This window comes from Diabrotica undecimpunctata, chromosome 3, assembly GCF_040954645.1.
Source record: "Diabrotica undecimpunctata isolate CICGRU chromosome 3, icDiaUnde3, whole genome shotgun sequence".
Taxonomy (NCBI): domain Eukaryota; kingdom Metazoa; phylum Arthropoda; class Insecta; order Coleoptera; family Chrysomelidae; genus Diabrotica; species Diabrotica undecimpunctata.
The window spans coordinates 106,374,864-106,435,811 of record NC_092805.1 but is presented as its reverse complement, the minus strand read 5'-3'; the positions used below and the strand labels follow the sequence as shown (position 1 = coordinate 106,435,811).

At 35.7% G+C, this 60,948-nt stretch overlaps 2 protein-coding genes across 2 annotated transcripts; one reads left to right on the top strand and one right to left on the bottom strand.

Annotated features, from left to right (window-relative positions):
- Window positions 1-1,503: 1,503 nt before the first annotated feature.
- On the top strand, window positions 1,504-38,486 carry Spt5 (Transcription elongation factor subunit Spt5). The gene is made up of 16 exons (XM_072526502.1): window positions 1,504-1,996; window positions 3,305-3,463; window positions 6,852-7,010; window positions 7,113-7,250; window positions 7,329-7,618; window positions 10,524-10,684; window positions 12,810-13,154; window positions 15,429-15,564; window positions 15,792-16,037; window positions 21,888-22,050; window positions 24,303-24,499; window positions 24,602-24,820; window positions 24,884-25,129; window positions 29,234-29,511; window positions 34,362-34,532; window positions 38,206-38,486. The coding sequence occupies exons 1-16, from the start codon at window positions 1,710-1,712 to the stop codon at window positions 38,350-38,352; spliced, it is 3,342 nt and encodes a 1,113-aa protein (XP_072382603.1). The 5' UTR covers window positions 1,504-1,709; the 3' UTR covers window positions 38,353-38,486.
- Window positions 38,487-39,958: 1,472 nt separating this feature from the next.
- On the bottom strand, window positions 39,959-41,017 carry LOC140436004 (general transcription factor II-I repeat domain-containing protein 2B-like). The gene has a single exon (XM_072524715.1). It carries the CDS (start codon window positions 41,015-41,017, stop codon window positions 39,959-39,961), a length of 1,059 nt encoding a protein of 352 aa, XP_072380816.1.
- Window positions 41,018-60,948: the final 19,931 nt, after the last annotated feature.

Here is a 60,948-nt window from a genome sequence, read left to right as displayed (position 1 = left end):
TGGTTTTCTGTGAGTTTATTTTTAATCCCATTCTAAGTGCAGACGCCCTTAGTGATCGAAATGCTTCGATCAGAGATTCTGTGGACCTAGCAATAATGTCTATGTCATCTGCATATCCGACCACTTGTACAGATTTATTAAAGATGGTGCCATTCGTATTAATATGGTACTCTCGAATTACTTTTTCTAGTGCAAGGTTAAATAAGAGACACGACAGTCCATCTCCCTGTCTCAGTCTATTTTTACAATGGAAGGGTCTGGAAAAGTTGTTTTGAATTCTGACTACACTCTCTACGCCTGTGAGTGTAAGTTCCGTTAGTTGAACAAGATGAAGCGGCATTTGAAATTCCACCATAGCCTGTAGAAGTTTTTGTCTGTTGACTGAGTCATATGCGGCTTTGAAATCCACGAATATGTTGTGGGTGTCGACTCCGAACTCAAGCGTTTTCTCAAGAATCTGCTTGACTGTGCAGATTTGATCCGTTGTTGATTTATTGGGTTGGAAACCGCACTGGTAGTTCCCAACTATTTGTTCAGCATAGGGGATCAATCTTCTGTACAATACGTTGGACAATACTTTATATGCCACGTTAAGTAGGGTGATGCCCCTATAATTATCACACACCATCATATCTCCCTTTTTATGAAGAGGGTGCATTACACATAATTTCCAGTCCGCGGGCGTTTCCTTCCGTTGCCAGATTTTGGTTACTAATTTATACATGTGTTTAAAAAGGGTGTCACCACCATTCTTAAAGAGTTCGACAGGAAGATTGTCCAAACCGGGAGCTTTGTTAATTTTCAGTTTTAAAATGGCTTCTCTAATTTCTTCTTCGCTGGGGGGCGACTCTTGAGCATTTTCGTCCATTTCGTCATTTCCTAAACAAAATATATTTCAAAATATTCACATTTTTTTATAACTTGGGGTTAGAGCACAGAATAAATAACTAGAATGCCCACTACCAGATGCCGCCTTCGAAGTATGTCAGCACGCGATTGAGAAATTAGTGACAAGCTACGACAGAACAGTACATTTTTTTATACATCCTTGTCAAAATTTTCCACTTTTATTAAAGTTGTATACTCGAGTACGACTATTTTCTACTTTAAAATATATAAATCGTAATTTTAAAAATTAATTTAACATTAACATAAAAATGTTTGTATTACATTTTACATATATAATAACACTAATCCCAAACAGCGAACACCCTAACACACGCTATCACTGAACTTGTTAAGGCACACCATAACACTGAACATGTGAACTATTGTGAACACTGGTTCCGTTTAAAAAATGAGTGATTCCGTCTGCGCGAATAAGATGCGTGTACTTATTTTAACAAGCAGAGTGGGCATTCTGATTGTTTTTTTATTCTGTGGTTAGATGTTAAACCTTTCCTGCCCTGGATGTAGTACATACTGAACAAGATCAAGACCATTGTCAAATCCTCAAACTGTCAATTGTTATTTGTCATTCATTATTTGTAAAAAAAACTGGGGTTGTCAATTTGTCATTGTCAATTTGTTGGCAGTTTGATATGAAGGTTTTCTGTGGTTTTTGGAAGTTTAAAATAGAAACAAGAATTTAGTATTCTTGTATTATTATTTATTACAGCTTTACTTAATTTAAAATTAATAAAAAGGCGATGAATATTCAAACTCCAACATAACCTTTTTACTAGTATTTAGTTTACAAAATAGCAAATATGTCTGATTCAGAGGCTAGCAACTTTTCGGATAACGAAAATGCGTCTGGAGCAGGATCAGTAAGGTCTCGCAGCTCAAGAGGTAGCGTTAGAAGTAGATCTAGATCTCCGTCTAGATCTAGGTCGAGATCCATGTCAAAAAGTAGATCGAGATCACCATCAAGAGGCTCGAGAATGTCCAGATCACGCTCTCCTTCTCGTTCAAGATCACCTTCTAGATCTCGGTCTCGTTCCCGATCGAGATCCAGATCTAGATCACGCTCGCGAAGCAGATCAGCAAGATCTGGGTAGGTATCAATTAATTTAAAGCTTCTATAGTTTCTGTATTATTTTTTTCAAGTGGATTGAATCTTGGAATACTACACTAACTCTCCAGACTTATTAAGACAGTTTGTTATGCCGATGATCAATAAATCTAAGGTAATATCAACCTACCCACATTTCAAAAGTAGATCAGCTTTATTTCGCTATATACTCTCTTGATAGGTTATGAAAGTTGAGCTTGATTCTAAATATTTATCATTAAGTGACACTTTATACCTAACCAGAAAAAATAATATTTTGTTCTACAAATTATTTTAACATATGTTTTGGTTCCTCAAACTTATAAACCAATTTTTTTTTATCAAGTTATTATTTTTTCCATATCCTGTTTTAGTTTAAAAATTGTACACGAAAAAAGTTTTGATAATTTTAGGTAAATTTGACTCAATACTTTTACTAAAGTTGTTTATTGGTTTAGAACAAGCTATACTGTGTTATAATTGATTCACTCAGCTTGGGAATATTGTGACAGATTCATTGTAGAAAACATACAACACATAATATGTGTAGTATCTTAAGTTCCTACCTCTCACTATTAATACCTCAAATAGACTTACTGTTACAGACTTTCCCATTGTAAAAGGAAGAATAATAAAATTATTTAAAAATCTACATTTAAACCTTGGTTTCAATTAATACACTTTTATGTTGTTAATAAACTGCATGTGAATAATTTTTTATTTCTAATTTACAATGTGTAGCTACTTCCAGTAAGTCAAAATTTAACCAATGTAGAAAAAAATAATTACCAAATTTACAAGATAGTTGAAACTGAAATCAGTGGAATGAGTATAGTAAAACTTGTTAACAAGTTATAATGATACGCCATATTAGTGACAATGTATTACAATGTTTTGTAAGGGAATTTATTCAAAACAAGTTTTCACTATGTTTTTTTAAACCTTTTCACTATCATAGTCATACATTTTCATTGGAGTCTTGACACCTTGCTCATCCAGTCATTGTTGTATAAGTTCATGAAGCTAATTCTACTCTTTTTGATATGATCTTATCTGAAGAATAACACTAAATTAGATATTATACATAAAAGTTTAGTATATTTTAGCTCCTACTCTAATAACCTAATTGGCAAGTGGAGAATCATTGAGTAAATTTCGATTTATCAATCTAGTTGTTCTCGAGTTGTTATCAAAAAATTTAGTAAATGAATAAATTAATTAAATGTAAATTATATGTGTATGTATATTACATACACATTACTCTGTACCAAAAAAATCAGTCTGATTTTTCATAGAGTGCTTTAATTTTAGATCAGAAGCAAGAGAAGCTTCAGGCCCTGAAGATGTTGTGGAAGAAGAAGAGCCAGATGGAGATAGTCTAAGGTCAGACGAATATGACAGTGAAGAAGATGAAAGTGATGATGGGGGTAGAGCGAAGAAAAGAAAAAAGAATAAAGACAGATATGGAGGGTATGTATACTTTATTCTTTTTTTCAGTAAGATTAATATATAGTGTAGGTAAAAGTTTATGGTGGGTATGGGACCTTACGTGAGATGGAGTGAGAAACACCTGTTTAAAAAGAGAGGTATATTAGGTCTGCCCTTTAAATATTGCCGAAAATACATGAGTGGAAATAATACAAAAGGGGAAATACAATGTTGCCAAACTTATTGGTTTTATTTGACCTGTTGTCTTTTCAGCATTTGAACAATGTTCTAAGATAATAAAATTTGGGCGAAATGGATTTAAATGGCAGCTTACTGTTTTTTATTGGAAATATGCCACAATTTTATTTTACAATAAGTGTTTTTTAACATTTTGATTTCTACTTCGGAAATTGTTTTATATAAATAAAATTTATTTATGTTTCGTATTTTAAGTACAATTTCCGAATTAAAAATTTAAACATCAAAATAAGCTTATTTTAAAGTTACATTGTGCCTTATTTCCAATAAAAATAAACTGTATTATAACGCCAACAATTAACAAGCTTCATACAAAATTATTTGGCAACGTCACGTTGCAACAATAATACCATTTCAGCAACTTCAGACCAGGTATTCCACAGGCCATAATTAAGAAACTAGAGGTGGGACGTTGACATTTTTATCGATAACGAAACTGAATCATCTTTCGTAAACAAGTAACTAGTTGATTGTTATCAGTAGTTTCAAATAAGCGAGTGTATAAACAAACATAATGGATATTATCGTTTATGTGTATATTTATTGAAGTGAAAGAAGCTAATGAAGGTTATATTTATTATAACTTGAAAAATAAACTAAACAATACAAATAGTAAATCGTACATTTACATTACACGTTATTATTAAATCGCGAATTGTCTAAATTGACATTTAAAAACATAAGTTTTTCTACTTTACTTCTTGTTAACCGTGTTCTTCTTTTATTTAAAATTAAATCAAATTTTGAACATGTGTTCACATTTATTTTATGAATATAGTGGTTAAGTTAGGATATACATGGCGATGGTTTTTCCACCATTGTAATGGACTCCGATACAGGTGTACGTTTAGATGACTCATGTACAATTAATTGATCAAAAATACTTACGTCATCTTTATCGGTTTATTTTTCTTGTACTGGTTGATTTTCAATAGTACAATCTTCTTGTTCTTTAATTATAGAAGTAACCAGCTTCTTAACTCTTTCTTTTGTTTTTTTAGCTTCATTTTTATCAGAAAATCCCTGCACTTTAAATCGTGAATCCATAAATGTACATAATGACAATGTGCCACTCTGTTCTATCTCTCTAAATCTTTTTGCTAAACCCGATATTAGTAATTGTATTACGTCAGATACTATGGATGTAAGGTTATCGTTTGCTAAAATTTTATTGCAAGATTCTTGCAGGCAGCGTACCATAACAATCACTGAACTACCCTTTAAGTATGTTTGGCCACTCATTGTACTTGTTATTTCTTTAAAAGGCCGTAAAATTTGGGAAAGACGGATTGCCTCTTCTAACTCGGTCATTCTTTTTAACATGTAATAGATGAAGTTCTACCTACTTCTGAAGATAAGGTACATTTTTTGAAATGTGTTTTTTTCCGAATTGTCGAAAAAAGACTTTTTATTTTATCTATTTGTACACGACAGTATGTAAGTGCGTCCTCCACCAATAAATTTAACGTATGAGCAAAACAATTTAAATGTTTTCATTCCAAAACATATTTAATAGCTTTGACCATATTTGAGGCATTATCAGTTACTGCAAAATGTACTTTTGGTTTTAAACCCCACTGATTAATAATTTCACTAATTTCAAAAGCGATGTTTTGTGAATTCTGAATAATGGCAGCAGCCTAATAAAACTGTTTTAAATTCTAAATTTTCGGTTAAATATTGTCCTGTTAATGCGATGTATCTCTCAGTTACTCTAGATGTCTAGAGGTCAGTAGTAATACAGATATTTTCTACTTCTTTAACAACTTGTGATCTAATAATTTGCTCAGTTTTGATATAACATTCCTAAAGTAATGAACCTGACAAAGTTTTTCTTGTTGGTGGTTTATATCCAGGAATCCACCTTGCAAACTTTTTAAAAGCTCATTCTTCGACTATGGAAAACGGATGAAACGAGTCTTTGCATAGGTTTAGTAAAGCCATATCTATTTGTTTCTTTTGTTCTAAACTAATATTTTTATTAATGGAAGTATCCATCACCTTTGAAAATGCAGATCAATCGTAAATCGAAACTCATTCATTAATCAGAATACCTAGTTATTTTATTTTCAACGTTAACCGATAGCCCGACTGTCCACTGTATCGAAAGAGTTATTTTTAGTTTTGTAGTAGTCTCTCAGATCATCTAATCGTCCTCGTCGACGTAAAGTGTTCGTTGCTCCTCTGTTTACGTCTACACAAAACGTAGTTTTTTTGAATCAACAATCAACTAGTTGGCTTACTAGTGAGAAACCTTAGATTCGTAAATGACAAATAATGATTTAAAATGCAGAGATTTTCTGATAAAAATGAAGGTAAAAAACAAAAGAAAGAGTTAAGAAGCTGGTTACTTCTATAAAAAAAGAAAAAGAATATTGTACTATTCAAAATCAACCAGTACAAGAAAAAGAAACTGATAAAGATGACTTAAGTCTATGGTGTATTTTTAATAAATTGGACATGACTCATCTAAACATACACCTGTATCGAGAGATATAAAAGAAGTCGACATGTATTTGTCCGATGATATATACCCACAAAAAAATTCGAACAGAGATTGGAACTGTCCATTACAGTGGTGGAAAAACCATCGCCATGTGTATCCTAACTTAACCACTATATTAATAAAATATTGTAGTATTGTAACAAAATCTGTTCCTTGTGAACACATGTTCAAAATCTGGTTTAATTTTAAATAAAAGAAGAACACCAGAAAAGTGGAAAAACTTATGTTTTTAAATGTCAGTTTAGACGATTCGCGATTTAATAATGTGTAATGTAAATGTAAGTACTATTTGTATATTTTAAATGTCAACGACCCACCTCTAGTTTCTTATATTAGGATCGGAACCAGAGATATGTAAAATATCTCTGATCGGAACTAATCGTCTCACCAATGGGCAATGGGCGTCAAATATGGAGGGGAGACCAAGGGGAAATATGATTGTTATCTTTGTCTATTCGCTGAAAATATGATTTTATATCTGTGTTAGATATCCTGTTAAATTTTACCATACCGACCATAAACTTTTACCTACACTGTATACATTGTATACAGGGTAGCAATTTACTCTATATATTTCTTGTTATTACTACATTCTTAATTTCTCCTTTTTTATAACTTTTTTTTATTTCGTGATATAATAATTATTCTTTTTCTTTCTTTTAAAAGATTTATTATTGATGAAGCTGAGGTAGATGACGAAGTTGAAGATGAAGATGAATGGGAAGATGGAGCACAAGAAATTGGAATTGTTCCTAATGAAGTTGATGAGTTTGGACCTACAGCAAGAGAAATTGAAGGAAGAAGAAGGGGAACAAATTTATGGGAGTAAGTATATTTTTAATTTTTGAATGAAAAAAAAATGTTTTTTTCTATTCAAACATTAAAATTTATTATTAATTACTTTTAATCTATCTATAATTTTTTTAGTGCCCAAAAGGAATCAGAAATAGAGGAATATCTGAAAAGAAAATATGCTGATGATGGAGCAGCAATCAAACATTTTGGAGATGGTGGTGAAGAAATGTCAGATGAAATCACACAACAAACATTATTGCCAGGTGTTAAGTAAGTATAACCATTTATATATTTGTGTTACTCATGGCTTAAAAGCAGCAGCTAATTTAACTAATTATAATTTTAAAGAGATCCCAACCTTTGGATGGTCAAATGTAGAATTGGAGAAGAAAAATCTACTTGCCTCTTACTTATGCGAAAGTTTATGGCATACCAAAATACTAATGAACCTTTGCAAATCAAATCAGTAGTAGCACCTGAAGGTGTTAAAGGATACATCTATATTGAAGCCTACAAACAGCCTCATGTCAAGGCTGCTATCGAGAATGTGGGAAATTTAAGAATGGGCATCTGGAAACAGCAGATGGTTCCCATCAAGGAAATGACAGATGTTTTAAGAGTTGTGAAAGAACAAACTGGTGAGTCTACATTAGTGTACTATTGATATATTTTACATTTATACCATGCACTGGAATAAGTGTTACCCCCCCCCCTATTTATTTTTAGCACTTAAAGAATAATGCTCGGACAGTTCGATTTTTAAAATAATCATAGTATATTATAGCATCAATGTTTCAAACTTTACACGATCCCACTTCAGGTGATAGCCATAATTTTGACTGATTTAATTGATTTGATTTTTTAAAATGGGAAAGTACATTATGTGACACCTTATTTAAAAACTTTTGAAGTATTGATTTCAAGAATGTATAATACTTTGGTTCGAAAATTTACAGAATCTAAATTATGCGAGAAAGAGTTTCAATGTACCTATGTACCTCTAGATCTGATCAAAAAACTTACCTAATGCTCTTCTTTTGTTGCATTGCAACTAAATTGTTTTTTGACAGCTGCCATAAATAAATAGTATTACTAACTGTAGTTTAATTGCTATTTTAAAAGAAATTGTTTATTGTAAATTTTAAAAATGGTACAACCTTGTAATTTACAAGAAACATTCGAAATGATTACAATTTAGGGTGAAACTTGTCGGAATTACCATTAGTTGGTAAGAATTTTTAATGAACGCTATCCTGACGGCCCAATAGACAGGTACTATTTTAAGTCAGTTGTAAGCTATCTTGTTGAGACTGGCAGTGTTTAAAATAAGAATCGGGCAGGAAGAAAATGTCTATCTGAAGATAAACAGATTTCGGTGTTCAATGAGTTTGTCGTTAATTGGTCTACTTCTTCTAAAACTGTTGCTCATGTTTGTGAAGTAGATCAAAAAACAATTTTAAAGATTCTGATAGATAGACGGATGGAATATTGCAAAATCATGAAAAATAATATTGCACAGAATCCTAAGAATCTTCAACACATTTGTTTTAGTGACGAAGCAACATTTTTTTGAATGGCCACTTCATTGTCAAAATATTGATACTGGTGTGATGAAAATCCTAGATTATTTCGATGTCACATGTAATTTCAACAAAAACTAAATTTTTGGTCAGGCATATTAGGTAACTATATTGTAGCCACAATATTTATTGGCGGTACTTTAAATGGTACTACTTACCTAAATATGTTGGAGAGCGAGATAATGCTGGCATGACTTAAGTGCGTGCGCTCCAAGTAAAAACCTGGCAGGACCCTGGGCTACCTGGCCTTTCGGCATATGCTCGTTAGTGAAACCTCTGCCCCTACGAGTCCGACACCAAAGTGAACAAAGTGTACCCCGTAGGGATACCACGACACGTCTAGCACACGCGACCCGCGGGGGCTCCACCTTCCCCGTAGTACCTGTGTTGTGAGTACCTTGCCTACCCGTTGCTCCCACACTACGGGCGGGTAGGTTCGGCAGGCGGAGGAATTTCCACCTCACACGTAGACAGGTCGCCGCCGAGGATCTCTCCTCTACCACTCTTGGATCTCCCGGTGGGTACGTGCCGGGACACCTACACCACTCCTGACCGCCGTCAGGAGCGGTGTATCCACACCCCTCCTGACCGAGGTCAGGAGAGGTATTTACGGGCCCAGCTCGTTCAACCTCACCAGTCTCTTTTGGAATGGGAGTAGAGTGGTCTCACGAGTAGTCTCGTCTCGGATACTAGGAATGTAGACCGGTGACCGTGTCACCGAAGCGACCGTGTGCGTTTCTACCAACCCGACACCTCAAACGACGGCTCTCCACCTCCCTATTCCTACCCATTAGTCGCCTCTTACGACAGGCAGGGCTTTCTGACCCCGGCCGTATTCTTATCTCCGCGAGCCGGACGGAGGATAATGCTGGCAGTCAATGATATAATTACAAATCATCCGCAAGAGTTTCCTCAAAATGTCATATTTCAGCCACACGGAGCTACACCCCACTACACCGCCACGGTTCGAAATTATCTAGATAATGTTTTTCTGGCAAGATGGATTGGCCGAAAGGGACGTATAGAGAATTTATTCATTCGATCTTTTTCTATGGGGTTACTTAAAATTCAAAGTGTATGAGACATAACCAGATACAATTGACCAACTACACCAAAGAATTACCTCAGAATTCCGTACTATTGATCAAAGGATGTTGCAAAAAGTTAGAGAACAAACAAGAAATAGATTGTATTACTGCCAAGATGTAAATGGGAAACATTTTGAACACCTTTAATTCACTTGAACACCTTTCTAATTACTCTGCAATTTGTTTATTCAGTATTAGTTGTCACTTGCAGTTTGTTACATAGCTTGAAACATTAATTTAGTTGTAATAATTTAGAGTGTTATAAATATTTTTTGCTTCTATTTAAAACAAAATCTCTTCTAACGTCTAAAACAGATTAAGTCAGATAAACAAAATTTCATTAAATTGTTGCAAGGTATATACCTATCAAAAATTAAAATTCTTTCTCCCATAATTTAAATTTTGTAAATTTTCGTATTATTTCGTATTTCGTATTAAGTATTATCGCTTCTGGAAATCAGTATTTCAAAAGCTTTTAAATGAGGTGTTACATGATGTACTTTCCCATTTAAAAAAATCAAAGTTATGACTGTCACCTGAAGAAGGATCCTGTAAAGTTCGAAAAATTGATGCTATAATATATTACGATTATTTTAAAAATCGACCTGTCCGAGCGTTTTGCTTACATGCTAAAAATAAATAAGGGGGAGGGGGGTAACACTTATTCCAGCACATGGTATGTGGATTTTGTTTTTAATACCAGGGATGGAAACTGTTGGATATATAATAATAGCTATCAAATAATTTACTTATTATACAAAATTATAAGTCCAACTTTGCATCTATTTCTTCAGTGATCATTTGATAGCTGAGAGTTTTCAACGAGTTCCGTCACTAGATGATAGATAAAAACATTTCAAATATATCTTTCATAGGTTTGAAATCAAAACAGTGGGTAAGGCTTAAGCGAGGCCTCTACAAAGATGACATTGCTCAAGTCGATTATTTTGATATGGCTCAAAATCAGGTACATCTTAAAATTTTACCAAGAATTGACTACACACGTTTGAGAGGAGCTCTAAGAACAGCACAAACGGTAAGTACAAAGCTAAGAAATTAATGAATACTACCAATAATGACATTATTATGTGTATTTCATCTTTATTCTATTTTATTTTAAATAATAATTTACTCAAAATTCAGCTTCATGAAATACATAATTACAGCAACAAAACACTCAAATTTGGTTGTAATTTTTTAATACACTTTCTTAGTCTTGCTAGATTATATTTTAAAGTTGTTCATATTTTGTATATAAATTTTTTCTGCATAGTATGTACATAACAATATTGTTTTTAATTGTTAATAACAGGTCATTTGTGCTTGTAGGTCATATAGAAGGATAGACTGAATGTAACATTTTATTGGCAGATTTTAAAGAGAGAAATTAGTCCCTTATTTATCATGATATAGGATTACATTTTTGAACAAGGTCTTGATCCAACGAGTGGTAACAACCAACACAATAGTATACAGCCAACCACTGGGAATTTCCCTTTTAAATTTTAATTATTATTTCATCAAAAACTAAATCTAAAGCAGGTTCCTTTTGCGTAAAAAAACTGTTCAAAACGATTAGAGTGTTCACATCGTTTTTGCCACTCTTCATTTGAAACATGTTTAAAAAAATTCATCGCACAAACGATCAACAAAACTAAACTTAAAATCAACGTTTTTCTTAAGAGATGTCCACACTAACTCTATGGGATTGAGATCTGGATGATAAGGAGGCAACCTTAACACAGAGTGATCACTATTACCCAGTATCCTGTCAATTTCATACACCTTAAATCTGGGTTTATGGCTTTGTATAATGCTGTAAAGATCTACTTCTCACAGTTCCTTTGAAATAGGTAGATTGCGTTGTCTTATTCAGTCTTTCATTATATTTTTTCCTGAACTCATATTAGGACATTTTCCAACTTGCACGTTGTGATAAGGAGCGTTGTCAACAACTACTACACTATGTGGAGGGAGATTTGGAATAAGCAATTCCTGAAGCCATTTTTTAGAATTTCCATAATTCATATCCTGTGATACTCTGAGTTTGCATTTGATTTTATTTCAAACACGCATTATTTACGAAAACGTTTTCCTCCCTGCTTTCACTATTGATAGTTTCTAATCTCTAATCACTTTTTTTTTATTTGTAGTACTAAATTATGATGACGTACCTTCTTCGATGGACTTCATTTTTCTCAAAATTGTTTTTGTGGTGTCTAAACCTACACCTGTTGCTGTTGTAACACTTTTCTGCACTTGATTTAAGTCGATTGAAGGTACATTGTCCCTTGATTTTTGTTCCATAAAATGCATAACATTCGCTATAGTTTCTCGGCTTTGCCCGGACAATACATTTCTATTCAATTTTGATTTAAATTCCATTTAACCTCACTGTGACTGTTCTTAAAGCAAACTCTGTCACAGACTATACCGATCATAGGTCGAGTTTACTTCTCCTACTAAAATATTTCCGGTAATTTTGCTCCTCATCAAGTGGGCGTGGTGATTGTAGGATTTTCAAAGTCATTCCAAGTTTTAACAAAGTGTACTTTGAAGTGGGGTCTGGTAAATGATAGAGAATAATATTACTCATATTAGATGTCTACATTGATGCATTTTTTTGAATGGTGGTTAACTAACATTTCAGTTAATTAATGCCTGGTGATTATCACGAACATATGTATGGTGATGTTTTTGAGGAATTCAGATTCCTTAATTGTTTTGAATACTATATTGTACTTATAATAAGATGTTAAGATCTGAAATCTATAAGATCTGAACAATTGCCCACAAGTGCTTGGAGCAAAGCACAAATAATTCAGTGGCTTTCAGATAAAGAAATATTGTTTGAAGGCAATATACTGAAAATAGCTATTGGCAATTTTGAATGTAAACAAACATCGATTTGTCAAATACGTTATTGACCAAGGCTAAAAAATTTCCTTGCTTACTAAATAAAGAAAGGTTTTAAGTTGAAATGTTAGTGTTTTTAGCGTTGTGTGTACATAATTGGATTATATAGTTTTCCCTCAATTCCAAACAAAGTGTAGTTTTACCATATTAATTAAATTCTCTAAAAATTAAAATTCATTAAATCGTATACTGGTTTTTGGCCAGTAAGATTGAGTTATGATAATTTAATGTTTCTACTTTTTAAGGAATCTGAAGCAGAAAAACGCAAGAAAAAACGTCGCCCTCCCAGTAAACCTTTCGATCCTGAAGCTATCAGAGCCATAGGTGGCGAAGTTACGTCCGATGGTGATTTTTTGATCTTTGAAGGTAACCGTTATTCACGCAAGGGTTTTCTATACAAAAATTTTACTCTTAGCGCCGTTATAATTGATGGTGTTAAGCCAACCTTGGCAGAACTGGAAAGGTTCGAAGAACAACCTGAAGGAATCGATTTGGAATTGTCCGTGGATAAAGAGGAGAAAGCTGTTACTCATTCGTTCAGTGCGGGGGATAACGTTGAAGTTTGTGAAGGTGAATTGATCTATTTGCAGGTAAGATATCTGTTCCGGTTTTTATATTATCAATTTTCGTATATTTTTGATATAAGGTTATAGTTCTTGTATTATTAGTACAGTAGATAATTAATAGATAAGAAACTCCTATATTTTGGTAAACCGTGATAGTATAGTTCTAAATAAAATAGTTCCCTTCATCATCTCTTATTGTTTTTCGTTCTATATTTCCGTCGATCTGACTAGTTTTCTTTTACACCAGTTTAACATTTAGAGAGACGTTATTAAAGCTAAGTAAGCCTTAAAAAAAATTAATATAATATGAATACAAATAATGCGATATTTGAAACAAAATCCTCAATGGTATATTTATGCCTGTTTGGTGGAACAAAGAAATTCAAAATTTGGTTGAATGTCTGAAAGTTTAAGTCTTAGATCGGGTTCTACAATTAATGCATTTCTTATTTATCTTTGAGGAAAGTGTATGTTATGACCTCTTTACTGACAGAATGGACATAAAGTTGAAATTGACAAAACTTTACATAAAGAACGGCAGTAGGATCGGGCTTCAGTTTGGTAGATGTATCTTAGTCGGGGTTCTTTGGGGCTCAAGCACAAAGAATTTGCTAGTGGAGTACTGAAGATAAAGAGAAGATAAATTCGAAGAGGAAGAGAAGTGTATAGGTACCGCAAATTTATACTATTAATAGTTTGTTCGTTAACCGTAAATCAACTGAAGGCGCTGAACTGGAGTCAATAAATCCTTTCGTAACGGTTCAGGTAGCACCGAAGAAAAGATAATCTTTGAATCATAATAGTCTCGGCTGTTCAATATTGAAGAATACGGTAATATACTTACAAAAGTCGGCAGGTGGTCACAGGTAGTAACGTTCTTTCATAGAACGGTCTATCGGAAAGGCACTTGACAGGTTGTGTCCGCAACAGGTGGATTGGACGCCTCTAACAGCGTAGGTGATGCAAGTACGAGTATCGGGAAAACGGTACAATGATGCAGTAATGTACCCCGGCAACAGGGAAGCGTATAGATGATAACAGCACCGGAAGTCGGAATGAATGGTAAACGACCATTTGAAATCAAATTAGGTGGATTCAATCGGCAAATCAGAGTAGATACGATCGGCATATCAATCGTCAAATCAATGTAGATTCAATCGATACGTCAGATCAATCATCACATCAAAATGGCAAACAGAATTGACTCAGTGTCTTTAAAGACAAGAGAAAATATATTGTCGAGAAGATAATACATAGACAATACAAAGATAGGAAAATGAAACAATAAATTATAATTACTCACCGCCGACTTGGAGGACGTCTGCATAGCACAATATGGTACAAGGAAATGAATAATCCTTTTAGATATATGCGAGAGCTGGACTATATTTGGGAGGTGGGAATAGGCTGGCGTTTGTTAAGCAGAGGTTTAACTTAACTTAACGCAATAGTCTTGTTTTGGAACTAGCCTACTTTCTCTTGGCTAGGAAAATTACTGTGGAGATCGCATAGCGTTTTTTTTAGTTCTTTGAAAATACCCTGTGCACTCAACAGAAGACGAAAAATTTTTTGTTACGATGAAAGAAATATAATGTAGCTAAACGGAAGATAATGAAATAGGAAACGTATATCTCAGGCGGTATATTGCTGCAGCGAACCGAGCAACGAAACACAATAAGTCGCCCGTTGTTTTTAGGGATGCAAACGGGATAAGAGATATTTGGTTACCTCGCCAATGGCGGCGTTAAGACAATTTTCTGGAGGGAATTACTGAGAGAATTATAAACATGCTTCAATGTTGACATTCCTTTCTCGTACAGATACATTGTGGAGAACGGTAATACAATTTTGATGGACTTTTCTTCTAAGATAGGATATTAATTTTTTACACTGAGCCATAAATCTATTAAAGAATGATCTGCAAAAACAGATTTTAGAGAATTGTCAGAGGATAAGTCAATGAGCTTTTCTTTAAAGAAGTGGTAAATTATATTACCTTGAAAAGGATTGTGTATCCAGTTGTTCGATCTATGTTTATTCAGAAAATAAACATTTAGGTAATTTAGACTTAAGAACTTCTTCGGAAAGATTACTTGTTAAAGTTAACTCTTTTGTTTTAATAACTTTCCATATTCTTTCATATATTTTAGCCTTATTGAAGTCCCTATTAATGTCACATAGTTTATAGTAACTTAACCCAAGAAATATTACCTTTTCCCTTATTATAAATATTTCTTTTATTCATAGAAATTTCCTTTTGAACTTATAACTATCATTCATCAACTTAATTTTTTCTAGGGTAAAATTATTAGCATTGATGGACACATGATAACCGTAATGCCCAAACACGAAGATTTGAAGGAGGCATTGGTGTTTCAAGCTTATGAATTAAAGAAGTATTTCAAAACCGGAGATCATGTAAAAGTTTTGGCAGGTAATTTTAAATCGTATTTTTTTATTTAGAAACCTCTCTTGATATATATATATATATATATATATATATATATATATATATATATATATATATATTTTACCTGTTAGCGATAATTATTACTATTAGTGTTTGCCTGATTTTGGATAAGCTAATACATTTTACAATTTAATTTTCCAACAATAAACCCTCTGGAAAAATATGATGAAAACGTAAATTTTCATTTTCAGGCCGCTACGAAGGAGACACTGGTTTGGTAGTCAGGGTAGAAAATAACAGGGTCGTATTAATATCTGATCTGACTATGCACGAAATGGAAATTCTACCAAAAGACTTACAATTATGTACTGATATGGCTAGTGGTGTTGATTCACTAGGAAAATTCGAATGGGGAGATCTTGTAAACTTGGATGCTGAAACTGTCGGAGTTATTATTAGATTGGAAAGGGAAAATTTCCATGTCTTGAATATGCATGGTAAGTTTTTTTATAATTTTCTTTATTATGTAATATTATGTTATGAATATGACGTACCAAAAACCGGGCACTTTGAATTTTTTGTGATTAATTCAAATTACTAAATATAAAACTGTTAGCTTTTTGTAGCAAATATCACATAAAGCAAAATATTAATGTATTCAATAGTAGAAAAAACAAAACAAAATAGAAACAAAACATTTCATGCTTTATAATTTTGACTCGAACGATCGATGGTTCGAGTTGATTGATTTAGTACTTGATTGATTTAGGAATTACCTCAACTGATTTAATTACAGCATCTATACATCGTGGTATTCTTCGAATGAGTTTGGCTATAACATTTTTGGCAACTGTTCCACTATTCTCGAAGAGCAAGTTTCTGAATTGATTCTGGAATGTTTTCACGTCTCGTAATTAATGGTTTTCTCCATTTCATCACATATATGCTCTATGGGATTTAGATTTATACTAAATACGAGCCAATTTCAAACGTTTTTACATATTTGTACAAGCGTAGTCGTACATAAAGATAAATATAACCCAACGAAGGAACGACAACATAGTCTAACCCAGGTTCCCAATTTTTGATGTGAAATATATAATGTGACAGGTTGGACCGGTTACTGCCGAGGTAACGTTGTTCTTTGGAGCACATTGCTTGTGTTTTCTTTGATTGAACTTTATAACATTGACAATAAAAAATGGGTGAAATTTCTGACGGTATTTACGGCATTTTGATATTAAATCTAGATGTATTTTTTATATAAACAATATGTCTTTTCTTTTCCTCTTGAACCGTAAATGATCAACCTTGTTTTGGCCCCAACAATCTTTTTTTTATCTTGATCAAAAACACATGAGGTTTTGGAGGGTTAAACAATAAACTGAAAAAAAGTGAATTAATTATTAATCATGAATAATAATTATTATTCATTAAGATTTACATATCTAACAATGAAAACTTTTGTTTTCAAAACTTCCACAAAATTTATTGTAATTTATTATCACTTCAGCTGTTTCGACAGCGTTCCTTTCTCAAGTGATCTATTTTTGGCATGCGTTTATACTTTATAGTCTTCAACTGTAGTTAAGGAGGGGAGAACTGTTTGTCTCAAGTCGGTCATTCAGAATTATACCAGTATTTTTTAATTTGTTAATTTCCATACATTCTAATAAAGATAGCTTAAGGCATTTATTTTGAATGTGAAGAATTTGGAATTGGTCATTAAAAGAATGATTATGGCCTAGAATGTGAAGTGCGTACATAGAATCTGTTTTTCTTTCTATTATTGAAATCCCTTTTGTGCTCTGCTATCCGTTTTTTAAAAGTTCTACCAGTTTGACCTATGTAAGTTTATGGGCAGTCGCCACATTTAAGTTTGTATACACCACTGTGTATATAATCGTTTTCATCTTTCTTGGCGTGTGCGTGTAAAAACACTTGAAATAAGTTGTTTCATCTGTGTGTCCTTGTCTAAGCTCGATTCGTTTACCTCCTCCAGTGGCGGAGTAAAATGTAGCATGTCAAACGAAATAATAGTTATAAAAGAAAATTATAAATTATTTTCATTAAATTTCTAATAACGGAATATACGTATAAATTGCGAAGAAGTATTTTTCTAGCTTGCAGTACAATAGGACAGGATATAACGAAAAGTACATTTTAAAAGGATTTTGAAATATACCCAAAAAAGTGTTAATTATTTAACCCACTTTAATTAAAAAATGATACAGATTTTTTAAGTTTTAAGCACTGTAGCGAATTCTGAACTGTTACAACGTACTGACCTTGATTAATTAGCTAATCAGTCAGCGTCTTCACTGGAACTGTCTTCATCATTGGAATCTTCCGCCAAATCGATGATAATCCTACTTTCATTTTCATCATATGTGACCATATTTGCCCAGTCGACCTGAATTAATTTTTCAGTATGGTTAACACAACTCGCCCACACTGCAGGTGTTGCCTCAGCTAATGCATCGCCCCAAACTTTTTTCACTGTTTCATCTCCACGTCCATGTTCTCCAATATGACGATCATAGTATTATTTAGAAATTCCCCAGACCAACTCAATCGGATTATATTGACAGTGATATGGAGGCAATCTCAAAACCTGATGCCAATGTTCTTGGAGTAGCTAACGTACCTGGTATTTTGTGGTTTATTCTGGCGACAAAGACTCAATAGCTCTGTCTTGCCCGAATCGTCGTCAAAAATTATTTTTTTCGCTCGTAACCATTCTTGTAAGTCCGATTTTTTCCAACTGGCATTCGGTAACTTTTCTATTAAAGAGCTACGGTATGAGGCATTATCCATAATAATTAGAGATGGTTCCTCCAACATTGGTATCAGCTTTTCGGAGACCCACTTTTTAAAAGACTCTTTATCCATAGAATCACTCTTCGATTTCGTAGAAAACAGTAATCCAGCATCTTTAACAAATCCTTGCCTACTTCCGGCATGTAAAACAACAAAGCGTTTACCTGTATTTTGGTGTCCTTTTCTGATGCTTTTCACACAGTCATCCTGCCAAGTACGTTTATATGCCCCTTTTAGGAATATCCATGTTTCATCTAAAAAAACGAACTGAAGTGGGCTTGGACTTAAAAAATTTCTCATATAATGCCTCAAAAAATACAGTCGTTTGGAGACAATACATGGTTTCTCGTCTACTATTTTCTAGTTTGTATAAAAACCTACAATTTTTCATAAGACGCCACAAACTTGTATCAGAACCATCATAGAGATGCTTGTTCCTAATTGTGTATTTAGAACTTTAATTGTAACGTGCTCTCCTTTTGCTTTCATGCCATACAGTACATTTCTAATCTCTCCTTTTATAGTATCGCTGACATCATTAGTCTTTTTTTTTGTACATTACGTGACTCTCCTGGTGTAGTAAGAGCTGCCCGTGTCTTGTATTCACTCTTTATTCTTGTCACTGTGCGAAGACTGATTCTCAAAGCGTCCGCTACTCGTTCATATACCGATGATAACGAAAGCGAAGGTCCGTTGTTTCTTTTTCTTTTTTAAAATACTCCAATAAATGAATGCATTTCTCCTGTTATCGTTTTTCCCTGCATTTTTTTTATTAAATAGAACAATTAGTTATTCACAACAAAAAATAATAAGTAAAACTGTTCGGAACAAATTCCAACAATGACTGACTAAAATCGACTAAAACAACATAAAATATCAATGGTAATTACTACAATTATAAACCTATTAGGCAGCTCATTTAAGAACAATGCCACAAGTCATTATTGCAATTGGTATCGGAAGAGAGAGAGAGTTAATTTATAATAAACTGGAATTTTTAAGGTGAGTATTATTTTATGTAATGGAATTCCACACAGTAAGAGCTCAAACTATTAATTAATTAAAAACTGTTTACTTATAAAAACTATTTCATCAGCTACTTCAAACCTGCACAGATCAGGGTAACATGTTATAATAAAAAAAAAACACGTCACTGCCAGCTATCTGTATTCGTAAAGAGGCCGAACTTATCACCGACACCGTATCGGCCAAACGCATCGGTGTCATTGCTACAATACTGGGAGACGTGAGTGGTCTCTTCATTCCCTTATCATCGCACTTTACCATGACAAACGTGACTCGCACAATTGAATTACGCATCTGTGTATCAGAGAGAGACGAATATTAAAAATTCCGTAGTAGCTTATTTCAGGCACACGCCAAGAAGGATAAAAACGAGTATATCAACACAAGTTTTCAGTGTTTTATTGTTAGAAAAAATGAAGTTTTCTTGTCTATTATCCTATCTAAGTATGTATCCAATATTTCTAGCTGTTGATGTCGGATAACAACAAGGAAAGATGTATTGAATAGATGGGTGGAATACTTTAACCAGGTACTTAATATAGAGGAAGAAGACGAAAACCTGGAAAACGAAAGAGATGAGGTAAGCGGAAAAGACGAGAGGCAATAGGAATCACCAACGATTCTTGAAGTTAAAGAAGTAGTTTGAAGAAGAAGCGAAAAGATACGGATTAATAATAAATCAAACAAAAACGCGATATATGGAAATGAGAGGAGGCATAACAAATAATATCAAATATATCAAAATGAAAGGAGCAGAGACTGTCTATAGTTTTGAAAATGTGTTAGAATTTGAATACTTAGGAGTAATAATAACGAACACGGGAAAAGAAGAAAAAGAGATAGACAAAAGATTAATGAAGGGAAGCAGAGCGATAGGGTCACTAAATTCATTACTGAAAGCAAAAAATGTGTCAAGGCGATATGCGTATACGAAGTAGATGAAAATAAGCACGCAACCAAAAATCCTACGGCCACCGTTAAGGAAACCGACGTCCTCAAAGCATTGAACGAATTTGTATACCTGGGAGCGCTAATTAATATTGAGAATAATACTACCGCAGAGATAAAACGCAGATTCTCTAAAGAACTCTACAAAACAATAATACACACAGACCTGATATATGGTTCAGAGATCTGGACTCTGACAAAAAGTAATGAAAACATGTGGAGAACTTTATATACCAGGAACCAGATATCGTAAAATATATTAAGATATGACGTCTGAGGTGGATAGGATCTTGAACAGAACTTGGTGAACAGATATTTCACGTTGTAAAATATAGGGAAGCGTTTAAAGAAGTGATCGACGACCTTCCTTAGAAGACGGCACAATAATAGACCTATTGGTCAGAGAAGGAGAAGAAGAGGAAGACTCACAACAAGGTTCCTTGATAGCATCGATGAAGACCTGAGAAATATCGTAATACGTGATTGGCGGAGGAAGGCGATGGATAGGAACGAATGGAGAGAAATTCTTGAGGAGGCTAGGACTCACGCAGGGTTGTAAAGCCAGAATGATGATGATGATGTCGGATACATATTTGCCTGTTTCATGCACGTTTGCACATTCATGTTTTTAATCATCTTTTGAAGTTGTATATCTTAGTCAGCAACAAGGAACAAAAACTATATCATCATCATAATATTGCATCTCTTTCAAGGTCGACGATAATATAATTTCGGAAAAGAAATTAAATAAGATATGAAAAAGGATGAAATCTTGTTACATTCCTTTTTGTATTGCAGCATCAGAAAAAGCAACTTTTTTTCTTATATTTACGTTTTGTTTTTAGTAGAGTTAATCTATAATTCTCGTATAATTACTATCTAAGCCTATGCTGTTCAGAGTTCAGAATGAGTTTAGAATATTCATCAATATTCAGACTGATCCAAATGTTGTGAAACTCTTAATATTGGTGAAATTCTTATTCTTCGATAAAGTTAGCATTGATGGTTTTATTTGGTTCGTGAATGAATGCTCTACCCAGTATATGTCATAGATTTCATTTCTTCAAGGTTTTTTTGAAGTTCGTCGCGTGTTTCCTAATTTTTTTGCCTAAACATCGTAATGTGGTACATTTTGTTTGACCAGATTTTTCTCTTTTATTATAAGACACTCCCCGTTCCGGGGAGAAGATCAAGAGGACGATCACCAACTAGATGGTCCGACCAAATTAAGAATTCACCTGGAAACTCATTCTGCGAAGCTCTCAGAGCAGCTGAAGATAGAGACTAATGGAGAAAAATTGTTAGGAATATTGGAAGAAATCATAATCCTTAGTAATGAAGAAACGACAAGAGAGAGAAATAAGACACTTTCTGGAAATCATCGTGGAGAATCATGCATAACTAACTATTATTAGCTTTAAAGGCGCCAACGTGAAGGTGTCCAGTTTTTTTGCCAAGCAAATATTTTAAGAATAAGTTCTCATTTATGAGATATCTTGTTTTATGAGATATGATTTATTAATTGGATTTTCATGACTTTTTATGATTTTTAGGCAAAGTTGTTGAATGCAGGCCTGGATCACTACAAAAGAGAAGGATCCATAAATACACTGCAGCCTTGGATTCATACCGAAACAATTTACATAGAAGAGATATGGTCAAAGTAATAGATGGGCCCCATTCTGGATTTTCTGGAGAGATTAAACATCTCTACAGGTAAGTTTTCGATTGAAAAGTTGTTAATCTATTTTAGGTATTTAAACACGAAAGTGCTTAAGATTAATTACATAAGAGGATGCGAAAAATTATGACAAAATATAAACAGTGCAGGAATTCGAATAACTGGCATATACATTTACATTTTATTTAATGTTAAGCTTTCAAAAGGGTGACCCGCATATTTGCGGGTGTATGTGTGTGTGTGTATGTGTGTGTGTGTGTGTGTGTGTGTGTGTGTGTGTGTGTGTGTGTGTGTGTGTGTGTGTTTCACACACACACAGTTTTTGTGAAAAACGCTCGAACAGGTCATTTATTTTTTCATCTTCCCGCATTCCAATAGAATTCATATTGTTCTGAAGCTATTTTCTTGTGGCATTTTAAATTAATTTATATTTAAATGGGAATAAGCCACAATTAAAGGTTAAAATACGTTTATTGACGTTTCAATTTCCACTTCGGAAATCGTTCTCAAAATGCAAACATTAGTAAATTAAACAAATTAAAAAAAAAAAAAATTGTTTAATTTACTAATAAAAAATTTTGAATAAAATCCCTTATAAAAGGTATATAAAAAACCCAGTTGGGCTATGTTGAATTGACAAAACGTTTTCGGAATAAGTATTCCATCATCAGTGTCTAGTTAATACATGGATGTAGCCACTAAATATGTGGGTAAAAACCCTTTAAAAATTATTAAATAAAATTTTGTTTACATTATGTCTAATTTACAGTTGAGATGTTAAAGTTACCGTTGGATTGGTAACATGGCGACATATGACTCTACATTAAGTTGCAAGTCCTGAGACGGTATGTCTACGAGGACTTTGTCAAAGCAACAAAGCAAAGGAGTTGCTTTGACAAAGTCCTCGTAGACATACCGTCTCAGGACTTGCAACTTAATGTAGAGTCATATGTCGCCATGTTACCAATCCAACGGTAACTTTAACATCTCAACTGTAAATTAGACATAATGTAAACAAAATTTTATTTAATAATTTTTAGAAGGTTTTTACCCACATATTTAGTGGCCACATCCATGTATTAACTAGACACTGATGATGGAATACTTATTCCGAAAACGTTTTGTCAATTCAACATAGCCCAACTGGTTTTTTTTATATACCTTTTATAAAGGATTTTATTCAAAATTTTTTAATATATGGTATACAGCCAAATACAGGAACTTTGTTTCCTTGTGGATTTTAATTTACTAATGTTTGTATTTTGAGAACGATTTCCGAAGTGGAAATTGAAACGTCAATAAACGTATTTTAACCTTTAATTGTGGCTTATTCTCATTTAAATATAAATTAATAGAATTCATTTCTTAAAAAAATTTTTCTTTCACTGATTTGTTCAAGCATTTTTGGTAAAGGTATTAGGGATAATCCACGATTTTATTTTTCACCGTCGCCAGGTCACCATTTTGAAACGTCGCAACACAATCGCACAAATATATAGGAACATACTGAGTGACACATAAGCTTCGAAATGGAGTATTACTTGAGATATGATCCTGTTTAAAATAATTTTAAAAATGGCGCCCATTTGCTAAGTTGAATAATTGCGTCACTAAAATATTAAAAATAACTTAAATGTGCCGTTTCCTTATGAAAGCCTAAGAAATTAACTGAAACTAGTCCAGTTAATTAATTGTTTATCTCTTCAGTGGCTTTTGTCTGGTTTGGCCTTGATTTAATCTAGTTGTATCTGTTGGTATTATCTTTCTTTTTAACGGATTATGATATGATCCCACGTCAGTTCCAGGATAGGTTTTGATACTTTTTATGCAGTATCTGCATCTATTTTTTAAAAAATAGTCTATTGGGTTTATTGTTGGTTTTCCAGTAACTTATGCAATAGGTGGTGCTTCTTATGTATAAAGTTTACGCATCAGGTAGCTTAAACCATGTGTTATCATTACTGATTCTTGACAAAATTTATATAACCTGTCATCTCCCTAATTACTTTTGCCTAATTCTCCAACAATATCTGGCCTAGGGTCGTATACTTTACATATGTTTTCTAAAAAAATGTTTGTCAGCTCTTTGTCTATAAACTATGGTATATATAGAATAATCCACATTTGCTACGTTGAAAGTTATATCTGATAACGTGTGTGGTTATTTCTTGGACTTTAAACCTGGAATATTATGGACAATAGGTACATTGGGATCAAAGAAACATTAAATATAATATTATGAACTTATTCATTTTTCATTTGAAAATAACTACAAAACCTTTTACAGAAATTTCGCGTTCCTCTATTCAGTGGAGTTTTTGCAAAATGGTGGTATCTTTGTGTGCAAAACTAAGCATCTTCAGTTGGCTGGAGGCAACAAGAACATGCCTTCTGCAGATATGGGCATTGGAATGGAGTTTATGTCCCCGAGAAGAAGTTCTCCAATGCATCCATCAAGTGGTGGAGGCGCAGCAGGAGGAGGAGGTATTTATAATTTAGATTTTTTGAATAATACTATTAAATATAAATAATTATATAATATAAATATATAAATGTATTTATTTTAAAATAATTCTGTTCTTCAAGCTTTCGGTGCCTTTGGAGCTGGTAGACCTGCTGGTGGAGCCGGCAGAGGAAGAGGGAGCAGAGATAGAGATCTTATCGGTACAACTATCAAAATTATTAGAGGGCCTTACAAGGGCAATATTGGTATAGTAAAAGATGTTACTCAAAGTTCAGTCAGGATAGAGTTGCATACATCTTGTCAAACTATATCAGTTGATAAGAACCACATAAATGATGTCGGTAAGTACATATTTTTTAAACAAATTTTGAATAATCCCATTCTTACCTATATTTACTTTTTAGGAGCTCCGGGCGGTAGAGATGGCAGCGTTTCCAGCTATGGCAAAACTCCGGCATATGCGGGTAACCAAACACCTCTGTACAGAGATTCTGGTAACAAAACTCCCATGTGCGATTCTGGATCTCGTACCCCTTTACATTATGGTTCAATGACTCCAATTCACGACGGCTCCAGAACACCAAATGCCAGTTCCGAATGGGATCCTGCTGTCTCTGGGAATACTTATCCATCACCAGGATATAATCCTAGTAAGTACATAGTTTTTTATGTAATTTTACCCATTGTTTTTAACTTTACCCTTTTTTTCTCTTATATAAGAGAAAAAAATAATAAAGGTAATAATAAGAATAAGAGCATGCTTCAGTAGGGAAAATCCTTTATCAAGAGATAGCTATGAAACTGGGACTTCTCCAAACAAACCATCTCCCATATTATCAATACTTTCCAGGGAATATGCTTGAAAATGACAATGTCAAGCTATACCTGGACTGTACTGGGCTCACAGACCAAACTAATAAACTAACGAGACAAAAAACATTAATCGATGAGGCGATACCTACAACAACAATAATCTGCGTGTAAAATACAATGAAAAGATCGCCAAGTACAGATATCTGGAAATTCAAATACGAAGACAATGGAGAATGGAAAGTACACAGACAATACCTTTTACCAATTTTTTCTACTAGTGGAGTTATTTCGAAGAACCTTCTAGAAAACATAAAAAACTGGGTCTAAATATCATCTCTATAAGACTATGCAGAAGGCTGTGCTACTTTCGACTTCCAGATGCGTACGAAAATTTTTGGGAGATAATCCGACGTATCAAGTCACCGATAACCGCTCGATAACACGGAAAGAATCCCACCAGAGCTATCAGGTATTGTAGGTATCAGGGCTAAATCTGGATAAGTATTAAATATCTTAATCTGGAAGTATCTTAATTTTAAATGTGTGTAAAAATGTGAGTTTCATCGTTATGAGCGTAGTTATCCTGCAGTGGGATCTTGCACTATTCGAACTGATTACGCGCATGACTTATTGGAATTGTATATACGAAATAAAAAGCATAAATTCAAAAGAATACCAAAAACAGAGCGGAATATAATATATTGCAAGCCATTTTTAAGAAGAAAGTAAGTGAAAAGAATAATGAAACAGAAAGAAACTACTGAAAATATAAATAATACCTCACTAGAATTAAAAGTTCGCACAGTTGAATTATTCAGAACATAAGGAATAATAGGAATAAAGGGATACTACCATCAATAAAATCGAAAGAATGGAAATCATATTTTAAATTAGTGTTTTATAAGAGAGGACCAAGAAAATGAAGACCTAACCAGACGTCGGAGTCATGGGTTCTCCACACTAACAAGGTCAGACGAAGTTATCAACGCCCGTATATCACTAAGAAATGGAAAATACGGCGACATAACCGAAGAGCTCTTGAAATTTGGCATTTCAGCTGTGTATGAACATCTAACAAAGCTGTTCCAAAGATACATAAACGGCGAGAAATTACCACACGGAAGAAGCACATCATATAAGATAATTCATAAAAAATATGAGTACGTGCCAATTCCCATATCAGTTGACCCGACGCGCGACGTCGCGACGTTGGATTGATAAGAAAATTAAATTTTAGAGAACAAAAATAAAAGCACAGCGTAAATTTTAGAAGTTTTAATGCTTCGAGCAACATTTTTGAATTTCCTAATTATAGAGAATATTTTATAACGTAATGAAAACTATAGATTAAACAGAATAATAATTAATTAAAAAAAACGCGTAGAATATGTAATATTAACAAAAAAAATGTGAAAGTTTACCACTGAGTTACATCCGCTTTATTTTTAATGACCTCCACAATTCTTCGACTCATAGTTTTTACCAAGTATTCTAAAGTAAACGAATCCCATATTTCTTGCAATTTTTCCTTCAATTCGTCGACGGACCTGGCAGGATGTTTTCTCAAAGCTTTTTTCATTTCGCGTCACAAAGTCTCTATCGGGGACAAGTCAGGAGGTCAGGACTGTGAGAAACCCATTCCAGAAGTGGTATGCCATGGTCTTCAATCCATGTTCTCTTTTTTGGGATATGACAACCTGCGCCGTCCTGTTGAAAGACAAAATCTTCCGCTGATGTTAAACGGTGTTCCATAATCGGTAAACGAGATTCTTCTGAAATATTCAAATATTTGTACGTGTTTACAATCCCATCGATAAAATGTAACTTCCCGACACCTTTAGACGACATGCTGCCCCAGATCATGACAGATGCAGGAAACTTTTCTCTTCAGACAGTCGGGATCGAAAGCTTCAGTTTTCCTGCGAATGACGCAAGTTCAATCTTTATGCTCTTTTGATCATCTTAGTCTATTTTTCTTTTGTTGTAATGCTGAAAGTGGCTTTTACTTAGCCTCAAAATAAAATGAATTATTAAAAACAATTCGTACTAATTTTTTCAACTATAAAACTTACTTTGTAAGTACCAAATCCTAATTTGTGGGCCTCGCGGTGACATGTTGATCTAGAAACGTATCTTCCAATAACGTCACTCCATAAAATGCTTAACTACATTTAATTTGCTCGTCGATTTTTCACTATAATGCGTTTTAATGTCCTTCGGTCTGCTTCGGTTATTTTGCTTTTTCGTACATTTCTAGGTTTTGTGACGACCGAACCTGTAGTTTTGTATCTTCTGACTATATTTCTTACACTATAGCGTGACAATTGCAATATATTCGCGATTTTCGAATTGGATTTTTCAGAATTAAAAAATCTAATAATGATTGAACAAATTTTCTCATCGATAACTTTACCTCGACTCATTGTACAATCCACAAACGGCAAAAAGCTTTACAATACTACAAAATACATTATTTGACATTAACTGACAATATTATTGTTTTGATGTCATTTTTCCATAACTACCTCTAGGTTTAACGTAATGGCAGCTATGTACGCCGTTGCTCCCGCTTGGCGGCGCTAGTATAGTTGGGGGGTCAACGTCATATAATATTATTTATCTATGGTTAACGTTATGACAGTTCGTGAAGTTTGTATATGGTGTTTTTGTTTACGATTTAATAAATAATAGATTATGGCAGAAAAATACGGATCTTGGACTGTTTGTGCGTTAAAAAACGAATTAAGGAGAAGGAATGCCAAAGTTACTGGAAAAAAGTAAGCCCTTATCGAAAAGTAACCTATATTAATCATCTTAATGTTTTATTTCTATAGCTCAGACCAAAATAAAAATATTTATGTTCATCTGAGTTTTATAGTGAAGTATTTGTATTTGGGTTTGAGCTAATACAGTCATGTAACGTAACAGTGGTGACTTCTTTTGTATGTTAGTATATTAAATTAATTTAATATAAAAACATAGAGAGGTCTTTACTTCATTTTAATATTTTATACCTATGGCATACAGCCAACTACAGGGTTTTCCCTGTTAAATTCTTAGTAAATATGGTTGCAACTAAATATTCCAGAAAAACATAAGTATATTAACAAATACGTGCATTTATGGTCGGCACATATTTATCCCTTCTTATTGCTAGAATCCACTTTTTTGTCATCAGAATATCTTTGGAAAACCTGTGTCCTGATGTTCTCGATGAGCACAAAGGCACAACACAACATTGAGGCATTTTATTTTCTCAAATTAAATTCACACAGCCAAATAAACGCAATATTTACTTACAAGTAAATTGATTTGAAGAGTTGACATGACCTCCAACTACACAAGCGCCACCTACGTTGAGTTTTTCAGATTAGCTGCCATTATGAAAAAATCAACGTATGTTGACATAATTGAATGCATAGCCAGGGTTTAATGATTTTTTTATTGTTAAAAATAAATGAAAAACCATAAGGGTAATATTTTTAATAAATATTAATAATAATGTCGTATTAATTAATATGGAAACTTATAAAAACATCAGAGTATAATTTGTTTATGGTAATCGACTTAAACTGGAAATTCCGTAGGTGGGCCAACCGATATGAGAAGGGGCTTGTATATCGATATAGATCATTTCTATAACACAAAATGGAAACTCCTACCGCATAATTGCTAAATGGAGAGACTGTATTACCTAAATAACTAAAATTAAAATAATGGCCGTTCTAGTTAATTGAAAAATAGCTATAGAAATTATTACAGATAAGTAGCTTACGATAAACTGCTGTGAAAGTGTATGAAAAAATTATAAAACAATAATGATGAAATATTTTTGTTCTGTAGTTGCTTAAATTTATAGAAGCTTAATATAAAGTTAGTTGTAGATAAGTGTATAGAAAATAATCCCATTATGTAGTAATTATTGTAATTCTTTGTTTTAGGTACTCCCGGTTATCAAGTCAACGGTCCATATACTCCGCAAACACCTGGTACAATGTACGACGGTAGCTACAGTCCGTATCAGGCAAGTCCTGGATACCAGAGCGCCATTTCCACTCCCAGTCCCGGAACCGGATACGGTCAGTCTCCTGCTTCGAGCAACAATCCGTATAGCACTCCCAGTTCTGGGTATAGCCCGAACATGCCGTACAATCCTCAAACTCCCGGTGCAGGTCTGGATGTGCTACCTATGACTGATTGGCATACTGTCGATATTGAGGTTAGTTTTTTAATTATTAAATTTTCCTATCGGTATGCTACTTACATGCCTTTTAACCGTTATACAGTGAGTCATAATCAGTAAATTTCAGTAGGCTATTAAAAAGATTAGATCAGTCTTTAATAGAATGCGCAAACTCTTTTGCAATCGTGATATCAATATAAAGTTACGAATACGAATGCTGCGGTGTTATGTCTTTTCTACCCTGTTGTATGGAGTAGAGGCTTGGACACTAAAACAGTTGACCACAAAAAACATCGAAGCTTTCGAGATGTGGTGCTATAGGCGCATTCTCAGAATATCATGGATGGACCGCGTCACTAACACGCAAGTACTCCAAACTTTAGACAAAAGATGCGAAATTCTAAATGAGATAAAAACTAGAAAGATGGAATACTTGGGGCACATTGTGAGAGGTGAAAAGTACGAACTTTTAAGAAATATCATGCAGGGCAAAATTAAGGGCAAAAGAAGTGTGGGAAGAAGAAAAATATCGTGGCTTCGTAATCTACGTGAATGGTTCGGGTGTAGTTCGATTGAACTTTTTAGGCGCGCTGCTAACAAAGTCGCAGTGGCCATGATGATTTCCAATCTCCGATAGGAGTGGCACGAGAAGAAGAAGAAGATTAAAAAGATAAAACATAAGCAGATAAATATTCTCTAGAGACAATAGACAAAATTTGAAGCTCCATAGGGCAAAAATCTACCCTTATATATTTTCAGCCAAGCATGGCTGTTGCTAAAACACCGCGGCCAAGTGTGTCAATTTTCAATTTTTCAATTGTGTGTAATGACATAACAACTTTGGCGGTTATACATTCTTTTTAACAACATTCTTAAATACTCTTTTTTGAGAATGATTTCCGGAATGGAAATCGAAACGTCAAATTTTTCTAGTTGAAAAATGTAATTATCATTACATTCAATTTTGGCTTAATCCCATATATATACAATATTTAACTTAAATTTTCAATTTCTGAATATCTGTCTTATGTACTTTTTTATTAAAATTGTGCAAAAAATGGTATAATGCGTATATATATTTACGAATATATTTGTTTTACCATAAGTGTACTATAATAATAATTACAAGAACTTTCGCTTTTTTTCCCCGTTCATTCTATCCTCTCAGTATTTTCAGCTTTCATACTAACTCTTAGTCCAGTCAGTATGAACGTCCAGGTATAAAACAAAAGTACATCGAAGAAATAATTATGAAAACGGCGAAGCACTAATAGACTTTTGCGCTAGAAATGAAATGAGAATCAACAACACATATTTTCCTCATAAAAACCAACATAAATACACTTTTAACAATAATTGAGGTCAGCGATCAATGATAGATTTCATAATCTCAAATCGAGTGATAACACCGTCACAAGTACTTGATGTCTGCTGACATCTGCTAACCTGGGGACCGATCACAACCTTGTTTTATGCAAGATGCTACGAGAACGTCCTCAACGAAACAGAAAACCCCAAATGCTCATCGAAAAACACAATATAGAGTCGCTAGCAACAGATTGTACAAAACTCCTTTATGAGAACAGGATTACCAGCAAATTAAAAGAGATCGAGTTACAACCAGAATGGGGAGTTGAAGATACTTGGCAAAAAATCAGGAAATGCATCAACCAAGCAGCAGAAGAAGCAATTGGAAAGCGGAAAATTAACACGAGGGCGATAAACCATAACAAACTGTGGTTTTGTCAAGAGGTAAAAGAACTCTCTGAATTAAAACGCAAATGCTACCTGAGATATAAAAGCACACAATCGGAAGAAGCTCTCGCAAAATATAAGTGCTACAATCAATGAAGAAGAGGTAGAAGCAAAGATCAAGAAGCTAAAAAACAGAAAATCACCTGGAACAGATGATATACCTAATGAACTCTTACAATATGTAGGCCCTGAACTTACGAAGCAGGTATAAGTGCTACAATCAAGAACGAAAAGATAGAAGCAAAGATCAGGAAACTAAAAAACAGAAAATCTCCTGGAACAGATGGTATAACCAATAAACTCTTAAAATATGGAGGTCCTGAACTTGCAAGTAAACTGTCACAACTATTTAACAAAATCTTAAACGACACAGAAACAACAGAGGAATGGCATAAGACCATCACAATCCCCGTATTTAAAAAAGGACAAAAAACTTCCCCACAAAACTACAGAGGAATAACCCTCTTAAATACAACGATGAAACTTTTCATGAGCATTCTTAAGGACAAATTGGAAAGGTAAATCACTAATGCTGAAGAACAACAAGGTTTTACAAGAGGGCGGTCTATAACAGATGCAGTATTCATAATAAAACAAATAAAAGAAAAAGCTATAGAGTTCGGCATGCCAGCGTATATTTGCTTCATTGATCTGACGAAGGCGTTTGACAGGGTTCGCCTGGGAGACATTCTAAATATATTAATAGAAAATAAAACACCGACCAACATAACAAAGATAGTCCATAACCTAAATAACAACAATGTAACCAAAGTTAGAGCAGGAGACCTTCTTCTTAACATGCCATACACCAAAGTGCGTAGGCGACTATCTCATTATTAGAATTCTGTTCTTGGCGGCGTGACACAGCTCGCCTGTATTCCTGTCCATTCTTTAATATTCCTTAACCAGGATAATTGTTTGCGGCCGGCTCCTCTCCTACCTTCGATCTTCCCTTGTAGGATTAACTGTGGTATTTCATATTTTGCTCCTCTCAATATGTGCCCAAGGTAACCAATCTTGCGTTTTTTAATTAATTCAAAGAGTTCTCTTTCCACGCCGGCTCTCTTAAGGACGTCATCGTTTCGAACTCTATCCACCCAAGGTATGCGCATCATTCTTCTCAATGACCACATTTCAAATGCTTCAAGTTTGTTGATAGATGTTTTTTTCAAAGTCCACGTTTCCATGCCATAAAGCAAGATGGACCATATGTAGCACTTGACCATTCTGTAGCGTATTTCGAAATTTAGGTTTTGATTACATAGGAGCGGTCTGAATTTCACAAAAGCTTGTCTTGCCATTTGTATTCGGGTTTTTATCTCTTGTTGTGGATCCGATTGGTCATTGATTGTGGTGCCAAGGTATTTAAAAGTTTTCACGCGTTTTATGCGATCGTCACCTATGCATATTATCGGGTTTTCTGGAGGGTTTCTGCTAATGACCATATATTTCGTTTTCAAAATGTTGATTTTGAGGCCATATTTTTTACCTATGCTATTCACCCTATCAAGTAATAACTGCTGATCTTCCAAATTATCAGTTATAATCACTGTGTCGTCCGCATAGCGTAGATTGCTAATTGGTATGCCGTTCACCTTAATGCCTAATTCCGTGTCTTCTAATGCTTCCGCAAATATATTTTCAACATATAAATTAAAAAGCATCGGAGAGAGTATGCAGCCTTGGCGGACACCTTTCCGGATTTCAAATTCATCCGTATATTGGTCTTGCTCAATCCTCAGCTTTGCCATTTGGTTCCAGCAGGAGACCAATTCACTGAAAATATTCCAACACCGGGAGGAATTAGACAAGGCGACAGTTTAAGCCCCTTCTTGTTTAACCTACTCATGGGCAAAATTATAAACAAAGTAACATCTCTCAATCTCGGATACAGAATGGACAACAAAAGAATTGGTATGGTGTGTTCCGCAGATGATGCTGCATTTATTGCCGAATCAGAAGATGATCTTCAGAGACAGCTCTTTCAGTTCTTTCAAATAAGCCGCCAACTAAATATGACCATTTCTACCAACAAAACTAAATCTATGACAACAGCAAACGATCCGCTCAGATGTAAGTTAGTGGTTGAGAACAACCCCATAGAACAGGTGATGCAATTCAGATATCTGAAATCAGTAAAGGACCTAAGGAGTCAGATCAACAAAGCATCCGCATTGTCGGGATGTCTGCGGGAGATAGTCTGGTCAAATCCGTATATGCGCACAGATAGTAAAATTAGAATCTACAAGACTTGCATACGATCGATCATGACATATGGCATAGAAGTGCACGAAGATACCAACAAAACGAAACAGATGCTAAGGGTTGCCGAAATGAAAACCCTAAGAACAATAGTGGGCAAAACAAGAAGAGACAGGATGAGAAATACAAACGTCGGAGAGCAGTGCAAAATTCAAGATATTGTAAGATGGGGAAGGCAGCGTAAGAGGATGTGGTACAATCATGTAAGATGAATGGATGGGAATAGACTCCCAAAAATTGCTCTAGAAAACAACCCGCCCGGTTCAAGACCTCCCGGAAGACCACCTAAAAGATGGAGGGATAGTTGGCAATCTACCTCCCAGGAAATTAACCAGAGGCAGCTTCAGAATTAAACAGATCGAAAGATCTCCAAGAAGTAGAAGAAGAAGAAGAAGATACTAACTCTTAAATTAGAAGATTAGAAATTAGAGTGGTTTTCGGAGTATCACGTTGCGATCTTTACAGATCTAGTTTGCTCCCCTTTGTCACTTAAAGCTTCTCATTCATACTAACTCTTGGTAGACCATTTGAAGTTAAGTTTATTTGATTTACTCGTTTTATAAATCTAGTTTGTCTTTTAATTAGCTAAAACTATATCGTCTATACTTATAACACGTAATTTTGTTTAAGCCAAATGTTATTTTATAATTTTAAAATAAATTACATAGTTATCATATCTTTATTAACTACAATTACATATCATTTTCTTTTTTTTTGTACTAGTTTTTTAATAGCCTGGGGCTCAATTTTCCTATATAATGTGATCAGTATATTTTTGTACGTGTTGATTACCTTCTTAATAAACATATATGGACTGCGTGTCATGTTTTCGCAATATTATTCTAAAAATGAATAATTTGTTTTTATAGGTAAGAATTCGCGATAGTCATGACGATCCTGGCTTAGTTGGACAAACTGGCGTTATTAGAAGCATATCTGCAGCTATGTGTACAGTTTTTCTTCCTGCAGAAGACAGAGTTGTTAACATAATATGCGATCATCTAGATCCAGTACGACCACAGAGAGGAGATCAGTTTAAGGTAAGTTATTCATATAAGTTAAGGACACGTATACAGTTATATCAACATCGAAGGGACCGCTAATACTTCGATATAATTAGATATTTTTCTACACACCATAATTAACACTGATAGATTTACTATTCGTTTTTCGTCGAGCTCGAAAAAGTTGAATCTACTTAGAAAACAAATGAGATCTTCGTCAAAACGTTTAGCAAAATTGTGAGCTTTTTGTTGAAGTATGATCCATTTATTGCCAAATTATTTGTCTTTTGATATTTTTTAAAAATCTACGATTTTCTCTCCCTTCGATATTAAAATATTTTTGCTACAATTGCTGTTACAAGTTTGTAAAAATATTTTGCGGAAAGTAGAAATCATAAATATTTTATCTCAAATTCACGAAATTTTAAGTTAGAGTTAAGTCAAATTATTAGTAGAATAGAATAATAGAAGAACACCAGAACATTATAAAAACTGATTTAGAACATAAAAAGAACAACAACAAAACGATCTAAAATCTAATTTAGAAAGACAAATAGCTGAGTTAGAAAGAAAAATTGGTACCCAAGCTTCCGTATTTAATATTGTTTCAGTAACTAATGTCGAATCTGAACAAACAGTCTGCCTCATCATCTTCCATAGTTGGAATAGGCACAATTAGAACTAGTAAAATTTTAAAACAACCCATAGTTACAGGTAGAGTAAATAGCTGAACTGTGACAGAAATGGCAGCTTCCTTGGTAGGGTCGCTTCGAGGACAGGCAGCCATCGTTTTGCAATTTATTCTCCAGGATTAACTCAGTTATACCTCTCTCGTTCAAGTTGTAGATATGTTCAAGATATGACTAGCAGCATCTAAAGCAGGTTTTCCTGAAAGTCAGCTGGAAGGTCGATATCAAAAACATAACGAACACACACATTAACTGTGTGTTGCAAGAACTTCAAAGCAGCCTTTTTGTAGGACATTTTGGAGCCAAAAGAACCTTGCCAGAATCCGAGGAGACAAATTTTACTGAATTAATTGTCGTCGAGATGTAGAAGATTGATGTAAGAAATGCAATTTATGGTAGAAAAGGTCCTAGAACAAGAAATCGTGGTAAAATGGCATCATTCCGGAGAGCCTTTTGAAAGACTTGTAGTGGATATTCTCGGTCCACTTCCGATGACAGAGAGAGGAAACAAGTACTTAATGGTCGCAATGGATTATTTTCAAAATGGCTTGATATTGCTTCCCTTCCTAATCAAGAAGTGACTACGGTAGCAGAATCATTCATAATACACGTCATATCAAGACATAGAGTTCCTTTACAGTTACATTCTGATCAAGGACGAAATTTTGAATCAGAATTATGGCAAGAATTACTGAAAATCTTAGCTATTAAGAAAACTCGCACGACGCCTCTCCATTCACAATCAGACGGAATGGTCGAAAGACATACATAATAGAACTGTTTGTCAATACCTACCAATGTTGTCGCTGATAATCAAAAATATTGGGATACTTTACTTCCTCTATTGCCAGCCTTTAGAAGTTTCGAAGATGAAGCAGTTATTCTTGATCGATGATGATTACCAGAAGTGAAATGAAGCTTCCACAAGATTTTATTTTTGGCATATTGCCTTCATGTGAAGAAGAAAGAAAGGTCATTTCCTGACGTACATCGAAAATCTGAAAGAAAAATTGGAAAAAGTCTACGAATTTGCTCGTAAACATTTAAAGCTTTAAAGTAATAAAGTCAAGACCAGGCTTGACATGCATGCTACCGGGACAACTTTCGAAAGAGATGTGATCTTCCAAGATCACACATTCCTTCTCCGAAACCCAGGATTATACAATCTCAAACGTAAGAAAGGATTTTGTCCGAGTGGACCCGCACATCGTCCTGCTTAAAATAAACGATATAATCTACCGCTAAGTAGTTCATATCCAGAGATTAACTCTATACCATGGAAATGGTCCACCCTGTTGGCTTCAGTCGGTCCCCGAGATACTAATTTTTCGAGGCGATAGCTATAAAGGAAGGAGCAGAGACAATTTCCTAAGATTTATTATTCGTTAATATTTACTGTGTTGAATAACATTTTTACTTAATTTTCCCAAAAATACATATTTGTTAAAATGTAGGACTATTCAAACTTTACATTAATAATTTCAATACATATGTCATCTCATTAAACTTAGTGATTTCGGCGTTGGTCCCCTATATTTATGTGATTCCAGGGCCTCTCATCATAAATTTGACTCATAAACCAACTCGGTACTACTGATAATATAATTTTAGAATATTATTCCCTATACAAATTTCAACAATGGACTGGTTGAAAATACGTGGCAAATAATTCAAAGAAAAGTCGACTCAGATATATGCGATTCTAAGAACTTTAAGACCACTAATAGCGGGATTAAATCGGAAATGCTTTAGATATGGAGATAACGGAGAGAAAGCGAAGCAGTTTGTTCCGCGTGGTGTACTGGTGAGCTCAAATTCAGTCTGCCCTGTGTGGTTTATTGATGAGCTCAGATTCTCAATCTCAGATCGGCACGATATTGATTTCTTATACTGCGTAATTTTTCATACTTTTCACTTAACAATCAATATTGTACATCACTAAGCACTTACCTCCCCACCGCCCCATGGCGCAACTATAGCTAGAGAATCATGTAGAACATTTTCGTAGACTTGCCGTCTACGGCAAATTTCAGCCGAATCGGACTCATAGTTTTGTTTTGACGGTGCGTGGAAGCGGGAGTATCTGCGGATTTTACAAAAATTGAAAAAGCCTTTCGGTAATTCGATTCTTGTTTTTGGAAGGCAAATCACGCAGTGAAATTAAAGAGCGCTTGGATGCTGTGTACAGTGGTTCTTTTTTTCGTTGTCGACCGTCAAAAGTTTGTTTAATTAGTTTCAAAGTGGTCGCATATCGGTATTTGATAAGTTACGCCCAGGTACCCCGAAAACGGCTATCACGGAGGATAACGTGAAAAAAATCCACGATCTCGTATTGGAAAACCGCCGATTGAAGGTGCGGGAGATTGCTGAGGCAGTAGGCATCTCATGAGACCGCGTGTGTCATATCCTGTATGAAATTTTGGGCACGAGAAAGCTTTCGAAAAAAGGCAAAAGCTGTCCTATCGCCCAGAAAGGTGATGGTCATCGTTTTCAAGCATTCACAAGCAGTGATCTACATCGACTACCTGGAGAAAGGCAAAACGATCACAGGGCTCGACTATGCTGAATTATTGGATTATTCGACGGTTATAAGTGTATAAATATAAGCACGAAAAAGTGCTCTTTTTCTTCGCCAAACAAAATTTTAAATTATTATTTATTTTATTTGAAGACACGTATTTTGTTTCTAGTAGTTACGATATACTCTCCACTGCATAAGTTTTTGTTTACCCTTGCGGCCTTAGTAGCTAATGCACATTATACTGCTAGATGTGGATTTTCCCTAATGATTAATGTACTAAAAAGTATTGTTTTTTTTATAATGCTTTCGTATAATTTTTGGACGTATTTTCTTCAATATAATCAATAAGTATAATAAGTTATAAAAATATCGTTGTAAAGAGTTTAGAGTAATATCAATGACAGTAAACGATATTTTAATCGACACTGTTCATGTGTGGCTTATTTTGTTTAATACTTTGTTTATTATAGAGTTTTGAATATTTTTTTAAATTTTACAGGTAATAATTGGCGAAGAACGAGAACAAACTGGTGAACTTCTCTCTATAGATGCAAACGAAGGAGTAGTTAAAATTAAGGAGGAAATTACTATGTTGCCCTTACAAAATTTATGTAAGATGAGACCCTCAAGTCACAAAAATATGTAATTTTTTAGAGTACATTATAAGTTGAAAATTGTTTGTGAACGTGAAAATAATTTGGTTTCAATTTTAGGTAATATATTAATTATAATTATGTCGAATGTATTTGACAATTATAAGAATAGATTAGTAGCTATAAATGTGTTTTATTTTTCAACTGCAATTTAGTAACTGAATGAATTAAATATATAAAAACTTATATTAGGTGATTAACACTACATTTATCAAAATGCTACGTCTGGTCGACTCTTTTTTATGCAGTTGAAATGTGGACCCTTAAAACATCAATGGTAAATCAATTGGAGGCCTTTGATTTTATTTCATTTCTCTACTGCAGAGAATAGGCAAGGAACAAGAAATTTTCAACACAGTGAAAGTTAGAAAAACGTCATACCTCGGTCACATATTGAGAAATAAAAAGCATCAATATGCTCAAATAATAGCGAAAGGAAAGATCGAAGAAATGAGACGACCAGAAAGGAAAATACTATCGTGGCTAAGAAACTCAGACAATGGACAGGGTTAAATTTTGAACAGCTAATAAGAACAGTGAAGACAGAAAAGAGTTTGAAATTGTAGTAGCCAACCTCCATTGAAGAGAGGACATTTTAAGAAGAAGAACGTGATTAGCTAGTGCTACTTTTTAATAAACTATCCGTAGTTTATTTCTTGCCATCGCTATCCCTTCTTGGCAAGGTTTAAATACTCAGAAGTTTACTTAAAATCCTTCATAAAAGGTATATCATTTAAAATCCCTTTCGGGCTACACCAGAGAACGTTTTCGGACTAAAAAGTCCATCATCAGTGTTTTCTTACCTGGAATAAGTATTTCCAATTAATTTAAAAGCAAACGTAAAGGTAAAATTTGAATTAAGGTTGAAAAAGCAATGTGGTTAAATACTTACTCGGAGCACATAAATACCTGGGTAAAAACCCTTTAGAACAGCGGTCGGCAAGTCATTTTAAGTGGGGTCCGGATACTAGAAGAAAATTTGAACAAGGTCCAGAAAAAAAAACAAATGATAAGATTTAATGACAATATGTTTATTATTTTGATACATTCTTAATGATAAAACAAAAGACATTACATTAATGCGAAAAATTGCACCGACGGTCTTGAGCTAGTTGTTTGTGGCCTGGTTCTCGAGTCTAACAACAAATTCGAAGTGTATCTTCGAGGTGGGCGTTCGTTAATCAGGAGCGATATTTGTTTTTCAAAAAATTTATTTTTGAGAAAGACGTTTCGCACATATACGTTGAGCCAAACATACTGGCGAAATTGATTGCAAGTTGTCTGCAGTTTTCATATTTTGCTGGCACATGTTTGGCCCAAAATTCTTCGGCGGATACCGATTTATAAACGTGTAAGGACAAATCTTGTAATTCAATAATCTTCATTTAAAGTAATGCTTTTGACAGATTAAACAGCTTAGCAGCCAGATCTGTCCATTGTGCCGCTGCATCAACTTCAAATGGTGATTTTAGAAATGAAGATAGTTTGCTTACCTGTGCAAAGTCTTGGAATCTTAAACCAAATTCGTTCCTAAGATCGCCCAGAAATATTACGAATACTGCAATGTCTTCTTCGGAGTACTCCTTATTTTTATTATATTCAAGAATACTTTGAAAATGAATGAATTCTTGTTGTGCAATATGTTTCAAAGATATCTAGCTTACGACGAAAAGCAGACACGCTTTGCATCAGATCACATACTAATTTTCCATTTCCTTGTAACTCTGTGTCAAGCGCATTCAAATATTTTAAAATATCTTTTAGAAAAGCCACAACCAGCATGTTGCGCCTGTTTTTTATATAGTCAAAATGTGCCCTGGCTCCCTGCGTATCTATATTTTGTAAGAAGGAGATCACATGTTCTTTTATTAGACAGAAACGTTCAATAACTTGCCCTTTACTTAACCAACGAGCAGTATTGTGTTGTAGTAAGTCAGAATATGCTGAATCACATTCAGGAAAAAACTCATTGAAATGTTGGTGCTGAAGAGCAGAATGAGATCTCATAAAATTAATTAACTTCACTAAACTGTCCATGACTTCTTTAAGTTTAGCACTAAGTTTTCCACAAAGGGCTGCCTGGTGTATTATGCACTGATATGTTATTAAATTTGAATTTTTATCCCTGATCCTCTTTACTACACCTTTTTCTTTGCCAATCATTGTTGGGGCCCCATCAGTAGAAAGCGAAATCATTTTATTATAACTGATGTTAGATTTAAAAATTAATTCATCAATAACCTTGAATAAATCTTCTCCTCGAGTGTTACCTTTCAGCGGCAATATTGCTAGCAACTCTTCCCTAAAAATCTGACACTCAATATCAAGAAATCTTACAAAAACAGACATTTGTTCATCATCAACAATGTCACATGATTCGTCAGGTGCTATGGCGTAGCAAGGTGCCTTTTGCAAAAGATTTAGAAGAGAGTTTTTAATATCCGCAGCTAAAATTTCCGTTCTTCGTGTATTACTTCGCGCTGACAATAAGATACTTTGAATTACTGAGGCAACATCTTTTTTTTCTTCAAAAAGTGAGTTAGCTACTGCCAGCATATATTCCTTCACTATCTCAGAATCAGAAAATGGTTTTTGGTGTTTATTAAGTATCCAGAACACACGTAAGGCTGCCCCTGTGGATTTTTCTTGGTCGCTCATGCAGCGAACTAGGATTTTTGTGCTTTTTTCGTAAGAATTAAGATATACCCGAAGTTTTTCGTTACGCGCCTGACTGCCAAGAGGAAAGTTTTTGTGGAACTACTGATGAGTTGTTTCGTAGTGTCGCTTCAAATTTCCACTTTTAACTAAGACGACAGTTTTATTGCATATAGGCACACCAGAACCGCTTGCGGCCTATCAGACAGTGTAAAACAATATTGTTCAGTCCATTCTGCCAGAAACTTCCTATTTTCACTGCCCAATTTTCTCTTATTCGGACCAATATTAACGTAGGTACAAAAAGATGTTTTATAAATCACAAAAGAAATTAACGGTAGTGCGCTACGTGCATGTCACTGACCAACTAGTGAGTGACTGTCAGTCAGTGGGCAGCAGCGTTTACAGGCCCATACATTTTATTTCCCCAGATGTAGCCAGATTTTGAACAGAATTCCCCAGATTTATATATTTCAGTTATTGTAAACATACAATATTATTATAAAACAAGATTTCACCACTTATACAGAATTGTTATTATGTTTATTTATCATTTCACTTCCTATTTGAAAATTAACAGCAGTTTTATTTTGAATTTGATTGACTCAGCAATCGATATTCCGCAGTTCGGTCCGCAGTTCAACCTTTTGCGGTCCGAATTCGGACCGCGGTCCGCCTGTTGCTGACCGTTGCTTTAGATGGTAAAAAAATTTAATATGTCTTACATTTTATTTAAAAATATGTTGTGATGTTTGAGTATTTCTCAAATAATTTACATGGCAACGTAAGACTCCCACTAGGGGTTGTTGCTGACCCTCAGACGATGTCTGAATATGTTCTAGATGGCAACTAATTAAAATGACAGTTTTTGAACGGATGTATGAACAAAACAATCAATGTAACTTATAGTATATGTCGTAATGGGACACTAGCCAACAACGTGTTCGATGAATATGTTAGGAAATTTAAAAATTTTATTTTGTAGTTACTTCATCAATAGTAGCAAACATCAATAAGCTGGGGTTATAGTGTAATATACCCTGAAAATTATGTTTAACCTTGTAAAGCAATTGTATGTGTGGAAGGACTTAGTCTTTAAATCTACAGTATGTAATCATCAATACATGTACCTAATTAGTCGAGGAGAGAAGAGCTAATAATAAGGCCCTTTATGTTATAAATTAACATTTGGTACCTGTAAACTAAATGGAATATACATGTATGATGTTGGGTTATTAATAAATTAATGAGGACAGATGGTTAAAATGTCTTGTGTGTATACTTTTTTTTTTCTTCTTTTAAAAGGGGTGGTGGTCCAAATGTTCGAAACATACCTCGGTCCTAGAAGGTGGGTAGAACCTCTAGCCTCGGTTATGCAGGACTTCTCCAGCGTGGCCACAATGATATCCGAGGCCGCCCGCTAGGGTTGTTCGGACACCATCGCCGTCAATGCCAGAGACCTACCTGCTAAAAAAACACCCTCCTCAGTGGTGAATTACCGGCCGGATCCCCTGATTGGGACGCAACATCGGCACGGCATTCACCCGATCTTTCATTCACGCACAATTCTCACACATTCTAGAATTTTCCCAATACGACGGAATTCCTCTCTCCCTCTATTCCTCCCTGTTCATGTTCAATCTCACCCCTTCTCATTCTGCCTTATCTTCTTTCTGGGTCCTGGGCACCCTGCCTACCTTCGGGTCGCCTTTCTTCTTCCTTTCTTTCCAATGTTCTCCTCACATATCTCTGAACTGCTCTCCACCGATCTGACGACCTAAGCATCTCCTCCACCAGTTCAGTGACTGATTGCACCCTACTTCCTAGCTCTCTCTCAAGCAGGCTTCTCTCACCTATCCATCTATCGCATACCAATAGAGTGTGTGAGAGAGTGTCCGATATTTCACAATACAGGCAATTGTTATTTTCTGCTTTTCCAACTCTGTAAAGCTATGCCCTAAAGCAACCATGTCCTGTGAGCATCTGCATCAGGAAATAATCCAAACGCCGGTGCCCGTAATCCGATTCCTAATCTTCTCAGATTAGGAATCAACGACTTCGTCCACTGCGCCACCCTTCTCATCTCATCCCATTCCTCTTACCACACCATTATGGACCTTTCCCTTTCTTCTTTTTTTAAACGTTCTGTTGCTATGTCTTCATTTCTTCTCTCGTATATTCTTCCTCTTTCCTTCACTAGCATGTGCATCGGAATCCACCCGGTGATAACTCCTAACGCCTCGGCAGAGATTCTTCTGTATTTCACCCTCAATAGACTCTTCCTATCTGCTCGGGTGAGCTTCTTTCTGTACGCTTTTGTTAAAACTGCAGAACTCCAGACAGGTGCAGCGTAGAGGACGATCGATTGCAAACGTCCTCATCGAACTTGTCACACAGTTCTCTCCAGTGCCTCTTCTTCTCGGCTCGGATCATCCTGTTCAGTTTCTTCTTTCGCGCATTCTATACCATATCCATTCTGCTAGCCTCGGTTACTTCTCCTCTACCTCTTGCCCTAGTAGCCTGTCTTCTGATGGCAATGAATTCCTTCCTTTTATTGGCGATCTCTACGCACCACCAATAAGGCATTTTTCTTTTTTCATCTACCCTGTTTATGCAATTTCTTATAGTCTCTCTTATTATTGATTCAAGTCTTTCTGCCGGTGGCGGTTGGCATCTTCTCCCCTCTATCAACCATCTAGAATACTTATCAAACGCTAGCCAGTCCGTTCTATCTCCACCTCTGCTTCCTGTTTGGTTCGCTGATGACTCCACGTTGGTAGTCCCTACTCCGACGATCGAAAAGTCAATGTAGCGGTGTTCTGTAGCAGTGTCATCCGGCAGCACGGTCCAGTCTCGAATTTTTCTCGCCGCATTCTGTGTGGCACAGGTGAAATCGATATATGAATGCAAATTTCCCCTCATGAACGTTGGTTCCCGACCATTATTTAAGACAACTAAGTCCAGAGTTCCTATCCATTTTATAAGCATTTGTCCGTGAGCGTCCATTCTGGGAGAACTCCGCCGCTTTGGCGTTGAAGTCCCCCACCACTACACACTCTCTTCCCAATAATCTTACCTCATTCATAATCTCATCCAGTCTACTTTCGTATGTATGCGTATTAATACCATATACTCTCAGTCTTCTATTAATTATTTCTATTTTCTAATACGAACCATTCCCTACTGCGCACTAACGTGGATTTTGGCTCCGCCGCTATCAGGATGTCAATTTCTTTTTCGATTGCGAAGACCACAGCGAGGTCGTGGGCTAGCCTAGCCGTCCCAACATTTGTTTGCAGCACTCTTAACACACGCTCTCTTTCACGCTTATTTCCCATTTTGTCACTCAGTCAGTAACCTCCTACCCTTCTTCCACCTTCACCTCTAGCTCTTTGATAATTCCCCTGAATTTGGGACACCAAGCGGACGTAGATATATGACCTTCCTCGTCACAATTAAAGCACTTTACAGTGTTACTTTGACGCTGGGATTGCACATGGCCCTCCATCCCACACTTCCAGCACCCCCTTTTGCTTCTCCCTCACAGTCTCTTGCTATGTGGTCATGTGCTTGGCATCTATAGCATCGTGTCACCTTCACCATCTCCTTTACCGTGACGTGTACCATCCCGATCTTTATTCTTTCTGCCACTAAAAGTCTTCTGGCTATACCTCCACATAACAAATTCTACTTTCTCCCCTGTTTGTCCTTATTTTTCCAACTACTTCACATGCTTCCTCCCTACCAGCAAATTTCTCCACTGATTCGACGATGTATTTTTCTGTGGTTAGGCCATCCATGTCTGCCAGCATCAAACCCTTCTTTACTCTTCCACCTTTTGCCACTACTCTTGTTGCGCATCCTTGTCTTGATGCTACTAATTTCCTGACTTGTTCCGCTATTTTCCTGCCTTCATCTAATTCCAGGACCACACCTTCTTGTCTGGTTTGTCTAACCTTGTTTATGACAACATCCTCTTTTTCTCCCAGCTCTTCCCTTAACTCTTTTACAAGTTCAGCATAGGGCTTGTTCTTCGGTTTTGTGATAATTACCATCCCTTTCTTTTCTGTGGCTACTATTTGCCTTTCCTTAAACGTTTTGCCGTATATCGTTGCCGTTACCTTCTTTCCTCTTGCTGCCCACTCTAGCACTTTTCTTGATTTTTCCACTCCTAGTACTGCTGGTGCTGCTTTCCCTATCTTTTCTCTATCCATTCTTTCCATACGGTCGAATAGTTTCCTGGCTGCTGCCAAGAATTTAACAGCCATTGGTTCTTCTCCTCTCCTTTGTTTCAGCTTGTGGACAAATTTTTTTGATGTCCTCTCTCTCCCATTTTCCTCCACTATACATGTTATTTGAGACATAGTCCCAATTCCTCCATTTTCATTTTCTTTCACGTATAATCCGGGGAGGTCTGGATACCTTGCACTAAATTCCTGTGTTACCAAGATTGCCACCTCGTCCGCTGCCTCCAAAATTCCTTTTTCACAGATGGTTACTTTATCATAAACCTCCTCTGGTCATTCTTGATGTAGTACTTCACTTATTTCCTCGATGCTTGCTGCCGTATCCATTTTTTATATAGTTCCTCAATCCTTTTTCTTTGTAATTCTGGGCCCTCTTCCCAATTTACTTCTACCTGTGTCCCTACGCACCTCGTAGTTGTTGCTACAGTTATTTTTGTTTGCGTCCCTATTGTTGTTACGCATCTTTTTATACCTTCTCTTTTTTCAATATCCTCTGTAGCACTATACATTAACTCTCTAATGTTTCTTTCCATTTGGCAGCAAATCTGCCGTACCTTTGCGGCTCCCTGTTTGATCTCGTTCTTTGTATTTGCCACCGCCTTTGTTAGGTTCATTAACTCGTCGATGCATCCCTTCATTTTTGACATTCCTTTCTCTGTTTCACTTCTTTTTAAATTGATCTTACTTTCATTCTTATTTCCACCAGCTCCTATGTCTTTCCGTGCGATTTCCTTTTCTTTTTTCTGTTAGTGTTGGTCGTCCATTCACTCTCGTCATTACTATCCCCCGTTTCGTTTTCACTGCCATTCTTCTCCACTGTTTCACCTATGTCCTCGTTTTCCCCTTCGTTCTTCTCCTTTGGCTCAACATTTTTCTCCCCCCGACTGTCCTTTTCTTTCTCCTCCGCTAATGTCGCCAGCCTCTCTTCGCCTATATCCTACATAGACTCCTACCCCTATGCTTACCTTCTTTTTTATTAAATATTTTTCCATTTTTCTTCCCATGAGTTGGATGGATTCTTCGGTCCAGCGGGGCAGTGCCCATACTCCGCCAAGGCTATAATCCCCTTCGGTTCGCCTTCTCCTTAGCGCATCGTTTGAGACCCACTTTTCCCCTTGGGCCATGCACCCCTTCGGCACGATGGTGTTACACCTTGAGGTTAGGGTGGAAATATATTAGAATGATGCATAGCCGCCTGTTCTATGCATATCCACTTGTGTATATACTAGAAACTTGCTAAATGAAAGTAAGAAAGAGTTATATGGTAATGAGTGGCTAATGTCTGATGTGTCTTGAAATATTGTGTTTGAAAATTGTGTAATGATTATTGTGGTGGAATGGTATAAAGAAAAAATATTTTGGTTGTAAGTAGGCAGCCATCAATACCAATACCTCTAGTATTATTCTTCTTCTATTTATATAGACATGACTGTCTGTTTTTCAATGTGCCTCCATTAAGTTGTCGTTCCATCGTTTTCGTGGTCTTCCTACTGACCGTTTTTCTATTGTGGAGCCGTCTCTTGCCGGCTTTACTACTCAATTTGTTATCATTCGGCTTATATGATCGTTTCATTCTACTCTTCTATTTCGTACCCAGTTCTTGACGTTCTCCACCTTGCATCTACGTCGTATATCTGTACTTCTAGCTCTGTCCCATAGTGTCTTACTATCAACTTTTTCAAGTGTTTTCATCTCTGCTGTTTCTAACATCCTTTTTGTCCTCTCTGTGTCAGGTCTTGTTTTTGCCGCGTATGTCATTATTGGTTTGATGACTGTTTTGTAAGTTCTGCCTTTCATTTCTTTCCCGATATTTTTATTTCTCCATATTGTTTCATTTAGGTAGCCTGCGGCTCTGTTTGCTCTATTGACTTAATCTTCCACTTCAGTTTCGACCTTTTCGTAGCTAGATAATGTGATGCCTAGATATTTCAACTTCATCAATTGTTTTATTTTCTGACCTTCCAGCTCCAATTTACATCTTAATTTTACTGTTGTAACCAAGCGTTTTGTCTTGTTTGGCTCTAGTATTCTAGATAAATAAAATTAATAAAAAATAGGGATTGTAGGGATGTATGTGGGAGTTTGTCTTATTGAGTGCTTTGATTATGTTTCGGTAATGTTCAGAGGTTGTGGGCTGGATTTTTACTTGGTCGTTATAAAGATATTTGGCGGAGTATCCCAGTGGGGATATTGTTTCTAACAAATGTTTAAAAGGTCATATATTACCTACATCTGTAATAAATATAGGTGGGGTTGAATACTTTTTTTATCTTCTTCAGATCCGGTTCGGTTGGTCTCATCAGATACTTCATCTAAGCTAGCAAATCTATTAGACGTCGGTATAGGTGCTTTGAGCTATTAATCGCTTATTCTTGTTTGTTTTAGAGGTTTATCGTCTTAAGGGCTGTCATTTCTTGCTCTTTTGCGGGATTGAACAGTTTCCCATTCTACGACAGAGTTGTGGTTTGAGTCAAGTACCGATATATGTCTTAACAGCATGAATACTATTTCTATATTTGTCCCGAATGGGTATAAAATTTATTTGGTTTCTAACAAAATTATATTTATTATGTTGCGTGAACTGCTTAGTATTGAATCTACGGAGTGGAAGCTTAAACCAAGTGTTAATTACAACAAAATTTTTGTCTGGACAGAATTCGCTCATTGAATTCTCTCAAACCGTATTCACCAACCACATTTTTGACACCATATTTTCCTATCCTGGCTTAAAATCATCAACAGTGCAATTGGCTCATTTTTCCTAGTGTATTGTTGTGAATTTATTAAAAGGTTCAATATTTATAACACTTACGGATTTAATTTATTTCTTTATTTATATTAACTTATCTGACAATAATTTATTATATCCGTACGTAACAAATTCGCGAGCGCGGGGTCTTGAGAATTAACTAACTGTTTTCAAAATAAAAGTTCCCTCATATTTATACGAAAACAGCTGCTCTAGAATCCCATGGATTTTGACCTCAATTGACCTGGTTTCGCCTCGAATGGACAGGCCTAATTCCGGAAGATTCGAATGGAACCAGTTTTTTTATTACTTGGAGTTTATGCCAGCTATTCGAAAGGTCTCGTATAATCTAAAACAGAACAGCATTAGTCATAATATAATACGGTTATTTTAGGCCAGGATAATTATCGTAACATTGCCCCCCTCTTAAAAGATGGTTCCTCCTGGAACCTTGTCGGGACTGGAACCGGAACTGTATGCTGGTATCGGCAACTGGACCCTCTTTTACAACTTCCAGTTGTATAAAAATGACAAGGGACGGTTTTCTCTCCGCACCAGTAACTATGCGGATTGCAACAGACTAACACCTGGACTTCGGTGTCTTTAAAGATCTCCTCCACCATATTTCGGATGACCCTCCAATCTAATTGGCGGCACTCCAACTTTGGCATGGCTAACTTTTGCACGTCGGACTCTAGTACGTGCTCTCTCAATTGAAGTAAGGCTTCCCACACATCTCGGTAGGTAGGTTGGTCACGGGCAGTGTCTTTTGTTACCAGGTAGAAAAGGTAACGTGATGCATCTTGGAGTTTCAAGGTCTTACCGGGAGCTGGCACCTGGCATTGAAGTTCTGCAACTCGACCAAACTTCCTTCGAAAGACGGATGCCAACCCTGATGCGTCTTTGATACTGGCCGGGATGGTAAGGGCCAGCGAGTAGTCATCGGGGAGCGCGAGTAGATCTTGCTTTTCTTCAGTGGTAACACCATGTCTTGCTTTACCGGTACCTCCATAGGCACCCATGAATTCCTCAAACGTGAGGTCAGACACGTCTTGGACTTGGTTTACTTCCACTTCTTCATCTACGTCGTGGTCACCTTCGAAAGACGCCAGCCGGTTATGGTGTACTATCATCGGCTTTCCCCTCGGAATCTTGCTTATTCGGTAGATGACATCGTTGATCTTCTCCATGATGAGGTATGGACCTTCCCAAAACTGCTGCAATTTGGGAGAACAACCTTTTCGCTTCTTGGGATTATACAGCCAGACTTTGTCGTTCTTCTTAAAGCAACCCTTTTCGGCTTGTGTATCGTACCGTTTCTTCATTCGGTCGCTAGCGATCTGAAGGTGGGAACGGACCAACTCATGTACATCGTCCATTCTTCTTCGTAATTCGATCACATAATCTTCACCTGCTACATCTTCTCCAGGTCGACACCCAAATTCTAGATCACAAGGTAGTCGCATTTCGCGTCCGAATAGGACTCTGGCTGGTGTCTGGCCCGTTGATTCGTTAACAGCAGATCTGTAGGCCATTGTGAAGAACGGAAGGTATTGGTCCCAGTCTCGCTGATGATCGGACACCATCTTTGTCAAATACTTGCCAACTGTCCTATTCATTCGTTCTACCATACCATCCGATTGCGGATGATACGCGGTAGTTCTTGTTTTCTTCATGCCTAGTCTATCACATATTCCTTGGAATAGATCACTTTCGAAGTTCCTGCCTTGGTCACTATGGATCTCCAAAGGCACTCCAAATCGGCTGATATATTCTTGGATCAACTTATCTGCAACGGTGGCGGCCTTCTGGTCTGGAAGTGCGTAAATCTCGACCCACTTAGTGAAGTAATCCATTACTACCAACATGTACTTGCCCCCATTTTCACTTTCTGGAAATGGCCCTGCAATGTCCAAAGCTATTCTTTCAAACGGGCTTCCAACATTATATTGTCTCATAGGAGCTCTCCTTTTCCGGTGAGGCCCGTTACTCGTAGCACAAATAGTACATTTCTTACACCAGTCTTTTACGTCGTCGGAACTGTTCATCCAATAAAACCGTTCCCGAATTCGCTGAAGGGTTTTCCTTACACCAAAATGCCCTCCCGATGGACTGTCGTGTAACTGACGAAGTACTTCGGCTATTCTGCTCTTTGGGATCACCAACTGTCTTCTCTTCTCTGAACCGTCATCATTTTCCAGGACTCGTTTGAGCAAGCCATCTTCGATGATAAATGAGTCCCACTGGGCCCAATACGTCTTAACTACTGAGCATAGGTTTGATATTTCCTGCCAAGGTGGTCGACGGTTTTCCTCTTTCCATTTTCGGATTTTCTGTATAACTGGATCTCTCTCTTGTTCTTCCCTTATCTTAGTAGGCGTCCAGTCGTCGTTGACAATCGTCGTTCTTAGCACTGCTGCTTCCTTGGATTCCGTTTTGTTGCAGTGGGAACACTCTGCTGGGCATGGCCTTCTGGAAAGAGAATCAGCGTTTCTGTGGCTAACTCCGGCCCGGTGCTCAATCTTAAAATCGTATTCTTGGAGTCGTTCGATCCACCTGGCTATCTGACCCTCTGGATTCTTAAACTGCATCAACCACTTAAGGGCGGCATGGTCGGTTCGGATTAGAAACTTTCTGCCATAGAGGTATTGGTAGAAGTGCTCTACTGATTTAACTACTGCTAGAAGTTCTCTTCTCGTGACGCAATAATTCCGCTCAGGTTTTGAAAGGACTTTACTAAAATATCCGAGGACTCGTTCCTGTCCTCCTTGAATCTGAGACAGCACTCCTCCAATTCCCACGTTACTTGCATCCGTATCTAAGATGAACTCTCCTTCTGGCAGTGGATACCCCAAAATTGGTGCTGTTATTAAATGCTTTTTCAACGTTTCAAAGGCATTTTGGCAGTCTATATCCCAGCGGTATTCTCTTGCTTCCTCTGTAAGTCGCGTTAATGGCTTAGCGATATCTGCAAACTTCTTAATAAACCTCCGGTAGTAAGTACATAGTCCAAGAAAACTTCTCACTTGATGTTTGTCAGTTGGTTTTGGCCATTCCTTAATGGAATCGATTTTTCCCTTATCCACGGCCACTCCTTCTTTACTGACTATATGACCCAGATAATTGACTTTACCTTGAAATAGCTGGCACTTCTTGGGGTTTAGCATCAATTGGGCAGCTTTAAGTCGATTAAAAACGTTTTCTAAATTCCTCAAATGATCTTCGAATGTCTCCCCCAAGACGATTATGTCATCTAAATAAACCAGGCATGTTTTCCAAGATAACCCTCTCAACACATTTTCCATAAGCCTCTCAAATGTCGCAGGAGCATTACAAAGTCCAAATGGCATAACGTTGAATTGCCACAATCCAGATCCTGTGGTGAAGGCTGTCTTTTCTTTATCGACTGGGTCCATTTCTACCTGCCAGTATCCAGACTTCAAATCTAAAGTAGAAAACAATTTACTTCCAGCCAATGTGTCCAATGTGTCATCGATCCGAGGCAGAGGATAACTATCTTTCTTGGTAACGTTGTTCAGCAAACGGTAATCCACACAGAACCTCGTCGTTCCGTCTTTCTTCTTAACCAGGACCACCGGAGAGACCCATGGACTCGTAGAAGGTAGACGTCTTTCTTCATTTCCTGAACAATCGTTTCAGCTTCCTCTCTCTTCGCCTGTGGTAATCGTCGAGCTGTTTGACGAATTGGCTTAGCATTACCAGTATCAATTTTATGCTTAACAACGGTAGTTCTTCCCGTCTTTCCTCCTTTCGGTACGAAAATATCACGATACTGCCGAAGAAATTCCCTTAATTTCCTTTTCTCCATCTGATTTAGAGACTGTCCTGCAACTGCAACCATTTGGTCGAATTTGTCGTTGGAATTATCAGATGTTGTCGCCTGACGAATTATGGATGTCACAGGTACACAAGTTCCTACTTTTGTCTCTTTCTTTATGGTCACTGGGTAGTCGTTGACATTGATAAGTCTCACAGGAATTTCTTTAGCCGAAGTCACCAATTCCTTTCCAATTATGATTCCACGGCCAACCTCATCGTCGTGGTTCCAAGGCTCCATCATAACAGGTCTCCCTTCGTCTACAATTCCCTGTAGTCGCGCTACTATGATCGTTTCGCTTCTCGCAGGCACGACTGTATCTTCTGTAATGGCTGCTTGCACAGTGTTGTCATTATGTGGATGGAGAAATACCTCCTCGTTGCCAACTTTGATTACCTTATTCTTAAAATCCAATTGGAATCCATGCATATTCATTACGTCCATTCCTAATATAACATCCTCTTCGATGTCAGCAACTATAACAGTATGGACAAACTTTTCTGCCCCAATTCCCAATTGTACCTGGATTTCTCCATGAATGTTGGCATTTTCACCTGTAGCGGTCCGAAGTCGTAACCTCGTTGGTAACAGTTTCTTTCGGCTGTTTATAACTGTCGGGCGTATAATGGTTCTGGTCGCTCCGGTATCCACCAACAACGTATGCTTTTTACCATTTATGTCTCCATCTACATATACACTATCTTCACGACATTTCAAAGAAGCTATTAGTATGAGAGGGTCTTTGGAAAAGTTCTGGGTCGAAGCTGCCCCCCTAAGGCTGACCCGTTCTAGTTTTCCTGATGGTGAGTTTCTTGATTTGCGTCGTACCTAGGGTGCTTACAGGAGCTTCGTACGTGTCCTATTTCGCCACAATTCCAGCATCTGATGGTCTTCGTTTTCTTGTATGTCATGCTTTTCATCATATTAACGAGCTGGTCAAGTTTATCTTCATCTCCTTCCTCTTTTACAGTCCTAACTTTACTGTACCCGCCAGAGGCCTGCGTAGCTGACTCGTATTCGAGGGCGGCGGATAGGACATCAACCAGCGTCTTGTGACGAGCTAATCGCAGTGTTCTCTGCATTTCATGATCACGAAGACCATCAATAAACGTTTGAACGGCCAATTTTTCCATCATGTCTTCGGGAGCTGTTGGATAAGCATATCGTACTAATCTGGCAATATCTACCTCATATTCTTGAAGAGCCTCATCTTTCTTCTGTCTACGATTTTTAAGCTGTGACTGATATACATGCTCCAAATGTTCGTGGCCATATCGCATATTTAACCTCTTCTTCAGTTGTTCGAAATCATCGGTCTCCTCTACGGCTATGGTCTGAAGCACATCTAAGGCATCTCCTCGAAGGGCGATAGTCAGGTTTACAGCCTTTTCTTTTTCAGACCATCCATTTGCTCTTGCGGCTGATTCGAACTGTTTCATGTAGTTGTTCCATGATGATTTTCCGTCGAAAGTTGGGACTTTAACATGAATAGAACCTCCACTTCCTTCAAATTTCGGCCGTGTCTCCAACTTAAATTTCGTCTCGTCTTCTTTTATCTCCACTGTAATCGGATTGTTACCTCTCTCTGCTGTCCCTGTTTCCTCCATCTTCCTTTCCATCTCTTTCCATATCTTTTCTTCGAAGGCTAACATATCGGCAGCAACTTGGTTTTTTAATGAAGATATTCTATCGTCCAGGGCAGACATCTCAGAAGTGATTTTAGAGATTTCCGAAGAGATGTTAGCAGAGACTTTGCTTTCCAGCGAAGAAATCTCGTTAGAAACTTTGTCTTCCAACGAAGCGATGTCGCCGGAAACTTTGGCTACATCACCAGAAACCTTGGCTACATCAGAAGAAACTTTCGAAATATCGTCAGAAACTTTGTTCTCTAATGATGCGATGTCACCAGAAACTTTGGCTACATCAGAAGAAACTTTCGAAATCGACGAGAGGACAGCATCTTCAAATATATAAGTCTCTGGATCTAGTCCTTCTTCTAGCAAAGCGTTCTTTAGTCGTTGGACTAACTCAGCCTTTTTTCCGGTAGAAGCTAATTCTCTGTCTTCGAGATGTCTTCTTAAATTAGTCACTGTCAGCTCATAAATCGTAGCCATTTTCACAATTTATTTTATATTCACTTGTATTATTATTATAAGTCTAATTTATGTTCGATCTCACTCTGACACCATTTGTTGTGAATTTATTAAAAGGTTCAATATTTATAACACTTACGGATTTAATTTATTTCTTTATTTATATTAACTTATCTGACAATAATTTATTATATCCGTACGTAACAAATTCGCGAGCGCGGGGTCTTGAGAATTAACTAACTGTTTTCAAAATAAAAGTTCCCTCATATTTATACGAAAACAGCTGCTCTAGAATCCCATGGATTTTGACCTCAATTGACCTGGTTTCGCCTCGAATGGACAGGCCTAATTCCGGAAGATTCGAATGGAACCAGTTTTTTTATTACTTGGAGTTTATGCCAGCTATTCGAAAGGTCTCGTATAATCTAAAACAGAACAGCATTAGTCATAATATAATACGGTTATTTTAGGCCAGGATAATTATCGTAACAGTATTTTAAAATGTGTTCTAATTATTTATAAAACATTTTCTACTACTTAGTTTTTATTCTTATCTGTAGTTGGAGCATAGCATTGTATTATATTAATATTGACTGGGCAGGCCTTGGGCTGTAATAAGAGAGTTATGTCTGAATTTAAGATGAAGTTAATCACACCCCAGTTGCCGGTTTCTGCTTAGTCCAACACTAACACTATTTAAGTGATTTGATAGATCATTATCAGAGTAATACAGTATGTTTTTCCATGTTGACGTTTTCCTTGTCCTGACAATCTCAATCCACTTATTCCAATGATGGCAACTGATATTTTTTTAGTTCGTTGATCACATTATCCAGCTTTCCTGTCATAAATAGGCTACGGACATTCCACGTACATATACGTATAGCTCCTTTAAAATTTAGATTTTCCATTTTCGGGTGTATTCGGGGTTTCTTAGCAGCCCATGATCATCAAAGGTCTGCCATAGACTGGGAGACATCGTGTTTATCTTGACTATGACTGCTTGTTCTAGGGAGACATAGTACATTAGTTTCAATATTGTTACAATATTGTTCTGTACAATATATAATTTTTATTAAAACAAAAAAGTCGCTTTCTCTCGAAGGACTTTAGCGACATAATAATTACAGTATATTAAATTATTAATATACAGAATTAAATATACAGAAGATATATTCAGTAATTAGTATTCTGTAGTCAAAAATCTTTTCCAAGTAGCGTTTGCAAGCTATTCGGCATACCATATGTTTGCCTTTTTATGGTATATTTAGGATACACAACTAGAAAATGATCTACACTGTCTACTACATCACAAATTTTGATGAAACACTTTGAAGCTTCGTTGTTTGAGAATAGGTGTGCGTGTGTATACCTGTTGTGGTCCAGTATGAGATGTGTTAGGATTACTTGAAATCTTCTGCTTGCTGCTGTTGGTTGCCACTTTTAATGTGTTTTAGTTTCGAAACCGAATTTTGTCACTCCCGGTTCCACAAACTTAATACTTTATTTTTGGAAAGGGCTTTTAAATAACTTGCCATACTCCGATATTTGTCGTTACCGATAGCATCGCGATAACTCACATCTGCTAATTCATTATATTCGATACGAATGTGGGAACGTATCCTCAAGAAGTTTACTGTTCTAACGTTTCCTTGGGCTTTCTGAAGTTTCAATTTTACCTTTTTTTCTATGAGATGTTTCGGGTAGAAATTTTATATTAGGTAATTGCTCAGTAATAAGAAGTTGGAGAAAAGCAAGGAATTAATATTCAATTGAGGCAATGATGTAACTTTTATTATTGACCTAGTTGAGAAATGTCACTGTCATAGTCAGAAATATCTTTTTTCCCAGGATTTTCCACGAGCTGCACACACAGCAACCGCAAAAATTAAATGTATGGGCCGGTATCTTCCGTGATCGACTGGTGGGACCAGTTTTTTACATGGCAATTAGACTAGCGAAATGTATTTACAATTAGAGCCTTTTTAGACACGGTTTCCGTATAAACGTTTCCGTAGTTAGTTTCGTTTTCGTGAATTCGACACGGTCGCGGTTCCTTCCTGTATTATGGAATAAAATATCTAAGTGAATTGTGATTTTCATATTTATAATGACGAGGAAAAAAAATAAATACGGGAAGTTTACATATTTTTAACATTCAAATCCGTGTATAAGGTCGCCGTATAAACGGCAACCGTGTGTGTGAAAAGGCTCTTACTGGAAGATGTGATTAATCCTGCTTTGACTGATATTATTGAAAAATTCAACAATATGATGAGGCTCATTTGACATTTGAACAGGACGGTGTTCCCCGGCATTATGCTTTACTTTTCACCAATATTTAGAACAACATTTCCACGGCATTGAATTGGAAGAAGAGTCAGCATGGATGGCCTCCTCGGTTACCAGATTTGTCTCCCCTGGATTTTTCTTGTGGAGACACTTAAAAAGTAAAATTTATAGAACACCACCCTCATCTTTAGAAGATTTACATCAACAAATTGTCAACGCATGCCGTCTAATCGCTACGCAAATGCTTTGGAACGCGAGAGAACGTTTCGAACAAAATCTTTATCATTGTATGGGCGTCAAATGTCATCAGTTTCAATATTTGGTCAACTAACAAATAAGTAATCAGATAACAATATTGATTTTAAAATGTATACCGGAAAAATGTGACGCAGTTCCTGATAATGCCTGTTTCGTTTTCGTCCGGTCACCCTCTATAGCTGATTGAATATATATTGAATATATGGCAGTCTTATAGAATTTTTTTTTTCAGTTTTATTAGAATTTAATAGGACGTTTCAAAAAACACATAAGATTTTCAAATGAACTTCTGTGCATAGGGTATTTTATTTTTTGTAGAATCATGACTCCAATAAACTTATAGCACCTTATAGTATGGAATGATTTAAAGCAATATGTATACGACAAATAGAATCTAAGTAAAAGTTCTATTTTGCAGAAATTTATATTCTAGATCAAGATATTTTCAGAATTTTTCTGCTATAAAGATTTATGATTAAGAATGAGGTTGAATTTCAATTTATATGTAAGTTAGACTCCGTTTTTGAATAATACATTGTAATCTGCAATGAGCAATCGTGACCTATATGAACTTTCAGGCAACAGGAGCATCGATCGAACAGACAAAAAGGCTACGGACGCAGGACTGTACTAAATACAAAAATACAAAATAAATCGTCACTTCAATACTACAACTAGGTAACTCAAATATAACCATTCCTTAGAAACACGCATTTAAAGATTTTTGCAAAGTTTGAATTCCTCTATAGCCTAAAACTGACATATTAAAGCCGTATTTCGTTTTTAACATTTTAACCTCTTTACTAACTATGAGGTTTAATAATGGATATATTTTCCAAGATTAGGAATATCAGAAGAAAAGTTGGAAAGCCCCAGTTATCTAGTTGCATATGTATGCTTTATACCAAAATCCCAGTTATGCACCTGTTAGTACCACATATTTCTGGTATTGGCCTTTGGTCTTGGAAAAAAAGCAAAATTAGAACTAGTATAAGTTATTTTTTTATCTCTTATGTTAAAATTACATACTTTTATATATAAAAAACAAAACACACCTACTAACATTTAAAAAGATAAATTATTTACAAAAAACTACTTTATGAATAATAATTAATATTCATATGACACAATTTGAATATTTTTTTTTTTTTTTATTTATTTTGCTTCAACCACTTAGGGTTATTAGCATAAGAAAAATACAAAAGTGATAAAGACATACATAGGCATATACAAAATATCAATTACATAATAATGTATACAATATATATTTTAATTATTAATGTATTGTATTAAATTTTATTGAAAAGGTTTATAGTTTTCAAGAATTCTATCAAGTCAGCTACGTATTTAGATTCTCCTAAAAGTTCTTTTAATGTTTTTGGAAAGTGATGATATAGTCTTTCCACTGAGTATATTGGACACTCAATCAAAATGTGCTTCACTGTCACTTTACATTCACAAACAAAACACACTGGTTCCTCTTCTTTCTTCAACAAGTATTCATGTGTAGTAGAAGTGTGTCCTAATCTGAGACGTGTTAATAGGACTTGATGTTGTCGCTTTGAAGGCCAGAAGTTCCATGGAAGGACGGAAGATTTTATTTCTATCAATTTAGTGGTGCTTCTATTCCATTGGTTTTGCCAAACATCGTGCAATTTTGATTTTAAGTAAGGTTTTAAATCCAAATGCACCGTTAGATTTTCCACTGATGCAGCTGTATTGGTTACTGCGGACCTAGCTAGACTATCTGCCTTTTCGTTACCATCTATTCCAACGTGTGACGGTACCCAGAGGAACTCTACTGTCAAATTGTTTTGGTATATACGGTATAAAATTAACTTAATCTGCTGCAATGTTGGATGAGAGGGATAAATCTGAGAAATTGATGTCAGACAACTAAGTGAATCAGATATTATAAGAGATTTGGGAAGTTTTTTTTCTAGAATATAGGTTAGGGCCTTATTGATGGCAAATAGTTCTGCTGTAAAAATACTTGTCTTAGGAGACAATTTATAGATGGAATGTTCATGGGATGTCACAAAGCATGCTCCTACTCCATTTATGGTCTTAGATGCGTCTGTGTATATAAAATTGTAATTTTTGTACTGTGTGAGAACCTGGATAAAGTGAGTTTTAAAAAAATTTGGTATCACGTTATTTTTGTTATATGCTGTAAGTTTAAGGTTACAAAGCGGAGAGGGAACAACCCAAGGAAAACATAAATTTATTTCACAGATAGGATAAATGGGAGGTAGTTCAATATTAAAATCGAATAAGTATCTATTAGCTCGTTCGTAGAAAGGTACAGGACCCCTATTTCTTTTTCGATAGACCTCCTGGAACCTGTTAGCAACAGCATGATGAAGAGCTGGATTTTTTGGGTTAGATTTTATACTCGAGACATACGATAGAGTTAAGTATTTTCTTCTTAGGTTTAAGGGTGGCTCTCCAGCTTCACAGAGTAGACTGTCCACAGGACTGGTGCAATATGCTCCTAGAGCAAGTCTAACGGCTGAACTCTGAAGAGTATCCAAAGTTTTAAGCAATGCTTGGTTTGCGGTGTTATACACAACACATCCGTAGTCCAGTTTTGATCTAATTAAAGCTCTATATAAATTTATTAGAGTTGGAAAATCTGCTCCCCAATTTTTATGTGACACAGATTTCATAATGTTTAGTCCAGCTTGGCACGATACTCTTAGCGAGTGTATATGACTTGTCCAACTTAATTTTGAGTCCATTTGCATTCCTGGGAATTTTATTTCTTTTGTATATTCTATAGGAGAATTGTTTAAAAATAGATTTGGGAGCTTTTGTGGATTTGATTTTCGTGAAAAATGTATAGCTTTTGTTTTTGTGTTGGAAAACTGGAGCCCAATATTGTTAGACCACGATTCTATCGACTTGAGAGCTGCAGAAATACGATTATGAGCCAATAATATGTTTTTATTTCTTGCTAGAATTACCAGATCATCAGCATACAAAAAAGTTTTAATTGTGCGATTGCAGTCCGACACAACATTGTTAATAGCAATTAAAAATAGTGCTACGCTTAGATTCGAGCCCTGTGGAATTCCATTTTTCTGTAATTTAGATTCAGACAAATAGTTATTGATTCGAACTTGGAAATATCGTTGCCGTAGAAAGTTTGAAATAAAAGCAAACATGTTACCGTGAATCTTCCAATTGTGGAGTATGGTTAAAATATCGTAGCGCCATACTGTATCAAAAGCCTTTTTTACATCAAAGAATATGGCTAAACATTCTTGATTACATATAAATGCTTCATGAATTTCTGATTCCAATGATATTAAGTTATCTAATGTTGATCTATTTTTCCTAAATCCACTTTGTTCGGGTATAATAAGATGTTTATGTTCAATATACCACATGAGTCGATTGGCAATAATCTTTTCTAGCAACTTACACATTGCATTCGTGAGAGAGATTGGTCTATAGGATTCTGCTTCAAATTTAGGTTTACCTGGTTTGTGTATTGGAACTATGATTGATGAGTGCCATATGTGTGGAAATACCTTATTGATCCATATAAAATTGAATAGTTGCAATAATAGTTCTTGGCCTACTAGTGGTAGGTTCTGTAGAAAAAGCACAGGTATATTATCTGGTCCTGGACTAGTATTTCTAACGGAGTTAAGAGTTTCAATAAGTTCAGTCAAGCTTATAGGATTGTTTATTGGTGAAGTGTCATTGATTATTGGTATTCCTTTATTTTCTTCAAATCGTTTTTTATTTAAGAAATCTACTGAATAGTTTTCATCACTAGAAGCGGTACAATATTGATTTGCCATTATTTCAGATATATTGCATTCGGGCGTAAATGTCTGATTGTCTTTTATTAAGTACTTTATAGCGTGTTGTGAATTTTTTCCAGATATACTTCTAATCATGTTCCAGATTTGACCAATTGGAGTAGATCTATTGATTTCTGAAACAAACTTTTGCCATGACTCTTGCTTGCTTTTTTTAATAATAAATCTACATTTAGCTCTTATTCTTTTAAATTCTAAATGATTTTCAGTAGTTTTATATCGTTTATATCTATTAAAAGCCGATTTAGATTCCCTTATTGCCTGTTTGCACGCATCGTTCCACCACGGTACAGGTGAATGTTTTGGATGAAAAGCTGTTTTTCCAATGGATTTATTCGCTGCATCAATGATGACTTTATTGAAAAATAATGTTTTCTCGTCAATATCTTGTTCTGAGTCTAACATTTCTCTAAGATTCATGGCTGATGAAGAAATCAATGTTGAGAACAGTGTCCAGTTGGCTTTGTTTAAGGACCATTTGGTGATGTGTGTATTGTGCTTATGGTACAACAGATTGTTAACTAAGATGGGAAAGTGATCACTTCCATATAGATCAGGTAAAGTGTCCCACGATAAACTAGGTTGCAAGTTTGGTTCACAAATTGACAAATCAATTGCTGAAAA

Coding starts and splice junctions, on each gene's coding strand:
- Spt5 (XM_072526502.1), top strand. CDS start 1,710: ATGTCTGATTCAGAGGCTAGCAACTTTTCGGATAACGAAAATGCGTCT. Junction 7,011..7,112: donor AGGGGAACAAATTTATGGGA/GTAAGTATATTT, acceptor TAATTTTTTTAG/TGCCCAAAAGGAATCAGAAA. Junction 16,038..21,887: donor CCATGTCTTGAATATGCATG/GTAAGTTTTTTT, acceptor TATGATTTTTAG/GCAAAGTTGTTGAATGCAGG.
- LOC140436004 (XM_072524715.1), bottom strand. CDS start 41,017: ATGAGCGACCAAGAAAAATCCACAGGGGCAGCCTTACGTGTGTTCTGG.